This window comes from Podarcis filfolensis (genome assembly GCF_964270895.1).
Source record: "Podarcis filfolensis genome assembly, chromosome: 5".
NCBI lineage: Eukaryota > Metazoa > Chordata > Lepidosauria > Squamata > Lacertidae > Podarcis > Podarcis filfolensis.
In genome coordinates, this window is record NC_139608.1 from 35,981,247 (window position 1) to 36,053,335 (window position 72,089).

At 42.7% G+C, this 72,089-nt stretch overlaps 1 protein-coding gene across 2 annotated transcripts; it reads right to left on the minus strand.

Annotated features, from left to right (window-relative positions):
* Positions 1 to 9,262: 9,262 nt before the first annotated feature.
* RYK (receptor like tyrosine kinase) lies at positions 9,263 to 36,760 on the minus strand. Of its 2 annotated transcripts, none has more exons than XM_083616293.1 (15): positions 35,650 to 36,760; positions 27,610 to 27,731; positions 26,306 to 26,405; positions 24,233 to 24,367; positions 22,336 to 22,392; positions 21,303 to 21,447; positions 19,906 to 20,006; positions 17,910 to 18,035; positions 16,971 to 17,057; positions 15,738 to 15,807; positions 14,917 to 15,049; positions 13,770 to 13,879; positions 12,758 to 12,917; positions 11,866 to 12,002; positions 9,263 to 10,436 (listed from the first exon to the last, which is right to left on the minus strand). In XM_083616293.1, exons 1-15 carry the CDS (start codon positions 35,846 to 35,848, stop codon positions 10,325 to 10,327), a joined length of 1,794 nt encoding a protein of 597 aa, XP_083472419.1. In that variant the 5' UTR covers positions 35,849 to 36,760; the 3' UTR covers positions 9,263 to 10,324. The 2 variants fall into 2 exon arrangements, with proteins under 2 accessions (XP_083472419.1, XP_083472418.1); XM_083616292.1 differs by having other exon boundaries at positions 17,910 to 18,043; positions 19,905 to 20,006.
* Between the last annotated feature and the right edge of the window lie 35,329 nt (positions 36,761 to 72,089).

The window sequence follows — 72,089 nt, forward strand, 5'->3', positions numbered from 1 at the left end:
CATTCAATGTTGTTCAAATGAAATGGAATTGTGGGAAGCTCCAAAATGAGCTCTCCAAACTGGGTGAACGGCCAGAAAAATGGCAAACGCAACTGAATGTAAACAAGAATTAAGTGATGCATATTGGGATTAAAAAAACCCATCAGCTCCAGCTAGCTTGGCCACGGGTCAGTGATGATGGGCGTTGCAGTCCAACAACTTTCCCTAGTCCTGCTGTAGCTTCTCAGCTTTCAGCTAGAAAAGGAGCTTGATTGACACCTCATCTCTTAAACCTTTGTGCATGCTGTGTATTTTGCCTGTGACTGTACCAGACTTAGTTGCCCATTGGATGTGCACAAACAAGCCCAATGAGCACTAAGTTGAATGCTGGTTGCATATCCGATTGGCAGCCAACATACCCAGCCAATGCCAAAGACAAGTATGATCATAGTGTTAGAACCTATAATGTATCCAGACGTGATTGTGGTGCCAAGTTATCCCAGGTCACATCATTCCTCTTTAAGCAAGTATATTTTGTTGCAGAATGATTTATTCCATTGACGTGCCAGCACAAACCACAGGTGCTTACCACACCACACCACAATGCTATTAAAGCAAGAGCTTTGGGTCAGTTCTAGCTACCAAAGCAACTGTTCCTGCAGTGTTGAAAAGCAAATCTTTTTTTCCTTTTCTTTGCACCACTTGCAAAAATATTTACCTCTTAATATTATCTTTTCTTCCCCTGACTAACTTGGCCTCATGATGTCACAATGCAGCCAAAATCTGATTGGCTGAGGAGCATGAAAAGGTCACTTTGCTCAGTGTGTGATTCCAGGTTTTCTGGGTCATCTACATAAGCAGTTTGGAACTGTTTGGAAGCTACAGCTGCTGCAGCCCAGTCATATTGCATCTATCCCCCTGATCTGCAGTGTGTGCAGATACCTGTCCTAAGTATACTTCCCATCAATATCATGAGGCAACCTCATTCTAGTAGTGGTACCTTGGGTTATAGACGCTTCAGGTTACAGACTCCGCTAACCTAGAAATAGTACCTTGGGTTAAGAACTTTGCTTCAGGATGAGAACAGAAATCGTGCAGCCGTGGCGTGGCGGCAGTGGGAGGCCCCATTAACTAAAGTGGTACCTCAGGTTAAGAACAATTTCAGGTTAAGAACAGACCTCCAGAACGAATTATGTAAGTTCTTAACCTGAGGTACCACTGTATTCAGCTCACAAACCACCTCCTATACACCTTACATCTTCCATCATAGGGAAGGTATTAGAACACTGATAGTTTGAGACACCATTTTCTGCATCTCTACAGCAGAAAGCCACTGTAGTGTACATGATGTTCCAAATGTAGCAATGCCCTTAAGTATGTTCTACTGTGGAATTTGTCTTTTTGACTGGCAAAACACAGGCGAACTTTCCTCTGAGCTGTCCACAATCAAAAATTCTTTCCTTTCCCTTCTCTCTCTTTCTTTCTTCACTGCCAGTTCAGACGTCATCAGTGTATACATGGAATTTGTTTTTTGACTGCTATCTGAACAGCATTCCATTAATTTATACGGAACTTGAGTTGCTATTTTGTTGCTCATGCATTCAGCCTGGACAGATGTTTTTGGAGGCCTTGGGTTTTCACCATCCTGGATTTTTTTCCTTGCCAATTGTAAGCTTGATCACCACACAAAGTATCCTTCTCGTTCCTATAGGTGGATGCTCCTTGAGAGGGATCCAGTATTTTGTTCCTTTCATGGTAAGAAATGCTTGCTTTGACCCCCCCCTTTCCTATTGTTGAATCAGTTACAAATCCTAAACATGTCATATTTAATGTATTCTTCCTTAGTATAGCTAATAGTCACATAGTCCCTAAATGAGAACCAAAGACAGAGAGCAATGGCTTTTGAATATTCTGTAGACTAACTAAAGCAATCCATCAGCTGCTACAAATGCTTCCTCTCCTTGAATAGGCTAAAATAATAGCCCTTTCTTTCAGTCAGGCCCTCTCTATAACAATTTCCTGTGTTAATGCTGTCTAGGAGTAAATGGATTTATGGGGTAATTTATCATTGCAAGGAATGTTTCTTAATTTCAAAAAAGCCTACGTCTTAATTTCCACTTAAAAGAAGAGGACGGCGGGACCCTGATCCTCTTGATAAAAAGTGGCAGCATTAGTTGCCATTGGCATCCTATCCTAAAAAAAGAGAAGGGGCAGTTAACCTCTCCTGTCTCTGAAATAGCTTCCAAGACACAAAAAGGCAAGAGAGAGAGAGAGAGAGAGAGAGAGAGAGAGAGAGAGAGAGAGAGAGGGAGAAAGAAAGAAAGAGAAAAGAAAAGGCTCGTAAGACATCCTGTATGGGGCCAGGTAGAAGTCAACAAATGTTAGCCTAGCCTTCTGGACATGTCAGTTTTCTACATGGAGAGGCGCGTATTTATTGTACAACACAAGTGGGGCAGGGTGTGAAAGCCCATCTATGTTCCCATATCAGCTGCCCTACAGGGAAAGTTCTGCACCTTCATGTTGAATAAGGTTTACAGGGGTCTTCTACCCATGTTTGTTTGATTATAGGTAGAACCTTCTACATGGTCATGGACCCAGAGTCCTCAACTTTACAGAGGAGCCCATTCATGTTCAGACCTTCCCCATGCAACACTGAGGTCAGGGACTGAAGGGACGTGTGATGTCCCCAAGGAGGTTGGGGGCAGGGCTTGCATGCTTGCCCCTGCCACATGTTGAGCCTTTGCCTGTTGAGGCAAACACCTGAACACACCTAGTGATTGGGCTGTAGTCCCTGCTCACCTCAACCATGGTTTGCCCACTGGCAGCATGTGACCCTGCCAGTCTACAAAGTTTAAGTTGTGGTAAAAGTTTGGTCTGTTTTACTTCTAAGGGGGGAAAGGCAATGAATCTCGATGTATTTGGTAATGTTTTTTATTCCTGGGTCATGCACTCTTTGGGAAGTCAAACAGGCATTGCCAATGTGTCTCTTAGGAGCACAGACCTGTGTGAGGAGAAGGGTCACAGCTTAGTGGTACAGCATCTGCTTTGCGTGCAGATGATCCCAAACTCAATCCCTGGTATCTCCAGTTATGGCTTGGAAAGACTTTGCCTGAAACTCCAGAGTGTGTCTGCCAGCAAGTTTAGACAATAACTGAGCTACATAGACCACTGACTATGTACATAATGCAGTTTACCGTGTGTCTTATGCCACGTCACACCATTTATCCATCTGGTCCAGTCTTGTCCACTCTGTCTCACAATAGCTCTCTGGGGCTTCAGAACAAATGAACCTTTTTAAGGGAACTTCCAGGAAGTAATTTGTTGCTGTTCCAGCCTGCCCCCCACAAACTGCAAAGTGCAAAACCTTTACTGTTAAATCATGTCAACTTATTTGTAGAGCCTGATTATTCATAAGTGAGTTGGATTTTTCCAGCCCTTAGACTAGAGGCTGCATAGTAGAGAGGCCCTCCACAATACTAGGCTAATAATGTCCTCTGTTTTTATTTCAATGTGGGGAAAAGCAGAGATAAGAAAGGCTGCAGAAACGTTCAAGCAAGTCACCTTCGTTCATTAATGGCTACTAGTCATGATGGCTATATGGAATGCTATGGATACATTTGGATTTTTGAGAGCCATGGGCATCACTGCCTCTAGTAACTTCTTCCCACCTTCCCTGGATCAGCCACCACTGACAGATATGGGCAAAAAACTGGATCTAGAAGTATTAATCTGAGCCTTGAAAAGCACAGAGCTGAAAGGGGACATGGGAAAGTGTTGCTCTTTCAACTTCCTCCTTCAGCTCTATGGACTTCTCAAGGGAGAAGAGAGTAACCATCCCCACCACCTCAAAACCAAAGGGGAGGTGAGTGGTGGGCAGCTCAATGGTTTTGTAGGTGCCAGGGAAGACCTCAAAGGTGTTGTGATGCCCACAAGCACCATCTGGTAACCCATGCAATGTGCCAAGGAATACCAGTTGCTGGGGAGCAACTGCTAAAGGTTATGGTCTTCACATCCCGCTTTTTCTTTGTGGCATCTGGCTGACTAGCAGAAAGAACCTATTAGACTAGATGGGCTGTCAGGCAAACCCAGCATGTCCTTGCAAGAGCCAGGCTACCTGCCACTGGCCGATCAGCCTTGTGTTCATCTGGCTGCCTAGGTGGATCTGGGTTAACTACACACGCTTTAGTTAACTACTAAAACCCTTTCCCCATATTTGTCCGGATTCATGCTGGTTTTGCAAAACCCAGCGCTCTGGAGTTCTGAATCTGTTACTGCCAGTGCTGTGGCCTGTGAGTCATCTTTGGAGATAAGGACAACTTGTTTTTAACAGGCACTCCCTGATTTTTGCTTATTGGTAAGATTTGGAAGTAGCTGCTCATGAGAAATTGGCAGCAGGGAAAATTTAGCTAGGAAACGAGCAGAAAACTGTGTTTTGCTCAAATGACTAAGAAAACAAAAAAACACAAAGCCATTCCAAATTGTGCTACGTCATGAGATGCAGAAACAAATCTTCAATACAGAATCAGAACTACGGTGGCTATGAGACCTACTTTACAAGGCTGAGGCTGGCAATTTGTTCACCCGCTACAATGCAACCTACCTGCACAGTTCCACATCTGCACACGTTCTTACCATTTTGTGGGCATCTCAGTAGTACAATGACCACATATCTATCTACCTATCTATCTATCTATCTATCTATCTATCTATCTATCTGTCAGAGCTGCCCAAGGTCCCAGCTCACAAAGGACCAACGCTGCTTTGTTGTTAAATACAAAAGTCTTTATTGAAGTTCAGTTTCACTTCCAGAGCCACAGCGCGCAGCCCCACGTCTCAAGCTTTAGACCGCTGATGACCCTTCTGAATCTCCTCCCCCTGTACACCAATTTAAGACCCTCGCCTTGCTCCACCTTTTCCGCTGCTCCTTCCTCCTCTGGGTCCGCCTGCCCGCCGGGGTCTCGCCCTTCCTAGCCTCTTCTGACGCTGATTCCCCTGAGCCTTCTCCCTCCCTCCGGCGGGCTTTAGGAGCTGGTACCCCATCCGGGTCTCCTGCTGTCCCGCGCGCCTGTACATTTGAACTTGGCGCGCGCGCCCAGCCAGCAGTTTTCCTCCTAACCGTTTCACTGCTGCTGTCACTGCTTCCCCCTTCGGGTGGGCTAGCTGCAACTGACCTCCCCTCCATTCCCCCACTCTCCGATGGAGGCGTGGTCAGCCCTGACTCACTCTCCCTCCCCTCCGGAGGAGACGCTGGCCCTGACACATGTGACTCTTCCCCCCCACTACGCTCTGGTGGGGAAACTGGTCCCGATCCTCCACTGCTGCTTTGGGGTTCCCCTCTGGCTCCTTGTTTCTGGTGCGTCCCCCCTGGGACCCCCCTTGCCCTGACCATCGGCGCCCCCTTCTGGGAATCTTCTGATTCGCTGGAGAAGCTCATGGAATCTCTCGGGCCACTGTCATACTCCCCTACGCTGCCCTCGGATTCTTCCCCTTCGCTCTCCAATTCCTCTCTCCCCAGTGCTCCTGCTCCTGATTCCCTGACACTATCTATCTATCTATCTATCTGAAATACATCACTGCTCATTTATATGTATAATTTTCTATAATTTAAGTAGAAATGCGTCAAACTATAGTGGAGGAGACTACAAGTAGGTGACCTGTGAACCTACTAAAGGTACAATACAAACCCCTGGGAGCTGGAGGGGGTTCTGCCAACGTCTGCTGGTATGGAAATCTTTGTGGAAGTGCTACCAACAGAACAATTCTTAGGGAAGCAGGTTGCCTTTATACTGGGTAAAAAATAAGGTATATTATTGCATTTTCAACTCTGCAACAAATCATCCCCCTAAGGGTACCAGAATATTCCCAACTCACTAAGAATTGATTGCAATCTAAACAAAATTCAGGTTGTGGAGAATTTGGATGGCTACTTATCAGTGTAGTATAATTAACACATTCGGCATTGCAGCCTTACTGAGCTGTACATGAATCTGAACACAAAAAAGATAACTGTTAGGGGTTTTCTGAAAAGGTGTCAATAGGAGTTTTAAATGGCCTAAATGTGGGCATCTTAGATTAAGGGAGGAAGGGCTGGTGCCGTCTTTTACCCAAGGTCTGCCCCAGAGATAATGATGAGGCAGTAGCTGGAGTTAAGTGCCCATCCACATGGGACAAAAAAATAGTAGTTGGAATCAAAACCTTAGTTTAAGAGATACTTGGTTAACAGAAATCAGTATTTCCCATACATCATGGATCAACTGGCTCACATTTGGAGAGCCTATCTACTTGAGCAACAAACACACTCTCAAGCTACCTCTCATAAACTCTTAACCCACTTGGTAGCCTCTCCCAACAGCATTTGCCAGTTACGGTATATGCCCAATGTTCTGGCACAGTATGCAGTTAAATATTTTTGCTATTTGACAGCTTAATTCAAAGCTAGTCTCACTTGACTTCAGTTGTGATATTTCTTTTTTGCTCATCCTTCACATCAGACTTTTGGGATCTCATTTTTCTTTCAGCACCTTTCTGGATGTCTTATTAAAACTAGAATAAACTCTTCTATCATGTTCAGACTGTACCAGCCAATTTGCTTCAGGTATTAAAATCAAAGGCATAAATCAACAATGAGAGGAGTTTACCAATTACAGATTGGACTTCTCATTTAAGTTGACTGGATGCCATTGTGTGAACTGCCAGAAATGGATTGTGCAATTTTCACGTACATAATTCATTCTCAAGAAGCATTGCTGCCCTGGAGCTAGAACTAACCACGTAGGATGGAATTTTTCAGAAATGCTTAATGTTGGCCTAGGTCCATTTCTATTAAAGGCAATAGAAAAATATGTTGACTAGAGCTTTAGATGAGCATTCATTACTCTGGAAAACCACAAATTGCAAATGCTCTCAGATGTATTAGGTTTCTAAAGCACAAACTCACTTAATACAGCTTCTGATCTGGATCCTTGTTCATAGTACATGAAGTAAACCATTATAGATCTATGTGTTCCATCTCTCTCCTCCTGTTCACTGAATTTTGTTCTACAACCCTGCTATACCACAACAAATGTACAAAATCAGAATATATTCCCTATTGCAATTACAAAGTATAGGACTCCTCGTCTTTCTGATTCAAGGATTAAAAAAGAAAGAAAAAAAGACTGTTTCCTTCAAATGAAGGAAACTTTTGGACCTAGGGGGTGAATTTGCCCCCTCCTGAAGGGACAGTCCTAGGTGATGATGCTGGGGACTTCTGTTCTGTGGTTCTTTGGCACATGCTGCATATCAGGACAGAGGATTAAGAGATAAGATGTTGATCAGGCTCCTGTTCCAGTTGAAAGCCAATAAGAAGCTACAGCAGGACTTGGGAATCTGTGGACCCTCCAGTTTTTGTTGGACAACTTCCATCACTCCAAAGTGCTTTGTTGCTGTGTATAAGCGTAGTCCATATGTAGCCTAGGTTCTGTGCTATTGGCACTTGTCTGGTTGCAAGTTTGAGTTTCCAAAGCAAGTGGTCTTGTAGCTCTCAACTCTGCTGCAAATTCAGTTGCCAGAGCTTCTTTCAATTTTCTGATGAGGTTTGAAATGACTGCTGAATTATTTTGTTGCTGTTCTTTGTTGTGTTGTATCAGCGTAAGATACCTCAGTTTATTGTTGCTGCTGTATTGTAATATTAGAAAGTAAACCATCTTGTTGATGCAATATAGTTACGGGCTCATCCACAGGTCAAGGGACAGGTCCCTATGCACAAGTCCAGGAGGTTTTTCGTTTGCCTGTCCAGCTGCTTTGGCCAGGAAAACCATGTTTACTGCTGAATTGTAACAAATGTTACTCAGGTTGTCTGCAGATTGACACTTGTTTTGATTCAGCAGTTAACAGTGAGTTTTCCTGGCGAAAGCAATGGACCAGATGAAAACAAAAAAGAATCCCAGACCTCTGCCTAGAAATCATGAGTGAAACAAAATAACTGACCAAACCAAAGTGTGGCTGAGCCCTGTGTCTTGTTTGATGGTGCTGTATTTTGCTGGTGTAATACTGGTCTTCGGCCAGTGGTGGCAGCAGACATTACTGTAGCACACTGCTTGACCCATAGGTGGCAGTACAGTGTTGATAATGCAGTCCCTGTGGCAGCAGCAAGTTATTTAGCTGTAATGTGTCCCTTTGGCTGGTGGTTGGAGGATAGGGGTGTAAAACCCAAAGTGCCTGAATTGGTAGCAGCCGACCACCAGGAGGAGTAGTGAGCAGTGTAATAGAGTTTGTTTTCCCCAACGCCCGATATTGTGAGATGTCAGTTTGCGGTGCCCCCTCGCTTTTTCTGTTTGCTTTCTCTAGGTATGTGTGGAAACAGTGCTGTGTCACAATTATCACATTTGTTTTCCACTTAGTTTGAGGTTTCTCCAGCACCTATTTGCTGTATCTTCAACATGAATTGTTCATCCATCCCTTTGTGGCCATTCTAGCATGGGCACCACTAATACAGTCATACCTTGGAAGTAGAATGGAATCCATTCCGGAGGTCCGTTCAACTTCCAAAATGTTTGGAACGCAAAGCATGGCTTCTGATTGGCTGCAGGAGCTTCCTGCAGCCAATCGGAAGCCACGGAACCCCTGTCAGACGTTCGGCTTCCAAAAATAGTTCGCAAACTGGAACAGTCACTTCCGGGTTTGCAGTGCTCAGGGGAGCCAAAACGTTTGAGAACTAAGCTGTTCAAAAACCAAGGTATGACTGTATAGGAAATTTGAAAGAAAGGTTAACTGAAGATGATTCACCAAGTAAACACTCTGACGGTTAGACACTGGGGAAAAAGTAAACGTACATAAGATGAGGGCGGAACAGCAGGACAATACCAGATATATGCATGCCTCTGCTGGTCCTGCAAGCTTTTCTGTGCACAGTGGCACAGCCCAGACTGAACAGTTTGACCAGCCTCATTTGGGTAGCTGTTTCATGTTAGCGATGATTTAGCCATAACAGTCTACAGTTTCAAAGTTTGTTCATCTGTGCCATGTGACTGCAAGCCTTTCAAACAAAAGGCAGAGCAGCTATTTATATATGAAAAAAATGCTTCAGTCAGCAATCAGCATACGTTAACTCTGTAGGCATAATGAATCAGTACAGGATCAGAGAAATAACATTTCTCATTATCTGTGACGGCTTCTATGCTCAAGAGATGATCAAGTGGCTTTACAGCCATCCCCAGAATTTGCATCAAGTGCTGATTAATGCATAATCACATGGTAAGCTGGATACAACCCCACAGTATCAGGGATGAAGTTTCTCATTAACTCATAATATACAGATATTTTTACTCTTCAAATGCGGATTTACAAATATATTTATATATTTATATATTTAATTCCTTTTCAGGTCATAAAAAATCCTAAACACATAAACCAGTACCTTTTTAACAAGAAAATCTGCATTCTACAGTCCGAGGTGAAAGGCTCCTAATAGAGGGCTGCTTTGGCACTTCTCTGAAGGCCTCTAGCACTTTTCTTTTTTCCATAAAATTTATATACCGCTTGATTGCAGAAAAAAACCTCTAAGCGGTTTTAGCCTTGCAACATGAGGCTCCATTTTACTCTTGAGGTAAACTGGAAACAGCTTCGTAGAACTGTCTGTCACTTTTAAAAGGGGAATAATGCATCTTGGAGGTAAGCTTTTCCCCCCACAAAAAACATTGTTTAAGAATGGGATTAAAACATAATAAAAAGGCCACTTGTGGTTCCAACCATATTGTGCTGTCGTCTTTAAAAAAAAGCAATGGATACTTAAAAAAAAAGGGCTATTCCAACTACAAACCTGAACACCAAAACCAGTCAAGTCATTTTAAATAGTTTAAGCTGCAGCACACGTAAGTCTTTTTTGGGGTGTGGGGGAAGGAGGAATTCTTTTTGCCACTTTAGATTTTTACACAAATGCCCCCATACATCAGTTCAAGCACCTATGAAATTAAGTTTGCATCTTCTTTAACCGTGCCAAAAATTCATCCAATTCACATTCCGGTTTCTTATACTTACGTTTCAGGTTGGGAAATTAAAATGTCTGATTTCCACTAAGTGACACGTAGAATAAAACCTAACCTTACAAAAAACGCCAGACTGCTTTATTAAGGCACAGTGATTTTGGAAGAAGGCAATCTTCTAGTTAGTGTCTCTGCTTCACACATGGGCTCCCTGATCCTACTCGCATTATGTGAAAAATCCACTGAAATCAGTGAAGCCTACTTCCAAATAATGTGTTTTAGATCGACGTTATAGTGTATATAAATAGATGCAAACGCCACGTTTCACTGTTACATGGACACAGTGTCCCTTTCCAAGTAGAGCAGAGTGTGTATGCCTGGCATCAGACATAGGCTCCCAATGCTGCATGGAATTCGGTGAGGCACTGCACCAGCTGCTGGAATTTAGGTCTCTCCTCGGGGTCCAGTGCCCAGCAGCAAGCCATCACAGCAAATCTGGACGATAAAAAAAAGCAAACAAAGGTAAGTAAGCTTGACACAAGTGGTAAGCCCTTCGGCCACAGGTTTAATAATAGATTAATAGTACCTTATTTATATGCCACCCATCTGACTGGGTTACCCGCAGCTACTCTGGGCAGCTTCCAACAAATTAACACACACAGTAAGTAAAGGTATTAAAAGTGTGATATTTTCATCCCCTGCCATACACTTTAACGTGTGGTAAGTATTGGAGACCTTAGCAACATGGAAAGTATTTCACATTTTCACCTGTGTGAAAATTAGAAATCTACAGCAAGTGACATCTAGTGAAGATACTCCCCAAGTTAATGTCTCATAGCTGGTTACCCTTTTAAAAGAACACAGCGTTATCTTCTCTGTTCTTTTCAGATTTCTTTTCTTTTAAGTATTTGCAGTTTTTGTGAGATATTTAACATCCACTTTAAATTTATGTGTATTGTTAGAAACATCTTTATCAGCAGCTTATAGCAAACTAACTTTAGCACAGCCTTAAAAATGACTCCTTACCTCTGGAATACAGTGGGCAGAAACTGAACCAGGATAGGAATCTAATGACTAAATTTTGCTTCAGTGTATAACAGGCTCAAAATTTAAGCCTCAAGTGGTCAGATTAGTATAGTTTTTGAGGGTTACTAAGTAAGAAACTATAATGATTTCTCAGAAGATATAGTGCTGCGTATGTGCATGTATGCATGAATGATTTTAGGAAATGTAAAATTACATGCAGCTTCACAATCTTCCTTTTAAAAGCAGCCCCATCTCCTAACAGAGTAGTTCCAAGGAGTACGATAAAAAAGAACCTGAAACACCACTATCATCAGTATGAGTCAATTTAAGACTGAGATTAACTGCTTATGTCCCCAAAAGAAGGAACCATAAAGTAGTGACAATGCACTTCAGCAATGAATTGAGGGATAGAACTTTATTCCATAGCAACGGAACAAGTGGAACAGGGACCACGGACTACTACAGTGTCAACCACAAAAATCTGTATCACACATATAAGAAACAGGAAATATTCTCCACCTATTCAATTGTTCCCCACATGGTCCTCACTGAGTCAAGAGTATGAGTTGCACTTTACTGCATGTATCTAATGTCATTCTTTTGATTGCTTTTGAGGACTTCACTAATCACACCATATTTCCCAGTCTTCAAGACACAGAGGGATAAAAACACCAACATACAGGCAGCTTCCCATTTATGAGCATCCAACTGACGTGTTACCACACACACATGCGCATCGTGCCGAACCCTACTATACCCAAATGAAGTCCAGTTAATGTAGAATGTATAATGCTTTCAAACACAGTTCTTATTCGTTCACACCAACTAATCATAGACATTATTTTCCACCTACATACACAATCTTAAGAATTATTATGCAACTCTAACAGTCACTTACAATTCATCAGGACAGTTGATTGGCTGAGCTATCCTGTATCCATCTTTTAGATAGGCTGCCATCTCAAAGGGGTCAATATCTACATATGGGGTTTGTCCCAAAGTCATCAGTTCCCACAAGGTTACTCCAAAAGACCACTGGAAAGAGTATCATATATAATAACTGGTTAGATTTTAGGAATGTTTCATATTTCTTTCAAACAAGTATCAGTGTCTTGCAAATAAGGTGCTCGTCCATCTTTTATTTCAAATAAAGCTTGAAAACAAACTGTAAATTGCTGTGGCGTAAAATGGCCTATCAGACCTACTAACAGTTACCAGAGATATTTGTGTTACTGCTTTTACTCAGGTATGACTCCAAAATACAAAACATGTGTGCTGGATGTCTCAATATGAATTGCACATATTTTTAAAGGATTCAACACTTGTGGTGTGTGTATTGTTTCCTATTATCATGCCACTAAACTCCAGAGGTCATACCAAGAGTAGGCCTACTGATTTCAATGGGTCTACCCTGGGTATGATCAACACTGGACATCACTCCCAGTTCTATTAGCCTCAAATTTCTTTTTCTATAATCTCCTCAACTTACCTTATTAAAACGAATACTAGGATATTCAGTGTGGGTTTGCTGTTTATCCAAGGGCTGCTTACCTAACAAGTAAGTTGTTCTGTATGAAGATTTTTACAACTTGCATTGTTGTTTTAATTTAAAAATATACGGGAGGAATTCTACATTGTGCAATTGTTCAATCAAGGCAAGCATTTTGACTTGCAGGACAGAACAATTCCCACATCTCCTCTCCTCACTTGCTGTTCTGGGGTTCTCCTGATGGCACTCAATAGTTGATTCCTGCAATATGTTTTTGTTCTCCTACTGTATCTTAACTTACCACATCACTAGCGCCGGAAAACTCATTGTTAACCAAACTTTCAAGAGCCATCCACCGCACTGGCCTGTTTTCATTGTCTCCGAGGCAATGATAATCCATGGGAAATAGATCTCTGGACAGGGCATTGTCTGTAATCTTCACCTGAAGTGCATCATCAATGCTGTATATTAAAATACACACAGACAACCACTTAGATGGGTAAGTTAAGCTCTTTACAGTCATATGTTTGCAGCACTATCTAGGTGACACTCAGGAAATGACAAGGCATTTTTAGACATACTCTACCTACTATGCAAAAACAATTTGGAGTAAGACATGTATCAAGAACCTTGATGTCATTTTAAAGTATTTTTTAATTTTTAAATAAAAACCTAATAAACTGTATATTGGTAGCGTGATACCTTCCTATTTCATTGCTCCATTTGTCGGTCAAAATATAGAATGACAGCATGTGCAGGAATGTAGCCTATTGCCAACCATAAACTACTACAAATTCTTAACAAATGATGGACGGATGCCCAAAAGTGGTACTGCATAAAGGCAACTGTGAACCTTAGCTTTCCCTATTAAGACAACCAAATGCTAAGAATCAAAGCACCCCCTATCTACAATATCTCAAGCATAGTTTCTGTTTCTTGTCACATTATATTGAGAGAAAACATTTGGAGCTGGCTTTTTATGGAATAATGGCAAGCAAAGACAACAATTCATTTGCATAAGCAACCTAAAACAACATGGTCATATTTTCCACAAATATGGTAGATGCTGGCCAATACCTACTAAGTTCTTCTAGTGCTGTGGTACCTCATATTTTGATTTCTGCTGCTCTCTGCAGGCATCTCTTTATTATGCTGCACCTTAAACATAAAACTAGCTGTGCCAGACAGGTGCAGCTATCAGCTTGCAATGGGAAAGAGTGACTTGTACAGTGAATGGACAGAAGACCTGTTAGAGGAGTATTTTACATTGCCCCCAACTGAGTGTCTTTAGCCCTTTACACTTCGGTACTTACACACAATTTCTAGCAGCCAGGTCTTTGTGAATGACCTCTCTTCGGGACAAGTAGCTCATTCCACAGGCAATCTGAATAGCCATATGTACAAGATCTTGTTGTGAAATTGCCTATAGAAATAGAGATTATAATTATAAACCTCCTTGAAATGTAAAGGTGGAGCTAATTTTTTAAAAAATAAATATGCTTGAATAAAAATTCCTAGCTTAGTCATTATTTGCTACCTGTCCAAAGTACAAGCTTTTCTAATTTTCACTGAAAAACTGAGATCCAAAGAGGTTGTCCTTCCGATAAAATGAAAACTGCTGGTGCTTGTCCCAAAACTCAGGGACACCATATCTAATTTGCTTTCATAGTGGCAAAAACCAGAGTTAACAAACTTTCTGTTGCATTTCCTGCTACCGCTTCTGTGAGAAGGGAGAACAGAATCCTTTGTGTGCTAGGTGCAAGTCACTGTGATCTGCTCAGTTCTAGCTTTCACAAGGCACAGGAGTCTGATTATATGCACTGGGCACATAATTCAGCATCCTGAGATGCAGGAATATGTTAACAAGCACATACTGTGAAGCTCTTCCTGCTAGATGACATCTACTGTGTCACAAGCCTCTTGTGATGGAATTAGTTTGCACAACAACATATGCTGGTGGCCCTCTGTAGAACAATGTGGCCCCTGAAAACACAAATGTTGGCTTTCCTAATCTGGGAAGCAGAAGAGATTAAGGTAATTTTGAGAAGCTGCCCTAGCAGGACTGGGAATATTAGGATTACACCTGCTGTTTCAGCCTTCCCCTTGTTATTACACTACTTTCCTATGTTTGTATTTAAGAAGCAACATGTATTTAAGCAGAGAATGAAACATTAAAGCAAATTGTTTTTAAAATATTGTTACCATGTTTGTTTCCTATGGCTCTACTGATGCTTTCACTGACCTGGTGTCCTCTGGGTGTTCTGGACTGCAACTCCCATGAGCCTTGCGCTGGGGTCCAACACTTCTGGAGGGCACCAGGTTGGCAAAGGCCGTTCTACTGAATGAGTTTTTCATACCTATGAATCCCTTGGAAATTCACCATGATCTCGACAGTTTGAATTTTAATTAAATCTAAATTGGTGACCAACTATTTTATATTCTAGATTAGCCACTTCTTACCTGAGGATTGTTAGCTTCTACCAGTTTGCACTGTCGCAAAAACAGCTTGAGATTCCCCCAGTTCATATAAGGCAACAGTACCATTGGTTTTTCTCCTTCCTCTATACAAACGTGAGTAATGGGGAGAAGATTTCTGAAAGAAATATAGTTCTGGTTGGTTCTGGTGGTGGTGGGGATTCCATTAGCTGTTCAACCAACAGTCCCACAATTGTACAGTGGACCCTCGGGTTATGTTACCTTCGGGTAACGTAACTTTCGGGTTGTGAACGCGGCAAACCCGGAAGTGTATACTTCCGGGTTTTGCCGTGCGCACATGCGCAGAAGTGCTCTATCACGCTGTGCGCATGCACAGAATCGGCGCTTCTAGATGCGGACTTTTGGGGGTAAATACAGACCCCTGGAACAAATTAAGTTTGTGTCTGGAGGATCCACTGTACTGCACAATTACCGCCATGTATCCCATTTCCTTGATTTATAATTTAGGAAAATGTATACCCCTTTTTTTAAGTACAAACACTGCTCGCAATCATAACCAAATAGCTTTTGGCAATTGCATTATAGGCCAAATTCGTTATTTGAGAATTCTTGAATGAAGCATATGTAAAGTACACTTCAATTCCAGTCACCTTCAAGTTTGCACTCTGCCCGACTGAAGATGGCTCGAATGAAGACTAAAACTGAAGTCTAGTGTTTTTGCAGAATAATTAATAATTAATAACTGTTTTCAATAGACTGTTGTGAAACTAAACTTTAGATGATAAGCCATCAAATTCCCAAACACAAATGAAAACAACTTTGCTTTCATTTTGAAGAGCACTAACCTGTGATGGAGACCTCTGAGTTTACAGCTTTCTGTTAACATCATTGTCACTTGAACTTCTGAGGCCTGATCTAAAAAGCCAAAAGCTTGTTAGAACAAATTTGCGTAGGCAAAAAAACCAAAAACCCAAAACAAAACAAAACCAACAGCTAACAGACAGACACACATAAAATTCAAAATCCTCAAATAGCAAAATCACATACTAAGATATTAAACATTATTGATGAACAAGATCCAGACCAAGTTAATTGCATTAAAAATCCTATCGAAATCAATGGGATTTAAGTTAGACTTTGTGAACTATTTTCAATAGGACTTAAGCATGAGTCACATAGCTTAAGATGAAATTGACAAAATGTTGCTGTCAGTCCCTTTTAAGAGATTGTGGGGAGAGATCACAGAGAGGAACATATGAAGCTGCCTTAGAACAACAATCCACCTAGCTCACAAACTTCGTTATGGCCAGTAGTAGCTCTCCAAGGCCTTTCCCTCAGCCTTGATACCCCAAATCTTTTAAAGAGATGCCAGAATCTGGACTTGGGAACTTGTGTTCTGCCACTGTCTGTGGTCACTAAATCTTTATAATAAACTTATTAAGGCAGTGGCTTGCCTTCCTTGTCCTTCCACAAAACTTCTGAGGGGACTGAGATGAGGGGCCATGAGATGAAAGCTTCATGTGAAAAAGGACCAGTGAATTCTGGCAATCAGCTGAACATTGAAAATAGTTCACTCATTTTTAGATGCTGGGACCTGTAACGTCCTCTCTCCTCGGGGCTATGAGCTTCACATTCCACACTAGACAAAAATTAGCTAGTGGTATGGTCCCTCTTTACTTACCATTCAGGCCTTTTTTCTTTCCTGTGTCCCCTTTTATCTCCCAAGCTGCAGAGCTAACCTACTAGACTATGGAGTAGTCTTCCCTCAACCATATATTTCCCCAAGGCTCAATGGAAGCCAGCCGTCTCCCAAGTATGTACTAGCTCACCAAACCACCCCCTCTCTACTTCTTAGGGGGTCTCCATGTTTGGTTCAAAAAACATACCTGAAGTATACACACCCAATTCAATAAACTGAAGCCAGAGGCAAAAAAATTACTGTTGGAATTCTGCAATTGTGGAAGAGGTTTTGCCCCAGCATTCATTTTTCAATACATCTAAGAAAGAACTATTTTGCAGAAGCAATGACTATCCTGTAACCTGCCTAATGCTGAACAAACGTCATCCTGAAAGCCTACCTTTTACTGTTTTTACAAACATCTGCTTTTCTTTAGTAGGGTCTTTTTCTTCTATTAGCATTCCATGGAAAATTCGACCAAATGTGCCTGAGGATGAGAGCAATGAACGAAGAAAATTAGGTCAACAGAAATTTGTATACACATTCAATAAATCAACAGTCAAGGGAAATCAAGGTTAGCAGTGGACTCTCCTCTTGTGAAACTTCACATCCATCCATGGCCTCTTTGTTCAGCATTTCATCAACCTTTTCGTAGCTGGCACTTGAACCATTATTTGCCGATCTAATTTAGAGTTCAAAGGGAGATTGCCAACATAAGCAATAGAAGTTTTAACATTTTCGTGAAACCCTCTTTTGCTAACATTGTGGATTAGTAAGATTACCTGCAAAAATTTAGCTCATATATTAGTAGAGAAACTGATCAAACCTTAAAAAATATGCTAGTTTACAAGACTGACCAGAAGATTAGGAAAAAATAAAATGAGGCCCTGTTTTCCCCAGTTTAGTTTCATTAAACACCTTACCAAGATTTCAGAGCAATAAGATGTATCATCAGAAATGTTTTGAGATATATTTGCCCAATTCAATTTCCCCATAATATTCCCTATACCCAGGATAAGCAGCAATGAATATGGTATGCTTTTCAAAAACAGTATGGATAAAATCATTATGTACAAAACATAATCCTACACATCTAACCTCTTAAAAATGGAATTGCATACTTATCAGACACATTAGCCTAGATTAGAAATAATGGCTGAACCATTGTTAGACATCATTGTTAGAAACATGCCCATTTTTTTGCTGGCTACCCACCCTACTTATAACTACCACCCGTCATTTGAGGTATCAACAATCCACAGAAAAGGCAAAGAAAAATGAAAACCATATCATCTGATTGATTGCAGACTGACACATATGAGGAACTGTTTACTCGTACCTTCTTGAAGAACGTCTTTTAATGTTATCCTCTCTCTGGAGATTGCTATGTCCTTTACCTTAGCCTTTGCCTCCATCAACGTTACACTTTTAAGGTCATTCTTCTCTATTCGTAAAGTAGGATAACCTGAGGAGCCAGCAGATCCAAACAATACCAATATAAATACCAAATGTAAATAGGAGTATTCATCATTATCTAGAGATGAAAGTATGCTGCAAAAAAAACATGCAGGAAAAGAAACCTATTGCCCTGGATAGTACCTTTAAAGTATTTAATGTTTTGCCACAGGATGCAATAAGAATAATGATCTTCTGGTTAATTACTGAGTACCATACACATTACAAGATTGAAACAAACAAGAAAGCAAACACATTGCCCTCTTCTGGGCTTTAGAAGACATTGCTATATGCAAAGTGAATCCTGTGTTTATAATTTTTTAAAAATTGGTAAAGCGTCTCAAAATTATTTTGGTTTCTAGTAAGAAATGTTCCAACGCCTTTCACAAGGACTTTTGTTTATGTAGACTGGGCAAAGCTTTATGCAGCTGGTCAATCTGGAACATTCATAGCAGCAAACTGAGAGGTCTCTTCAGCAGGAGGAAAGGTTACATAAACGAAATAAACTCTCCTGCCCCAATTCTTCCCAATGTCTCAAAGAGCTGCAGTTGCAGAGACTGATCCTTTACTTCCAAGAACTGTTTCTTGCTGGTATTCTATTCTAATGGGCTCAGACGATCTAGACACTCATAGATATTACTGTTTTTTGAAACCTCCTTGAGGTTTTTTAGAATCAAACATTATCCTAATTGTATGAAATTGCTAGGGCATTGTCCTTTCAAACAGTTTCTGATCTAGCACATCTTAATGGTTACCTTGCTGCCGCATAATAGGGAAGTGTCAAAGAGAAAATACTAACAGCAGTGCAGTCTAACGAACTGTTGCCCCAAGAACAGAGGCACAGAATATTTGGCCCCACTGTCTGGGGATGATGGAGGCTATAGCCCAACACCATCTGGAGACCCAGAAACAGAACACAAGTGAAACAGTAATCTTCCCATCTGTGATTCCCTGCAATTGCCATTGCATACTGCCTCTAACAATGAAGTTAGAACACAGCCAAATCCACTGATAAGAAAATTACTTACACAAGCAGTGATGATGGATGCTATCATTCAACCCACTTTGGGAACATTTGTAGTATTGTGCTACATTCTGGGAACCTCTTGAAATTGTGGGGTGGGCACCCAGAGTGTAATGGGACAAGAAACATTTCTTTTCCCCCTACGCCTGAACCCACATCATTCAGGGGGATCCCCCAGTCTTTTTGAAGGAATACGGGTGGGGGCAGCAAATTGTCCTTCATGAGCTTACTGAAGTTAACTTATTTTAGGATCCAAGTCAATTGATTCAACCAATTTAAAAGTATGGTGAAAATTAACAATTATGCATTCTAGTCCTTAGATATACAGAGAAAAGTTTGAACACATAGCAACAGTGTCTGCTGCAGTCTCACAAAGGAAAAGGGCATGGGCATGTCAATAATCTGAGGCAGCACAGAAGAACACACAGAAAAAATGATTTGACGGTCATCATCCTACCCGTACACATTAACTGCTTTGCCAGCAGTCTGAAAATAAGTGCAGGCTGAGATCTAGCAAAGAAACAGACACTCCAGGCAGAGCTACATGCACTTGGCAAAAGCATGTCATCCCTGTGTTAGCTCCTTCAGGGGGATTGAACATTTATATAGGAGAATCAGGGAGGAACCTTTGAAGAAAGTCAGGGTTCTCTGTGGGTTGAGAATCCCGTTTCTCATACAATGTACAGTATTGTGATCTTATAGCCCAGAGAAACAAAGGTCACTAGGATGCCAACTCTAGACTTTTCACACATTTTTCTGCTAGTCAACATCAGTATGGTCTCTTAGATCACTAAGACTAACACTCATACATAGAAAGTTGAGGTGTGTGGGTATCTGTAATTAGATTAACACTTACTAGTAATTGGTGTTGCATTGTTTGGAGTGTCAGCTCTCAGGTACTGTGTTGTTTGCGTTGAGGGCTGAGATAAGCCTTGAGAACTACTGCTGTCACTAATGCTGTTTTGGAAAAGAAAACACAATCATTTTCTAATTTTCAACCACTTAACTTTTGCTGAGGCTAAGATACCACTTCAGTTGTGCAGTTAAAAAAGATTAACAAAACCAGACTTCTCCAAAACTCAACTTGAATATAGCAAAAATGACAAAAGCTTGTAATACTTTAAATGAATATCAGAACATGAAAAGGCATTCAAATAGCATTTTGATTAATAACGTTTTCAATCAAATCAACCGTAATTTAAGCAATTACACCTTTAACTATTGCAAATCTTGCCGAAAAGGAAGACAAAATCTGTAGCGTAATTGGGAAAGTCCAAACATTTAAGTTTGTAGATTGAGTTCTGATGTGTTATAGGTTTCAAATAGATTAGAACAGATGTAAGGGAAACTATACTGGGCCAAGCATTTTTCCAGAGTTTAGCTAGTGATATGTACAACAGAAGTCAGAATGTTCTTGTTTATATCCCCAACAGAGAAAAGGAGTTGGACTGTGCATATATAGCACTTGGGGGGGGGGACCCCTCTATTGAGTATTTAAACCTGTCTTTGTAAATTAACCATGACCACAATAAAGAAATGCATCCGTTTTTTAAAAAGAGTAACAGCCACACATTTTAAAACATATTTTCAAGTATTTTTCAGTGTTGTTAAAGGGTTCCCCACCACCACCAATAAATCACCCCTTGCTCCAAGAATCTTCACTTTCAGTCCAACTGTTAGGGATGTGCAGATTGTAAGTAAGGAAATGAAGCTTAAGAATATTATTTAAATGGAGAGAATCTAGGGGTGGTAGAATCCCAAGAACTATCAGCATTCCTTAACCAGTGCCATTTGGAACCTATTATGATTAATCTTAACTCTATTTCACAGAATATGCCAGTCCCTTAGAGCAGCCCACTAGCATAGGCTCAACACCCATGTAGCTAGCAGCCTGTTTTCACAGAGGCCAGCCAGATGGCTATGTGAAGTCCACAAAGTCCAGATGGCTATGTGAAGTCCACAAACATGAATGCAATAGTACTCTCCCACTTGTGTTCCCCTGCAACTGGTATTCAGAGACTTTGAAACTTGAGGTAGTATTAAGCCAACATGGCTAGCAGCCTGATAACTTAGTAAGTCTTGTATTGCATTATCTAGGAACATTGAAAAATAAGTTATATACTGCACTGACATTAAGTTCTCAATGTCAACTCTGCCAAAGCCTAGGAGCTACCTTTAGTGCATCAAGAAGTCCATATAACGTCTCAAACATGAAAACTGGAAAGAAAATTGAAGTCCACGTTTTTTCTTTACCTGTCTTCCAATTCTATTCTCTTCATACTGTGAAGATGCAAAACAGCTAGTATTATTGCTACCAGGAATATGACTGCACAGCAAACTCCTACACTGATATAAAACACACGCGTAGAAGTGGTGGGAGCTGCATTTACAGGATCAACTGAAATGGAAGAGCAAAGCATTAGTGCAACAAAATGGATATAACATTTGCCAGCTTCAGCTAAGTTCACATACAAATAAATAAGTAACATGTTTATTTTTATTTTCCTATTATACTGTAGTATTTAATTTAAGCTTATGGTGAAGGAAAAAAGTGACTTCCAAGATTAGTTTTAGAAGTCTAAATATAAAATATTGAAAACAGTCACTAAGAGATGCCTAGAAAAACTAAACATCATAGCCTTTAGATACAAAACCTCTACATTAAAGTCTTCTCTAAGCCTTGTTTTCCTTGAGTACAAAAAGAGAAGACTGATGAGTACCAAGGACAGAGAGATGCCCTCCACTACAAAGAACTCAGCTAATTATGCTAATAACTCAACATGAAAAAATTATGAAATTGCTTCCACCAAAAGGCCAATGGAGTTTTTTTGTAATAAAACTTCACTAGCAAGTTGCCTTCTCTCTATTTACTGTTCACAGGAATTCAATTCATATACCAAAATATGCAGCCATGTAACATGCAAATTCAAAAATACATTCCATAAAAAGGCTGGTAGCAAAACTAATCTCTTACAGATCTGCTTGGTGGAGTACCTGGTTCACAACATGATAATCAATAAAAGAAGCACGAAATACAAAAATGCGAAAGTACAAGCTGCTCAGGATTTATACTTTTTAATTTCCATTAATGAACAAAAAGTCTGTCTCTTTAAAAATCTGACCAATTTTCCTTATCTAACAGCAAAAGGGGAAGAAATGTGTTTGAATTATGTAGACTGATGATTTTAAAAGAAAATGACAAAGATCCTCAACTTCTCCTGCATGCTGCATACGAATAATGCTTTCAGGTATATTTCATTTAAAAATATGAAACACATTTACTTACAAATAGCTTTGCTGCTATTTTTGTCCAATACTGGTGGTTTTACTTCTAGCTCAGGTTCTAAAGGCAAAAGGGGTAAAAAGGGACATTTGATATCACTTTTCCTCTGAATTTTACTTTTCATACCAAGACAATGAACAGAAGAACACTTTATTCCATCTCCTATCAATACTAAGTCAAAAAAATATCTATCAAGCTCTGGCAAACCTGAGAATTCAATGTAGTTCAGCTACTATAAGGAGGAAGTAACATACCACATAGTAGCACCAACCACAAGATTTCAGTAGCATGCAGACTGGTCCTTTTACTTGCCTTAAAATAAAAAATAAATACAATGCTAACTTCCGATAGTTGACCCTTGTTTAAACACGTGCCCATGAAAGAACATAAGCTGAACTTTCAGATGTAAAACCCAAGAACAGAACAGGGATAGATTTAGCACATGGATACATTTGTATTTCATCCTTTGTGTTTCATGGGAACACAATATTTAACTTTCAAGCTTTCCTGTAATCATTGCAACTATTCATTCCCATGAGTAGATGCTATTGAGAAGAAATTTATTTACTGTATTTCAAATCCACCCTGCAACCCAAACTTTCTCAGGACACGTAAATGTAGCCAATGATGTTAACCCTTCCCTAGGTCTCCACCTTTCTAGAGGTCTGAAGCATATTGGTTATGGGTAGCTTCTGTTTCCAGTCATGCATCTTGGTTTAAATATTGATTTCCTCCATTCCCAATGTTAGTAATGATCCTTTCTGGTTAACAATACCCCTTTTACTGAGATACTGCTGCAAAGTTTTAGTACTGGTAAGCAAAGCCCTTAAATCACCTGCTCCCCTTAAAGGCCAGACCCTGTACCAAGATTGCCTGGGCTTGGTAAATTTACTGAGGTTTGGCTGGAAGTGCAGCAGGGAGAGCCTTCTTGGTGGTGGCACCTCAGCTTTGGAATTGCCTTCCCTCTGAAATACAACTGGCACACACATTGTTGGAAGCTCGACACCATGTAGAGCCTTGATTATTTGCCCAGACCTCTGCAGAAATATATTGTCAGATTGCATTGGTTTGGAATTGCCCTGCTTTATGCCATTTCATGTTGGTTTTTACGCTGTTTTATGAATATGGAATTGCTTTTTGCAATGAAGAACAGGATAAATAGAGTTTAAATAAATAATGTTGCCGACATCTTTACAAACATACAATAAACGAACAAGTTTAAACCTCGTATCACAATATACAAAAAAATTCCTTTAAAATTCAACAAAAATAGTATACAAGTTGCAGTTGAAGAAGAAAATATTGGAACTTCATAAAATATTAAATCAATTATGTCAGTATTGAGCATTTATCAATGTTTTCAAAAATCAATAAACAGTAGCCAAGCCTTTTCAAAAGTTTGTGCTTTTCTTTCAACCCCTTAATAGGCCAGTATTACTAAGTTTGCAGCAAAACCCCCATGTTTTATAGAGTATGGCATTTAGAGACAATTACAGTCTTCACTGCATGTATTGGGTATTATATTTTCTTTCATCTGCACTTTCCTTCAGCTTTGTAGAAATTCTTTTGTCCACATTTATTGGAAGCTCTTTTTGACACATTCTCAGCTCCAGTACACCCCTGACCCCAACACCCCTCACCTCACACTGCTCAAACAGGTCTGTCTAGTATTATCAAAGCCAATCTAAACAGATCTGAAATGTCTGCTTCCAACTAGGCAAATTACAGCTCCCAACACTGGTGGCAGCTACTACACACTTGCTTTCTCTGGTGTTAGGTGAAAGGGAAAGAATAGGAAAAGGGTGGTGGTGGAGGGACTCTAGCTGTGTGCAATGCAAGTGAAAAAAATTACAAAGCTGTATTGCCCCTTTAATATGAACAGTGAATAAAAACATCTTACTTTTGTAGCACATTTTCCTTCGTTTGAAATTTAAGACTGTGATATTTTTGGAAGCATTAATGGTCATGTTGAGCTGCATTAGTACCGTAACATCAGAGTCTAATCTGCCTGTGCAAGAGAGTTCGACCCGAAACACTGTAAATAGAAAAGCCACATACATACATGTTTTTAAAAGATAAAATGAAAAACCACACACTTTAAATCAGCAGTGCAAAACTGCCTTAATTCCTGAGTATTTTTAATTCCTTTGTTACAGCTTTTTTAAAAATTTAAGTCATTTATACCTTTAGCCAAAAATGTTCTCAGGGTAACTTTTAAAACTAATTTTAAAAACTGACACGATTTCTTGATTCCTCCTTTCATGTTCTTTAAGAAAGTTAAGAATAACCGTGCTAGATGAGACCAAAGTCCTTTCTAGTCTGGTATCCTAGTTCCCACAGTGGCTAACCAGATGCCTGTGAGAGGCCACAAGCAGGACATGAGTGCAACAGCCTTCACTCACTCTTGCTTTCCAGTGGTTGCTATTCAGTCGCTGCCACTAACATTAACACTGATATTGGAGACAGTATATAACCAGCAGAATTAGGAGCTATTGACAGTTGTATTTTCCATGAATTTGGCTTGAATTTTTTTTAATAAATAATTTTTATTAATTTTCCAACACAAATATACAATTTTATCGAAATTTCCACAAATTTAGTTCTTTTTGGACTTCCTTCAGCTTCTCTGGCAATCATCCATATTTACCTCTCAGTTACGCATTTCTCTGTTTATATTGCCATTAAACTTCCCTCCCACTCCTGTTGAATTTGGCTTGAATTTAGACAAACCGCACTTCGGCTAAACAAACTATGGTTTATATTCAAATCATCCTTTTCTCTAATGCCTTCTTTTAAAATTAATTTTATTGTACAAACTAGTGATATACAGACCACCTTCAATATATGAATATGTAAATGCCCCCCAACACACAGGTATAACACATCGACTTTATAAACATTGTATTCATAAAACTAGGAATTTCAAAATTGGCACATGGACAATAACTTACATACCCACATAAAACACTGAATTCTTTTCAAAGATTAAGAAACCAAGATTTGAAACTTGGCAATGGCTTATATAGGGTTTCAACTAAGATACTCAAAGCAGACCCACTAAAATCAATGAAGTTACTTGAGTCTACTCATTTCAATAGGTCAACTCCAAGTATAATTAGCTTATTTTTATTATATTTTTCCCCCAAACAGCTTAATACTTAAAATCTCTAAGCAAATCTCAAAAATACAGACTTGAAAACAGGTAAGAGAAATCTTGGAAAAACAGGGTCCAGTTTTACAAGTCAGGGAAAGCCTGATGTATGTTTTTGCAACACATCTGAAAAAACTGATGGGATGGTGCTTCACATACAGTGGACCCTCGGGTTATGTTACCTTTGGGTAATGTAACTTTCAGGTTGCGAACGCAGCAAACCCGCCTCTAGATGTGGACTTTTTGGGGTACGCACGGACCCCTGGAACGAATTAAGTTCGTATCCGGAGGGTCCACTGTATTTCAGAAAGAAGGGCATTCCACGGTGCATGTGCAATAGGTGGAGGAAATGTCCATTTTGGGATCAGCGCCTTGTGATATTCTGTAGGGTTTGGTGCCACAAGTAAAATTTTCCCACACAATCAAAGTGATCTTACAGTTCTATACATGGGCAGGCAGTCCTTCAAGTAAACCTGGACCTGAGTTGTCCAGGGATTTATATTAATTTTATTACAGACTTTACATTCCTTCTTCCAAGGTTCATATGCTAATAGCAGAAACTGAGCACACCCTAGTAGCTAACTGGCAGCCAGGGCAATTCCCTCAGCATGTGAGTAATATCTGCACAATCAGGTACTTCACTCCACAACTGAGTCACAGTGCTCTGAACCAGCTGCAGTGTGCAGATCAATCCCAAAGGAAAAACCACATGAAGCACATTACAGCAGTTCAACCGTGAGGTTACCAACACATGAATCACGGCAGTGAAGGTATCCCCATCAGCACATAGCATTACAGTTTGTGTAATGAAAGACTACTTACCTGATAAAGTACGAGGGACTTCTCCTTGTTCAGAAATATTTGCTTGTGGCATATCCATAGCCAATAGATTATCAACCTGAAATCCCAGTTTATATTCAATCTGTAATGATATGCAGAACAAGCCAAAAAGAAAATATGCTCAATAAAACGGTATGTATTTGCAATGATTTCTACTTGAGATAAATTAAGAACCAAATTATCAGAAGCATGTTGCTAAGTGTCCAACAAAAATGAACAAGTTAAATTCAGAGGATGAAATCAGACATTGCCTTAATCTACATGCATCTCAACCAAGCAATTATTAGGGGGAAGGGTAGAATCTGGATCAAAACCAGAAAAAGGGATCTGTAAGCAGAACAGATACTAAACCATACCAAGATGTGGAGATGACCAATACAAAGTGACAGGCGGGAATCACTTTCTGCCAGAAAAACACATTTCCATTCACCCCCAGAGATCTACCCAAAGACCTAGTTTTCGATACTGCTAGAACAGTTAATATTTCAGCTTTAAGCTGGATGCCAAAATATCACTGTTTGAATTATATTTAAATATTCAAACCACAAGCCAGCTATCCTTTTAAATGTCAAACAACTTTTCTGAGTCATGTGTGCATTGATACAATTTAATACATGTTGTATGGTTTCCAATCCTGAACTCGAGGCAAAATTATGGTTTACAGATATCTGAATTGGGCAAATTATAGCTACTGAGAAACAGGGAAGGAGGGACTCTTATGTATTTAAAGATGAAGCAGCACACAAGCCTAAAGCTCATTCATGAAAACCAAACTGTGTTTAGGACAAGTCATTTGAATCAAGCCTATGAAATGAAGAGGAAAGCCTTCTCACACACTATACTTCTTAAGTGCAATCCTAGTGTATGTCTAATAAGAAATAAATCCCACTGTGTTCAATGATACTTTCTCCTTGGTAAGTGTACACTGGGGTTTTATGGGTGCAATGGAGTTTACTTTCAAATGGACAATATTTAAGAATGGGATGTTGATCATGGACACACGCTGCACATTCTGCACAAGTTCATGGACTTCTGCTTCCTTCCCCCAGCTCCATGCTTGAAGCTGAAGAGGGGGCGGACAGAATCCATGAAATTGCTCCAGGCAGCAAAGGGTCTCAAAACCCCACCACAACTGCTACAGACAAAGCTGCAGTGTTATACCAGCTGTAGCACACCTTACACATGCAGCTTCAGTCTTAGGTTACCCACCCTGGTTAAGCCCTCCAGTGCCACACAATGAATGCTGTTGCTTAATTCATCCACATAAAATAATAGTTGGTGCTTACCTTGGCCTTGGAATGCCAACTGAAATGGAGGCTGTTTGTCTCACTTGGTACCAGCAGATTAAAGGACAAAGCGTAGTGATTGATAAGGTCATTTCTCACATAATAAAGTTCTGCATCAATACCTAAAACATGTTTAAAACAAAGAGGGGGATGAAAATGAAGTTAAAAGCTAAGCTACAGCCACAGGCAATTTAGTAAACAAGAAATAAAGATTACTTGTTTAAGAGGAAGAAAACTAACATTTAGTTCCAGTTAAGCCATTTTGACTCAATTTACCTTCAACATTTAAAGAAATGTTTAAAATCAACTACAGTTTTTCTCTCTCATCCCCCCCCACCTCCTTCTCTACTCGTTAATGGGGGAGGAAACAATCCAGAGCCTGGCTTGTTGTGGCATGGGAGCACTCTGAGCAATAAGCCTAGAATAAACCTTTATTATAAAATATGAATTAATACAGCATGCAAACCAGGCTTTGGAACTGATAAAATCTCAGGTAGAATAGATTCATGAGTCCTTAGCATCAATGGAAACTTTCCTCCTATTGTGTATAGCTGGTGTAGTCTCCTCCAATCCCACATCAGTTCCAATCAGGACCACAGCAGGAGCAAAGGACTAAAGCATTCCTCTTCCCCACAGTTCTGATGAGGCTAAGGGGTGTGTGTCAATGTTTGGTTGCAGTTGTTGTTTTAAAAAGCTGCTATGAAATACATAACTATGGGCCAAGTCATGTCTAGTATGGAAAAAGTATGGAAGGAGATAAGGAAAACACTACAAAAAGTTATGAATGTCCAAGGAAACGTGTACATAGACTCTCTGATCAACTGCAGACAAAACAACAGAATAATAATTGAATAACTTATTTAACTGGCATAAAGAAAAACTTTTCTGGAATCAACTAAACAAATCTACTTTAAAACTCTTCTGACTTGCAGACTCCATTAAGCAAGTTCATATATAGAAAGCTTAAGGCTCAAGGATCTAGTTTCTTGTTACTGGATCTTACCTAACTTAAAGCAAACCACATGACAAGGCCTGCTTTTTTTTTTTTTTTTTTTTTTTGCTTTAGATTTTAAGAGGAAACACTATTTTGCACAGGCAAACCCTAAATCACATTAACATATATCTTTGTGCTCCACACTTGGACATAAACCAGAGAGAATAAATTAAATCAAGCATAGAACAAGAAGGTAGGCTTATGCCATACCACAGAAATACAAGGTCATTCTTTAAAGATTTTAACATAACACATTATGAAGCAGACAAGGAGAGGCAGGGATTTCATTCTTAGAATGAAGGATGCTGAGGAACCCTTGTATTCATTACAAAACTGGATCATGTCACTCTAGAAGCCTTAACAAAACCGTGGCTTTTTCAAGGGGCTCTTGCATAAAAGAGCTTTAAATCTTTGCAGTTTTAGAAAATACAAAAAGCTCTCCTCAATTAGCATGGGAAAGTGATTTTTGTTTATTTAAGAGGGGCTCTTGTGAGAACTCCCCCCCTTGAGGAGCAAGACAGACAAACAATAGGTGGGTTTCATTTTCTAAAGTTCAACAGAGTTTGAATTACTAGAAGCAATTCAAGTATTATCTTCATCTTTATAGCTTATGTTCCTTGTGTCTCCTGTAAATTAAAACAATTTCTATGTGTCAGTTTGCCTTTCTTTTTAACAAGTGGGTAGCTTTTTAAAAGTTAGGAATGCTTTATCAGAAATTTAAGCTATCATCCATAATCATTCAGATGGGACTTTTGTAAGAAAGCCTTTGTATGTGGGCTTGGAAACATGCAATACAAGTTTTCCTCTTAACCAAGTGTGCACAAAATCACATTTATTATATTAATCACCTTCCTTTGACTTACATATTCTGCTACAATTCACATCTTACCAACAACCATGCATAGCAAGAGCTAATATCCACTGAATGACCTACAGGAACTGGCATGATCCTAACAGTTCACAATTCTATTTAGTCTCATGGAGCAGAAGATATTTCCAACTTCTATTTTGCAATCCAGTTCACGTGTGCATCTTATGGTATGAGAAGGTGGAAACTGCACAAATATGTCCCTTTCCTCTCTCACTTGATGCTGTGTAAGGCCAGCAGCCAACTGATTTCTCAGTTTTGTTTCCTTGGCGCTTACATCATCATGAAAATTTATGCTGCTCCCAACCAATTGATTTTGTTTGAGCTTCACCAAGTTTCGTAGTTGAGACATAAATGTAACAAGAGATTTGAGAACTTCTGGCACAAACTAAGAAGAAACACAACAAATATAAATTCTCATGGATACTACTGAATACACAAAACATAGGAACAAAAATCCTAATGTAGCTAAAATTCATGCCTTCAGTTGCCACAGTAGTGCCAAAGGGACCCTTGAGAACGTCTTTGTTTCTCTTCCCATCCACTACAATGCAATTCATGACTGAATAAATTTGTTTACTATGAGGTATTAGGGCAGGGTTGTTAATTGTGCCCGCTGCAACAAATCACGCTAAATAGAAGACATTCTACATCATTTAGGCTGTGCACCATACATTTAAAGCAGATTTTTCATCTCCAAAGAATCTTGGGAGCTGTAGTTTCCCTTGAAGACAGTTGCAATTCTCAGCCCCCTTCACTACAGTTCCCAGGATTCTTTTTTGGGGGGAGGGAGATTAAAGTTTGAATGTATGGTGTGTACACAGCCTTTCATAGCTAATTAAAGGAAGCTAAGGAAGAGATCCTGGATCTAAGAACTAGATAACTCTAATTTCATATTGCTTTTTGCATCTTTTAAAAACAGGCAAGAAGATATGACTGTTTTATATTATGCTGCCCCTATCTTTGCTCTTCTTTTGCACATCTAAGTTACATTGCCTATGGGCACGTTTGACCAAAATGTTTACTGCATGTCAGATACATAATGTCAATGAATCCAACATGGGGAATTGACTTCCATAAATCACTCCCCGCCCCCTGCAATCAAGAGACAGAGCACACACATGTACTTCACTTTTCCAAGCAATCCGAATAAAAGTCAAGGAGAATTAATTGGAACCATTAAAAACACAGAGCGAAGTGAGAAAGTGCACCTCTTACAACTTCCTTCTTCAGCTCTATGTACTTTTTCAAGAGAGAAAAAGGGGGCAGTGAGGGGGTAGGCTTAGAGGCTTCATGAGAATCAAGTGAACCTCAAGGACACCACTGTGCACACAAGCATCATGCTAGTTTTTGCTGGGCTATATAGCTAGAATTGTACAGACACCATCTATCTGAAGGCAAAGCATAACAAATTAGTTTCAAATTTTAAAATCCATTATCAATTACAAAGACAACCACTGGACATCTCATATCAATCAGTCATTCTTCAAATTTTGGTAATTACTAATCAGACTCAAGACAAGGCTTCTCCAACCTAGTGCCCACCAGCTGTACTAGCTTCCAACTCCCATCAGCCCCATAAAGCACGGTCAGGGATGATGAGAACTGTAGTCCAAAAGATTAGAGGGCACCAGGTTGGGGAATGCTACTCTAGGCACTTTAGTGGGTTGAACAAGGTCACCAAGAATGCAAAGGGACCTAGAGACCTCTGCATCTACTACAGTCATTCAGGAGTAGATTCCCACCTCCATAGCGTCATTCACAGGTCCAGAAGATTATGAACCACTTACTGAAAATACACACTAGACACTGCATCCTGTAGGCACCATCACATAGGTAACAGAGCACACAAAAGGTTTTAGAGCCTTGGGGAAGGCCTTAATCACTTAAGAGTCCCTTCTGGAGTCCTGACTTTAAAATCCAATGACTGTGTCTGAGAATTCTGAAGTTTGGCACCGACTCTAAAAGCAATTGTCCACATTATATAAAACATACCCCAAAACAGCACACTGCACTAAAATTTATGAACCATGAAGGGGGAGAGAAATCACGACAGTGTAATAAACCATCAGCACTGAATTAGTAAAATGATATATTTTATTAGACTACTGAGTGTTTAGAAATATAGTAAACATTCATCCTTTGAAAATTCTTTAGGCATGAATATTCAGAGCAAAAGTGCAATAAACATCTAAAGTTCTTTCAGGTCCTGGTGTGTCATTGCTCATCCCATGACAACAAATACTGCCAAAGATTCATTCTGCTGCATCAACATACTTTTACATCTAGAGTTGGTAAGCATACTGTATTTCAAATTTGTGGGCATCAGAATGAAGTTCTGGCCAGCATTAATTTTCTTCATGCCCTAACAATTTGGCCTCTGGAATTTATCCAGGCACTCTAATCTGCACAAAATGATCTTTATCTAAGCTTGAGTTCCACTCTGCCTCGTGATCCCAGATGGATATAGGCTGCCTCATCAAGAGCAAAGGGAACCGTGAAACACATCTGTATCAGCTGTACATGCACAGCTCCTTTGTACAACTGGAAAACATATTCAGCCATTTTAGCATCTGTCTCTACCATCTCAGACTTAGATATTTAATAAGCTGGAGCATCCTCAAAGAAGATACAGTCAACTTAACAAAGTAAGCTCCTTCCTCAAGGTTGTTTTGCCTTCAGTAATTGTTACTGTGTAGTCATCTTTTCTCCCTGAGCACTATGTTAAAGGACAGTTTTCAGCTAAGAAATAATTGTTCTGCAATATATCACACAACTCCAGGCAGATATATTCAAGTAGGACCATACAACTGATGAGATGGCGACATACAAAAAATCTAAAAAGGTTGTGTTCAAAAGATTTTAAAAACAGCTCAGCCTTATACACTAAAAGATGCAAGTCTTTCAATGTGCAGTATTTTCATATTTTGTTAAGAGAAGCACTTAATTCAAATTAACATCCATATCTAAATATCAGATCAAAATAGAAGAGTAAATATAGATAGTATGTAAGTACTTTATTTAGCAGCTCAAACTTAATGGAAAATAAGACACCTAACAAGCACTGGCTCTCTTCACACATTAGAATGCTAAACCATTGTTTGGTGCTACACCAACAAATATTCTGTTCCCTCACACACCAATTCAATCAATTAGTCTCTCAACAACTGCAGCACCTTGAAATGCCTTTCCACAGGAGAGGCAGGAATGTGGCGCGCAGGTGACTGCCATGGGTTAAGAGAATAGCTGAAAATCAGGTTAAAACAGCTCAGTTGAGTGGGCATTTGGATACAATTTATCAGGCAGTGATAAGAGATGTGAACATATGCTAGAGCTTTTCTGAGTTTCCCTCCCAGCTTTTGCCCCCCCCCCATGCTTTTGAAAAGAGCATTTTCTAAGCTGTTTGGGTATTCAGTAATGAAAGCTGCTGAAAGGGAAGCTTCAAGTACTCCAGAAACAACTTTCAGTACCTGTGCATAAATCATTAGATACTGTACCTATTTTTAATTAAAAGTTTGCAGTACATTATTACCAGAAGACTCCCCAATACCATCTGAGCAGTAAGTTGCAATGTATCAACTAAGAGATAGGATGGCTTTGAAAATGTTTGGTGAAGAGAGGCTACGACAAGTATAGCAAGAATTATAAAGAAAACAGGCCTTTTCACTTTTTGTTTTATAATTTCTCTGTGATACAATATTCTCTGCAGAAGTCCCCAGGAAAGCAGAGTTACAGCTGAAGTAAATATCATAGATATGCAACAGGAACAGGCAACTGGCGATGTACAGGCAGAAGTACTACTGACATGCCTGGACCCCCCAAGCTATTTTTAGAATCTTAAAGGTTCTGGTTTTGTAGTGATTTCCGTCATCCTTGTTCCATAGATAAGTTTGAAAAAGTGGAGACAATTATGTTACTACGATTACGAAGGTGTGAGTAAAGGAGGTCTTGTAATAATCTTAGGGACCTACCAGAGAAAATAATGTCCTGCAACCATTGTTTGATAGCTTTAAAAGAGAGAAGTTATGAACATTTGAAGTTGCCACATCAGTCTAACTGGGTAGACCTAAAGTGCCTTGTGTACACCTACACAAGACTGGAGTGGATTTACACCACTGGATAGCTCAGTTGGTCAGAGCATGGTGCTGATAATGCCACAGTCACAGGTTCAATTCGCACATGGGACAGCTGCAGATTCCTGCATTGCAAGAGGTTGGACTAGATCATTCTTTCAGTCATTTCTAATTCTATGGTTCTATGAAGAATATTTTATCCATTCACAACTGTGAAAACTTTCCCGCAAGACATTGTGTGTACCTAGTCCCAACCCAATGAGTCTGAGATATACACAACCCTATCAAGTAGAACTGCTAGGCAAACATACAGGAACACATTGTAACACCCCTCTTTCTGCAGTTATACCCATCCTACAAAATTTAACATGAATCCGTCTTCTGTCAGTTTCTTATTTAATCACGCTTAGCACCTTCCTCCACATAAGTGATTCTTTACTTCCATGATATCCTGGTCAAACCTATTCTCAGGCCCCCTTGAAACTATAGAAAGCCTCTGTGACCTTAGACAAATTACCTAGTTTAAGGCAGCATCAGGAGAGCAAGCCAGCACATCTAAAGACAAGCATCTGGCTAATAACTAAATGTTGTTAATAATATAAATTTCCAAGCTATGAAAATAGACTTGTACAGAGAACACTGTTATACTGTAGCAAATTTATAAACAAATTGTGAAAAACTGTTTCTTTCTTTGACAGAAGTAAAATCACCCACATCAAACTACCTTTACGTATTGGCAAATTTCAGTTTTGAAGATTGCTTACTTTAATTATAATTTCTCCCCATCCCAACATCTAGTTAACCACAGACTTATAAACACGCACTTGTCTAGTCACCTGTGGCAAGTAAGCATTTCAATGAGAAAACCAGACAGTTATATTTTAATTTTTGTAATGTAGAAGAGACAGGGGGAGGAACATCAATGTATACATGAAAAAATGAGTTAATAATTATTATTTTGAGCTAGTAACTTCTGCAGACATATTTGCAGGACTGCTTACTCCTGAGTAAAATATGTCTCTGTAAGAGTGTGAATATTCATTACTGCATGTACAAATCAACAGCTTCAATAATAGGTATCTGGATATACAATGTGCCATTCAAATGCTATCAAATTCATTTTTTGAAAATACATACTGGAATAAATTGATGTGCTATGACACATAAAATTTTATTTCTGTGAACTTGTGTTTTAGACTGAGATTTCACAAATTTATTGTATTCCATTAACAAGGCTTAAGCAGGACTAGGGTGACAAAATGAAGGCCATCACTGATCCTTCCATCCAAAAACACATTTACTTAAGAATCTCAGTGTTGTTCACTTTGGAGTGTAGGCAAAATTTGCCATATTTTGGTACATTCCATAAAGCAGTCAATATGCTAGAAACAAGATAAACAAATTAACATAAGGTATAAAGTGTTTACCCAGTCAAGTCTTAAGGATTTAGCATCTCACAGCATGAACTTCTAGGGCACATCTGCATGAAATAATTTATTGTGTATGCACTGTACAAGCAGTACCACAAACCAACCCTTGTAGCACGTAAAAGGGCTTGAGTCTGAACTGAGTGCGACCGTCCCTATTTGCAAAAACACACCCACCCGCCAAGGAAAGTCTGCTGCTGCTGCTGGCCTTGGTTCTAGGCTTCTCCCGCTCCCTCCTCCTTCATCATGAAGTGGTTTGGGTGGCTTTTGGGTGGAGAATGTCAGCGCCTCACCCGGGCAGTTGCAAAGCGCGGATTTGGGAATTTGCACCGTGAAGCACATTTGAAGCCATTAGATCCCCCCTCCCTCCCCCAGCCACGTATTTTGTTTCCACCCCGAAACCCAAATCCAGCCCCCTCTCATAAAGCCCTGGCAAGCAGGCGAGTCGCTGAGCGGCATTAGCAGAGCAAGGCCGTACAAGGAACGAAGGCAGGACCAGCCGGGGAGAGGCGGGGAAGGGGGTGCCTGGCCAGACGCCCCCCACCCGCCGCCTCACGGCCCTCTCGGGATCCCCCTCCCCTCCCGGAGGAAGACGAGCCTGGACCGAGACACCGCGGGGCCCCTCCCCCCTCGCAGGCGGGCGCGCACGCGGAGAGGCAGCCACCGCCCCTCACTCACCGATGAGGCGCCGCACCTCCTCCTGGCTCATGTAGACGCTCAGGCCGGGCCCGGGAAGGGGCGCCTCGACGGACCCCCCCGGAGCCTCGGAGGCCGCCGCCGCCGACAGCAGCAGGAGGAGGAGGAAGGGGCGGAGGCGGCAGGGCAGCCTCGCCTCAGCCGCGCCGCAGCTTCCATCCCCCCGGCCACCCCGCACCATCGCTCGCTTCCCGGCTCCCTCGGCGGGGCGGGGAGGGAACCCGGGGCCCCTCCCCACCCGCGAGCCCCTCACACTCGGCGGCGGCCCCTCATGCTCCGGCCGCGGCGCGCGCCCGCGCTCTCAGGGCCGGGAGTCATGGAGCAGCCTCTTTTCTTTTCCCTTCTCTCTCTCTCTCTCTCTCTTTTTCCCTCCGTGCGCGCCCGTGCGCGCGCACCCCCCTTTTTCCGCCCGCCCCTCCGGCGGAGCCGAGTCAGGCGAGCGAGAGAGAGAGAGCGAGCGAGGCCTATCCCCCCGGTCCAGTGCGCGTGCGCGCAGCGCCGGCGGACGCGGCAGCCCGCCTCTCCTTCCTCCCGCGCTTGCGCAAAAGGGTCCACAAGGGGCAGGCGGGCTCCTGCGAGTAGAGGTGCGGTTTGGTTTTTCTTGCCCACCGCGCCCCCTCCTTTCTGTATACCGTGACGTCCCATTTCACTGAACGCTGAGATTCACCTCCCCGAGATGGATCGTGCTGTTTACCTCTCTGGTAAGAGTGAGAGCAACTCAGCTGCAAAGCTGATTTTAAGAATTCCTGCGAAGGAACCTGCTCTATGTAGGTGCCGCCTGCACAGTGTCATTACCGATTTCTGACGTTGCGAAGGGTCGTTTTGCATATATATTAAGTGCTTATTGAATTGCCACTGGCTGCACTTCGGCATTTCATTGCTGTTAACTGGAGACACCGTGCCCCTGATGAAGTGAGTTCTGGTCCACCGAAAAATGTTATACCATGATAAAATTCGTTAGTCTTTAAGGTGCCGCGGCAAGACTCTTGTTTTTGTTCGACACCTTTATGTATGACAGAACCAATGTTTGTATAAAACCATAACAAAAAGAAACAAATATGAAAAGAACAACATGTCTGCTGAATAAAATAAATTGTCAATAAACATAAAGTGAGTTCACTGTCATGATTCTCATTATTGGACGTAGCCCCACTATATTGCTTTTGGGGGTGCTGGTGGCCTAGGGAGACTGGGATTTATTAATATAATGAATGGAAACCATGTAACATCGAAATCATCCCATTTCGCTTTGCCCTCAATGACTCGCCTTTGTTGGATCCAATGTCCAGATAATGCTATGTCCCGAATTGGGTCATATCATCCCTCCTTTGTGGGCACAGAGCCTGCCCCCTCCAATGACTAGCTAGTTCCAGCCGCACTGCAGCCAGTAGCATTAATACTAGCACTTCCAGTCAGGAAGAGTGCTAGAATCAGATCTAAGTACAGGCTCAATCAACTCTCACATGACCGCATATATATGCGGCACCAGGAAATAAATGAATACGTTCAACTCCTGCAGAGAGCTGGGGAGTCTTAGTGGCTTGCAAGGAGACTGTCCCTGGAGCCCAAAGAGGGCATCAGTGAGGGCAAAGGAAGCCCTGAAGAGACTGGAGGCACAGTGCAGCTTTCTTTAGGCTGCTCAGCCTCCTTGCCTAACAGCTGACGTGTGGGGTAGCACAGCAGCCGCCGCTTTTCCCCGTGCCTTCCAGCCGGCCTCAGAGCTACAATTCTAGTTGTGGATGTTTTTGGATACAGATTGTAGACAGGGCATTTAAAGGGTGGTTGAAGGGTGCTCCCCCATGTACATGGGAGGCCGCCTGCAGAGGGTTTGGCTGGTCATGTTGCCTAGTTCAGAAAACGCCTCCCAAAAATTTTGTTGTTTCATTGCTAATTTTAAAAGGACTAAACTGCTGTTTAAAATTGTTTTTATTTTTGCCATTTTTGCCTGCTGCCTCGTCAGAGCATTTATTCCGCAATATAAACGTTTTAGCGATAATAAAGTAAAATAAAGGATTGTGTTTTCAGCCACTGCCACACAGCACTGGTTGCATTTTCCTGAATCAGGCCCACTTTATGGTTGCAACAGCGACTTAGCAGTGTATTTAAAAGCTCATATTTGGTCAGGTTTCTACCAATCTAATTTATACAATCTACTTTCTCTTAGCAAATTGTCTTTAATGAGCTAGGCAGGCAAGGCAGCTTTCATCAGAGGACAGTTATGCTCTGAACACCTCGGGGCAGAGGGTTATTTATTTATTTATTTATTTAGTCAGCCTGTTTGTTCCCAGAATTTTTTCCAGGATGGATGTGGGTTAGAAAAACTCAAGCATTCAGGCAGTTAGTATTTCACACAGAGCAGATTCTGGAGAAAGCATTCTAGGAACATTAAGAACATTAATTGAGGGCTATAACTGTTACTGCAACTGAATTAAATAAGCAGATGCATGTGGTCTGAAGCTGGAAAAGAGCAGAGCATCTGCACATTATTACAGCCTGTGGTCGGGAGCCTACATACCATTCTTTTGTTTGCCTTATAAGGGGAGCGGTGTGTGGTGTAATGGTGCTAAGCATGAAAGGGCTTTTCCTCTGGGATTTTACATGTGGCCATTGCCTATGCGCCTATTTCTGTATGCATCTGGAATGTTGGCCAGGCTGCAAGGTAGTCTGAATATTAATTCATCTTACATTTCTGAAGCATTTTCATGGTAAATAGATGACAAAGCCATTGATTGTCCCGACTGCTAGCTGAGCATTACGTTTCCAATTACACACATGATTCTGTTTTATGTTTAGCAGACTAGAGCATAATTCGGTGGAAAAGATAAAATGTCTCTTTCTCCCCTGCTCCTTGTCCTCTTCCCTCAAAGGAAAAACGACAACATTGCAGACCAGCAGTGCCCTCCGGCATGCTTAGTTCTGCAGCTCAAAATTTGACATGCTCAAAGGCAGGCATAGATTTACACGTCTCCTTTCCTCATATGATTGCTAAAAGGGTATTGCTATATCCAGGAGACAGTGAATGTGCTATACTTGTATCTTGTCCATCCTTTAAGGAGTTCTGAGTGGCATTTTAGTTTCACAACAACCCTGTGAGGTAGATAGGGTTGCCATATGTTCTCTTTTTCCAGAACACAGTCTTTTTCTCATGGGTATGTAAAATGAGAGTCGTCATAGTGATCCATAGTTAAAGGTAGAAGTTGGCAAATGTGTCCTCTTTTTTGCTCTTCAAAATATGGCAGCCCCAGAACTTCAGTGAACATCAGTGTCATGTCTTGGGCTATCTGTCTATCTATCTATCTATCTATCTATCTATCTATCTATCTAAGCCAATGCACAAGTCACTGTACCTCAAGTCACTGGCTGTCAGTTGTCACTGCTCATCTGTTTCATAATGCAGAAGAGTTGTTAAGCAGGTGCGCTAACAGTGGTGCATGCAGCACATCTGGAATTTGTGTGGAACTCCAGTGCCTGTAAGCAGAGTGACAAGTGTTTTGGCTGCCATGTAATATGGGAAGCAGTCCTCTTAAAAAAGGAGGTGGGGGGGGGGGGAGAAACCAGTATGTATGAGCAGTAGTCAACAAAATAGTTTCACTAGTGCAAACATTAGCACTAGCACTGTGGGATTCCTCACCCCTGCACACACACTATACCTGTGGTTCCCATCCAGTGGTCCACAAACCCCAGGGGGTCTGTGTAACCCACCCAGGGGGTCCGTGGCACATATTCAACAACTGTCCAGTATATCCCATTGGGAGGGGGGGCTGTGTTCTTGCATGGGTCATGTGGCTCACATGGGAGCATGGCCCGGAAAACACACGTCCCAGTTTTGCATTGTGACATGTTGAAGGGTATGGTGGCATCATTCACATAACAAAAACTACCACAGAGATATCAGTGTTTTCAAAAGAAGGGGTTCTATGGCCTGGGTTTTCAAAAAAACGGGTTTGCAGTACTTAGCCCACTGGGAACCACTGCTCTGTTCCATTCCTACATCTGCTCCGGAGGGTTATGGGGAAACCCAGAAGAGATTTAGGGGCCACACAGGGAAAGCAGAGGGGGATATCATTCGATTGCACGGGGAGAATTCCTTGGGCTGACAGAACAATCTGCTTAACACTGCATTGAATACAAGCCTGTATGTCACAAGGCCTTTAAAAGGTAAAGGTAAAGGGACCACTGACCATTAGGTCCAGTTGTGGCCGACTCCGGCGTTGCAGCGCTCATCTCGCTTTATTGGCCGAGGGAGCCGGCGTACAGCTTCCAGGTCATGTGGCCAGCATGACTAAGCTGCTTCTGGCGAACCAGAGCAGCACATGGAAACACCGTTTACCTTCCCGCCGGAGCGGTACCTATTTATCTACTTGCACTTTGCCCAGGGACCGAGCTACAGGAGCTCACCCCGTCGCGGGGATTCGAACCACCGACCTTCTGATTGGCAAGTCCTGGGCTCTGTGGTTTAACCCACAGCACCACCCGCGTCAAGGCCTTACCTTGGCCAGAATATTAATCCTGCTGACCATACATGGATGGTGGAGAGGAGACCAGCACACTCTATTATGTTACAAAGACATGGGCTTTGTTTTTCTGTTCCTTATTTGTTTATTTAAGATGGGAACAAGAAAGTTGTGGAAAGCAGCTCCTGGGCTGTAACCCACATTACAGCTCTAATATGCTTAAAACAGAAATTGGCAAACACATGCTCTTGCATTACATTCAAAACAGTGAAAACATAAGGCTAACATGTTCTGTCTCATCAGCAAACAGGCTCTCTCCTTAACAGTCATGTGTCCTGCTGCCACATCAAACATGATGGTGCGCAGTGAGGTAAGTTAGGGAAATGACTGGGTTTCGCTCCCATTCCCCATACACTCTTTTTGGAGTTAAAAAATTAGCTGCCTCATCCCCACTTTATAGCTGAACTAGCAAGCGTATGTTTTAATAATAAACTCAACACATGACTGGTTTGGTCCTGGAGGTCCCCCAGCTGTGATCTCCACCCATATGGCAATTTGTAGGTTTAAATACACTTTCTCATCCAGCCCATAATCTACATGTGGATGCACATCTTCAGCTGCTGTCTCAGGCCACTAGCCCTGCTCATCTTGGTGTATCGTGGGTGACTACCTGCAGCCAAGGATCAGAGTGTTTCAGTATGTGTGTATATAATTAAAAGTATATCTAACAAAGGTGTGAATCAGTTAAATAATTTATTAATCAATTTTAAATGATATATTGAGTTGTTCCTGTCTTTAAAATAGGAAACAAACTTCCAGGGCTACTCATTTCATGCCTGGCATTTTGCAGTGTGTGGCAATGTGTGTCCAACTGAAAATCATAACTGCACTGCCACCTGCTGTTTTAACAGGGGGTTAAAAATTTAAAGCACTACTATCACATACTTAGCAATTTTAAAATCATCATCATCATCTTTATTTATACCCCACCCATCTGGCTGGGTTTCCCCAGCCATTCTGGGCGGCTCCCAACAGAATAATAATAATAATAATGAAGCGATAAAATATCAAACATTAAAAACTTCCCTAAACAGGGCTGCCTTCAGATGTCCGAAGGTACATATGATCTGCACCAAAAAGTTGTGGTGCAGAATTCTGCTCAGGATTCCAGCCATCTACGGTACATCTGCTTCCACAATACTCCCTTCCATTTCCTACCCCACAACAGACAACTAGCATTTATTTGACAGCCAACTTCATTGGATTGTTTTCTTCCCTGTTACTTATTTGGAGACGTATTAATACTATTTTTTGTAGTTTTCATTTACATTTCATATATATATTGTACACACACACCAGCAACAATACCACCACTGGGACACATTATTATTCTTTGGTTTAGACTTCGTCTGACCCTTATGTTTCCCTCCCCTTATGGTCTTGATTTATCGGCTATTTTAAAATGAGGCTGCATTTTAAATTGCATTTTAACCTGTATTTTAAATTGGTCCCCCCCCATTATGTTTTTACTGTGATTTTATTGGTGTGTGGCCGACACTGGGGTTGTGGAGCTCATCTCGTTTTACTGGCTGAGGGAGCCGGTGTACAGCTTCCGGGTCATGTGGCCAGCATGACGAAGCCTATTCTGGCGAACCAGAGCAGCGCACGGAAACGCTGTTTACCTTCCCACTGGAGCGGTACCTATTTATCTACTTGCACTTTGAGGTGCTTTCGAACTGCTAGGTTGGCAGGAGCGGGGACCAAGCAACGGGAGCTCACCCCGTTGCTAATCCCCTGGTCTTGCGCTGAACTTGATCCAACGAAGTCCAACAATCTTGATCTGATGAAGAAGAGCTGGGCATTTGGGGGCTGGCGTGGCTGGTTTTAAATCCCCCTGGGAGCAGTCCTGAGGGAAGCCTGATTGTTCCCTCAAGCCCGTCCCTGGACAGCCCAGCCCTCTGCGCCAGCCTGCCATTGGCCAATTTGGCAGGCTGATGCAGAGCAGGATTTCAAGGCGGGAGCATGAGCCGAAGCTCATGCTCCAGCAGGTATCAGATCCCGACCCTAAGCCCTGCATTGTTGGCAGGAGGGGAGGCCTTGTGGGTAAGCGGACTTATCTTACAATGTAGCACATTAGTCTTCAGCTGGTAGGTGTGGATCCACTACCAGGTCGCAGTGTAATCTAAGGTAGGTCACAACAGCAGCACTGCCACTATATAAATATATTGAGAAAGAAAGAAAGAAAGAAAGAAAGAAAGAAAGAAAGAGAGAAAGAAAAGGTAAAGGGACCCCTGACCATTAGGTCCAGTCATGGACGACTCTGGGGTTGTGGCGCTCATCTCGCTTTATTGGCCGAGGGACCCATCGTACAGCTTCCGGGTCATGTGGCCAGCATGACTAAGCTGCTTCTGATGATCCAGAGCAGTGCACGGAAACACCGTTTACCTTCCAGGAGCAAGGCCCGAGCAACGGGAGCTCACCCCGTTGTGGGGATTCGAACCACCAACCTACTGATCAGCAAGCCCTAGGCTCTGTGGTTTAACCCACAGTGCTACCCCAAACTGGGTCCCCAAATGCATGTTTGAGATCAAGTTACTCTGTGATATCATAATCTAAATCAAAGCAAGCTGTGGGACCACTAGGTTCAGTTACAGATAGGTAGCCGTGTTGGTCTGCCATAGTCAAAACAAAAAATTTTTTTTCTTTCTAGTAGCACCTTAAAGACCAACTAAGTTAGTTCTTGGTATGAGCTTTCGTGTGCATGCACACTTCGTCAGATACACAGTGTATCTGACGAAGTGTGCATGCACACAAAAGCTCATACCAAGAACTAACTTAGTTGGTCTTTAAGGGACCACTAGGTGTCAGTGTTCTCTAAGGCCCCAATACAACAAGGAAAAAAAACACCCTTGTTAGACTAAGAATCCTATATATAAGAAAGCTTGAGTTTTCAGGCAAATTCTCCAGCTCCCCATGCGCTAATGTTATACATTTATAACATGGGTGTACAGAAAAACATGACCCCCATTTTAAGAAGTGAGACCTTCATTTCCTTATTTCTTTGGAAACACCAGAAGAAGCTTCATTACTTTCATTCATGATCACATGGCTGAGAGAATTCATTGCTTTAAGAAGCTGCTGTAAATGACCTCTAGAAAAGCACCACCGCTTTCCATTAGTAAGAAAACATTATGGTTTTGTATACATCAATGGTGTGCCTGCTGATTCACTAAGATAAGCAGTCCTGGTCACTTCATCATTTTCTAAAGGATATGGGAAAACTAGGAAGAGCACCCAAAATTAATTCCTTCCATATGAGTGAAAAGCCAGCATGATCCAGTCTTTCTGTGCTATCAGTTTTTTTATTCAGTCAGTGTGCATACTTTCCCTTTAGTTGCACATATTTTGAACAATTCCTTCAGAGTACAGTATGTTGTATCTTGGTACAGTAATTCATTTATTGCCATTGTAATTGTTGTGCCGAATATGGTCACAGGCACGTAGTGTGTTGTGAGTAATCCTGAGCCACACAATTTCTCTCTCCATACTTAAATAATTTTGTAAACCACTGTCTACTTTTATTTTCTATTTTCTATACTCTTTCTAGTGTCCAATCACCGGTTTTTAAGCTTCTCAGAATTTTGCAATGCAGTTCTCAGCTCAGAAAATGTATCAAAATGCAAATAAAAATGCATATCTTTAGTTAAAATGCATACAACAGTGCACATTTTAGGGTGTGTGCAAAGCTGTATATGACAGAATAAAATGCATACAAAACTTAGAATAGTTTGTGAAAATTCGTTAAGAATAATATTTTTGTGCATGCGTTTTAGATTGATGTGGAGACAGGATGGTACAGATTTATGCCTGAACACATGAGAAAAGGTCACATGCTGGAAACAAGCTGGTCTGTCCATCTCTTACTCCTGCATAGCAAGAATAACATGCCCCCCCCCAATCTATTAGACACAGGTTACATTATGCCAGCAGCATTTGGGCAAGTTGCTTCAGATACTCTGTAACATTTGAAAGTGCAAGATTGCTCCTAAAGAAGGAACCCCTCTTGCAAAATGTGTTCTGCTGCAGTAAATTTAATGGGCCACAATTTTGAGGACTAGTTTCTCCTCCTTGCATTCTTTTCAGTTTCTTGTGTTCCTCCTGTTTGTTATGTGAAAACAGCTGCCAGCTTTAGGGGGAAGCAGATGGGCAATGAATGGCGTGATTCAAACAAATTGGTCACATTTATGCACAGTTCTGTACAGCATCCGAGTTTAAAACAAGAATCAAAAAAGTATCTTTCAGGAGTTGATTTTGCCTGGTTTTAGCCAGGTTCATTCCTGCTATTGTCAGAGATATTTTTTTTAGGTTGATATTTAATTAATGTATTATCTGCAGTGGAGGCTGGTCCATTAGGGTGAACGAGGGCACTGCCTCGCCAACCTTGGTTTGCCCTCAATCAGTCCTCATCTGGTTCCTGCTAAGTGGGTGAACCCTGACAGTCATCCACCTTCTGCTCCCTGGTGTCAATTTTGCCCTTATAGACCTCAGCAGGGAGGAAGATGGGGACAGAGATAGAATCAGTTGGCTCTGACTGTCTTTTGCTTTGGCTCCACCTATGATTGGCCTCCCTGCCTCCTACCCTAACAGTTCCAAGGGCACTGCCACCCAAAAGCTTTGGATGCCGTGTCCAGAAGGCAAGGTAAACATGAATCAATCAAAAGAAAAGGGAAGTGACTGTTTCTTCATATGGCTCATAAGTGACCTTTGAAACTCAGCTACAGGCCAAGGCACATTCCAATAGTATAATTAGGCTTCAGGAAGCATAAAGCCAGCTGCAAGGAATATCAGTGGTTAGGGGATCCATCCAATTACTGATGAAGCCATGATCTTAGACCGGGGTGGACAGCCTGGGGTGCAGCCTGCGTGCTAATTTCATGTAGCCCACACCCTAATTTCATCTGGGTGGTATGGAGGGGGGAGGGGGTGGCAAGGAGAGAAAGGGGTGCCTGCCCATATTTGGCTTCAGCCCTGCCCATCATGTTCCCCATCCTTCTCTTAGGCCATGGGAAGCTGGGTGTGATTCAAAAGGCAGGCATCCCAAAACAAACAGAACAATTGACCATTGTGGGAGAAAGGAGAACTTGGCTAGAAGGATTAGGAAGAAGTTTCTGATGGTAAGAGTAGAACAGACTTCTTTGGAAGGTGCTGGACTCTCCTTCATTGCAGGTTGTTACGCAGAGGTTGGGTGGCCATTTGTCAGGGATTTTTGGCTGTAGTTCCTGCATTGCAGAGGATTGGACTAGATGACCCTTGGGATCCCTTCCAACTCTGCAGTTCTATGTTTTTTAAATCTGGTGTGGCTGAGCTACTTTGTCCAGCAACACATCCCTCGCTTCTACCTGCCTGTGATTTTCTTCCCTTCCTTTGCTTTCTTGCTGTTTGGCACCATGATTTGCATGACCAATGTTTGATACACATTCTGAAAAAAATATGTGGCCGACAGACTGAGGATTTCAATATTTGGGTGAAACTTCCTTATGGCCTAAAACTGAGATGGGGGGAGGGGGAGAGGTTTGTGGAGGCGAGCATTCCAGCAATTCCCTCTTGATAGTGTGTGTTGTAAACACAAACTGCTCTCTCACAGTTTTCAGCACAAAAACAACAATGACAATTTAATATATGTTTTGAAAACACCCTCCTGTGTTTTTAACTGGGAATCCTCTGTCCTGGGCAGAAGCAATGCTCCTGCATTCTCTCTGGAGAGGATCTTGGCATTTTTGAGAGCAACATCTTGAAGGAATGTGGCCTCTGGCATCAGAACAGGACCTGACATTCCAGCCTTGCATCCAAGAATGTGGACAGAGTGTTCGCTCCTAGATCCTGGCACACGAGTTCATTCACCTTCTCTGCACTGTGCTAGGAGATGGGAGGGATATTGCTGGATAGGGTGATGGGCTTGAATTGGAGAGACTGGAGGGGTGCTGTAGATTTTTAGGTGGAGATGCCTGTCTTTGTCCAGCTATGAGCGAGCACTGGTGATCTGCCAGATATTCAAATCCTTCCTCCACGTCTGGAACTCTTGAACATTTTTCCTAGTGTGGGTTACACACTGGTTGGGAAATTGCTTCCCAACCATCTAACTTGCTCCTATTTACAATTGCATAAAATCTCCCTTGTGTGGCAACGGCAATTGCTACGTGGAATGTAATGTTGGGAGGGAAAACTAAGGGCATTTTCAGTTCTTAAGTGATGGAAACTCAGAGTCTAGTTTATTTATCCATGTCTCTACGTACTTCCATTAAGCTCTCTAGGGAACAACTGGCAGGGTGCAGACCTTAGCGTGACTTCAGATGTATCCTGTTTTAGGATTTCATTCAAAAATGTAACCAGGCCATTTGGGGTAGCTGTATTGCGAAAGTGTTGTGAGAGGATTCTTCAGAGATAGGCAAAGCCAACTTTTGGCTTAAATCCTTTCTTTCCTCCAGTGATCTTCTCATCTAGCTGCCACAGCATGCCTCTCATAAGCAGTCGTTTCTCATCGTTACAGAGCCAACTACAAGTGCGAGATAATTACTCTACCCTTCACAACACACCCCTTGGAAATCAGCATATTATCTATTTATTTTTAAAACACTTTTCCCATAACTTGAGTTGTGTCGGCATTACAGGATATTCTTGTTGAATTTGGTGCGATTTTGTTTTTACATTCCTTTCTGAACATTTGCATTCTTGTTGCCTGTTCCTTCCTGTGTTCTTTGTACATGCTGCACATTTTCAGATGGTGAAATCAGCACATAAGAATGACTTTTTGCTGGTTCAAATCAATGGTCTGTCCATCTATCTGGTTCAGCATGACATTTCCAGCAACAATTAGTTATCTGCACCTGGAAAATTCAACAACCAGGTCATGCTGGTGGTAGGCAGCTCCTGTTGTTTCTTTCTGGAGCTGGTATGGAGAAGTCCTTGGAACATAAAGATTCCAATTAGTTAACATGGCAAAGAGCTCTTGAAAGACTTAGCACTCAGAATTTCTTTTAGGATATATATCAGGGGTGTGAAATATTTTTCAGCCTTCCCAGTGGGCAGTCATGGATGTGGCTTCTACCTTTGTACACATTTTCTCCAGGAAAAAGCACTTGAAGATGGTACACAACAGGTGAGGAATGTGGCCTGGGGAGAAAAGTGTGGCCTAAGGACAACCCAAAGGCCTGGCTAGAGAGGCCTACATCTGGCCCACAGGCCTGAGTTTCCCCACCCCTGATATACCCCATGGGTGGCCGGCATGCGACACGAGTGCCAGAAGTATTAATGTCAGCAGTATTTATGGCATTTCCAGACAGGACCGGGAGAAACCTGGCTTTGGACCCTGCCAAGACATAAATGTGCAGCCTGCGCTCAGTGGCGTAGCGTGGGTTGTCAGCACCCGGGGCAAGGCAAGTAATTTGCGCCCCCTAACCCGTGGATTTGCGCCCCCTAACCCGTGGATTTGCCCTAACCCCAGATGTTGCGCCCGGTGCGTCCGGCCCCCCCTGCACCCCCCACGCTACGCCACTGCCTGCGCTAGTCAGTGCCTTGCCAACTGTGCTGTGGCCTGCTCTGCAGCTCAGTAAACTAGAAGCAAAAATGGGTCCACACTCCAAAATGAGGCAGGGGTTGAATATGTACGGTCATGCACACTAGAACAGCATTATCCACTCACGTTTTTCCATTTGACTTGTGGTATGCACTCTGAGGCCAGCATATAACTGAGAGCATGGTCAGCCTTCAGGTAAAAGTCAGGGGCTCTTGAAATGTTGTTGGCTTTCAACCGCCCATCATCCCTGACCATTGACCATGCTGGCTGGGGCTGATGGGAACGGGAATCTAGCAACATCTGGAGGGGGCACAGGTTCCCCATTTTTGGGGTACAGAGTTGGCAAGAGGCCTTTGATCCTTTCTGGCACTTTGAATAATCGACCCAGCCCAAATGACGGCCACCAATTTATTTATTTATTTAAACGATTGCACCCACAGGTGATGAAACGCACCAGCACTGGACCTTAATGTCTGGAGGAGATTGACCATTTCCTTAGCATAAATCATACCCCCCCCACCGATTTAGAATTCCTAGGCTTCTGCTATGATTCACTAATTCGGCTGAAAACAATGTGAAGCTGGATGGATGGGAAGGTCAAATAAATATGAATTAGAAATGATTTCAATTCCAAAGAAAGAAAGAAGGAAACCTCACATTTATTGCAGCCAGGCTGTGCTTGGAGAACAAATTGCTTGGCTGCTTTCTGCATTTCTCAGGCTCAGCCCCAGCTGCAGATGACACACCCCATACTTCCCACAGGTTCCTCATTCCTCTCACCTGATCTGCTTTGTGAGGCAAAGGTTGACACTTGATTGAGTTTCACAGCTTTTTTTTTTAATGTCATCTGAGTTGCCAACTTTTATTACTGGCTTCAGTCCTGTGCCTTTTAAGAAGAACTGTCTGTGCAGCCATTAGCAGATTATCATGCTTATCTCCACGCTTCCATCTCCCGATTCCTCCATGGTCAAACCGCTGTCGGAAGGTGTAAAGGCAGGGAGGAGAAACCTGTGGCCTTTCAGGTGTCACTGAGCTGCCACTCCCATCAGCCCTAGCCAGCAGGGCCAGTGGCCAGGGATGATGGGAGTTGTAGTTCAACAGCTTCAGGAAGTCCACAGGTTCCCCACTGCTGGTGCAGGGAAAACCTAGGCCATTTTTCTTGTAGCCAGTTGGAAATTCTACACAGTGTCACTGGTATATGGAACACAATGGTGCCCATTTTCAAAGCGCAAAGAGGAACTTGAAGTATGGTGCATTTGGGCACATTTACCATGCGGACATAAATTGGTTTAGGATTATAGAAGATATGTATAAACTTGCAACACATGAACAAGTTGAATATAAACATAGATTTGCCATGGACAAATTCAACGATATTTGGAAATTCTTTGCATATTACACTGTACATTATTCGATAAAGTTCAGGATAAGTATAATAACAATAACAATCTTGTAAGTGTGTGTGTGTGTGTGTGTGTGTGTGTCTGTCTGTGTGTGTGTGTGTGTGTGTGTGTGTGAGAGAGAGAGAGAGAGAGAGAGATTCATTCTCTCGTCCCCCACCCCCTCTGTGGAATGGTCTTGCTGCATGCAGATCTCTAACAGAGAATTGTCAGCATCCTCACCAAAGTACAATTCTCAGGATCTTTTTGCAGACTCCACGGCAGTTAAACTGGTATAAAACGGATACAGGTTTATAGGTGTTTAGATAAGCCCTTAGGTTTCTCCCTGCAAGAGATTAGGGAAGGCTGCAGAGGACTGGAGGTGCAATATTCTGCAAATTGATAAGCACCCTTGGCTGCTTTGTTTAATATCAGAGGTCAGCAAACTTTTTCAGCAGGGGGCCGGTCCACTGTTCCTCAGACTTTATGGGGGGCCGGACTGTATTTTTTTTTGGGGGGGGAATGAACGAATTCCTATGCCCCACAAAGAACTCAGAGATACATTTTTAAAAAGTACACATTCTACTCATGTAAAAACACCAGGCAGGCCCCACAAATAACCCAGAGATGCATTTTAAATAAAAGGACACATTCTCATGTAAAAACATGCTGATTCCCGGACTGTCCGTGGGCTGGATTTAGAAGGCGATTGGGCCAGATCCGGCCCCCGGGCCTTAGGTTGCCTACCCATGGTTTAGCTAGTATTGCCTGCTGGACTGGAGAAGACTAATACTCCAAATGCATGCAAAACAAGTGAAAATGTGATCAAAGCCAGTTTCAAATTTCCAAAGTGCAAGGGGTTCTCGCCCTCTCCTAAAGAGGTCAGCTACCTGAAATCTGGTGAGATGGCAGGCTCTATTAAGTCAGTGTTTATATAAACAGCATCTGAAGCAGGCCTTCGTCACTATCAACATGCACAGCACTTTCTAGTGTGGAAGAGGACAGGCTCTTGCTCCAAGGAGCTTACAATCTTTTTTAAAAAGGGGGAGCCACTACCGAAAAGGCTCTCCTTTTATTTGTCACCTTTAAACAAATCTCTGCAGGCTGCAGGGTAACCAGAAGGCAAACATTTGTGTTTTCACAAGACAGTGTACATTTATTCATTTACTGTAATGGATTTATGTCCAGCCTTCCTTCTCCAAGGAACCCAGGGCGGCAAACAACAGATACACAGTATAAAAGCAACAATGAAGCAAAAACATTGCAAAACAAATCCTCACTTGGCCATGAAGCTCACTGGACCTCAGCCAGTCACTGCCTCTTGGCCTAACCTACCTCACAGGGTTGTTGAGCAACTTGGAGAAAAAGGTGGAATATAAGTGCAATAAATAAATTAAATAAATAGAGCCTTCTGGTGTAGCGAAAGAGCATTAACGGGCCTCTTTTATGGGATTCCTGTTTCCATTGGCTTAGAGGTTTGATTTTCAAATGTTTTATTTTTATTTTGGAAGCGTTTCTTCAAGAATGGGAGCAGGGAGCTGAAAGAAAAAGCTCGCCTGCTATTTTTCCAGTTTATTTCATTTTCTCAGAATTTCCTCTCTTGCTTTCTATTCCAACCTCCCCCCCCTTTCAGATTCAACATTTTTTGACAGCTGGAAAAAATAACATGTTTCCATTGCCATGGCAATGCACTTCTAAACCTTGGATGGGCTCTGAGGAATGCCAAGAGCTCCAGGCCATTCGGCAGCCTTTTGGGGAGAAGTTATTACAGTTTCCATAAAAGAACATACAGCTTTGTAAGCGGTTTTGGTGTCCACACTTCATCCATGCAGGTGGGCGGTTGTGCGCAGGGCCCTGACGGCAGCTTCAAAACCACATTATGGGATCATAAGACCGAGCGCCAAAAAGCATGGCATGACTTCAGGCTGGTTTTTATGCTAAAAGCAAAGACCTCATGTTAAGGCAATTAAAATGTGGGTGGGTATATTCTCCAGTGAGTGTCACTTTCCACACTTGGCATATTACGTTTATTTTTATGTCCCCAACACCTAACAACCCTCCAGGGTTTTATTGTACTTTTCCACCACCCATGGTTTTGAGCACGCCCAAGAGGATTGTAATTGAAGCCATATTGATACAATGGGGGAGCTATTGGAACAAGTGGCATGTCATTTCTATAGCTAGTACATCTCAGCACAGGTGCCGGTTTTAACTCGTGAATTCCTAAATGGCCCAGGGCCCAGGATTCCGGACTTAGGGAGTGAGAGCTCCAAGGTGAACCGACCTACGTGAAGATCTGGGTCTTCAACCAAAGCCCTGCTTTACAACTCTCTGCCATCTGATGTAAGGGATGTCATGTGGGACAGAGCCTTCTTGGTGCTTGCACCCAGCGTCTGGAATTCCCTTTCACAGAAAGTCCACTTGGCCTCTTCACTTCTCGATTTTCACTGTACTGTCATTGTTATTTCCAGAGGGTGTTTAAGAGAATGGTCACTTGAGTATGATCTGATGGTGCTAACTCTCCATATGAAGATAGGAATTTCCCTTATATTGGAGCCAGGTCATTGCTTTATCTAGTTTAGTACTGCCCACACTAACTGGTAGCAACCCTGCAGTGTTTCCTCAGTTCTACCTGGAGATGATAACAACAACAACAACAGCAGCAGTAAAGGTACCCCTGACTGTTAGGTCTAGTCATGGACGACTATGGGGTTGCGAGCTCATCTCGCTCTATAGGCTGAGAGAGCCGGCGTTTGTCCGCAGACAGCTTCCGGGTCATGTGGCCAGCATGACTAAGCCGCTTCTGGCGAACCAGAGCAGCGCACAGAAACGCCATTTATCTTCCCGTCGGAGCAGTACCTATTTATCTACTTGCATTTGACGTGCTTTCAAACTGCTAGGTGGGCAGGAACTGGGACCGAATAATGGGAGCTCACTCCGTCGTGGGGATTTGAACTGCTGACCTTCTGATCGGCAAGCCCTAGGCTTTGTGGTTTAGACCACAGTGCTACCCGCGTCCCTAATAATAATAATAATAATGTTTATACCCCGCCCATCTAGGTGGCTCCCAATAGAATATTAAAAATACGATAAATACATCAAACATTAAAAACTTTCCTAAACAGGGCTGCCTTCAGATGTTTTCTAAAAGTCAGGTAGTTGTTTATTTCCTTGACATCTGATGGGAGGGTGTTCCACAGGGCAGGTGTCATTACTGAGAAGGCCCTCTGCCTGGTTGCTTGTAACCTCGGCCCTCAGCACTGGACCTCAGTGTCCAGGCTGAATGATGAGGGTGGAGATGCTCCTTCAGGTATTTGAACCTGCAACCTTCTGATCACTCTCTCTTGCTGCTGTGTTTTCCTTTTTGAGGATTGTGCTACTGTTTCATGTTATCGTTTAAATAATGTGATAGTCTAGTGTCTTGTTTTGCGTTTACATTGGGATGTGTTAGCTACCTTGGGTGACAGAAAGGAAGGATCTAAAATATTTCCACACATAAAACTGCCTCAGCTTCAGGAAATGAGATCCACACGTAAGGTCCAACTTTGGCTGCCAACACCATCTAAAACAAGATGGCCAGAAAGAGCACTAACTCCCTCTTTATTTTGGCAGTTCCCTTCATGGCTTTTCCTCCCCAGCTGCAGCAGAGCATTTAGAAAACCAGTCAAGACTGTTTTCATCTTTGAAAGCTGGGAACCAGTAATCCCATTCACTCCAGTTATTGTTGGTTTAATTCCCCTGCTGTTGTTAACTCTTTATACAATGAACACTTCAATTTCATTTTGTGTAAGTTTTACTACTACGGTGGTGTCTTCTTCATCATTTATATTCACGCCACCTTGACATCCCCAGAAGAGATCAAAGATGAGACGCAAGTGTAAAAATGAATAAATAGTGATGTGTGTTTGGAAGAAAGTCCCATTGCCTCCTGTGAAACTTACTTTTTTAGAATAAAAAATGCTAATGGGCAGAGGAGTCCTATACAGTGGTACCTCAGAAGTCGAACGGAAACTCCTGCAGCCAATCGGACGTTCGGGTTCCAAAGAACGTTCGCAAACCAGAATGCTCACTTCCAGGTTTGCGGAGTTCGGGAGCCAAAATGTTCGACTTGCAAGGTGTTTGGGATCCAAGGTACGACAGTACTCACACTGCAGTGTTCCTGGAGATATGCCACTGCCACACTGGTGAAACGACCACAAAAATCTGGTGCATGCTCAACCCAAGAAGGGAGGAGACAACACAGAGCTGCCTGGCCCTAACGTTAGGCAGAGTGAGGCAACTGCCTCAGGTGGCAAAAGTTGGGGGAGTGGGAGTGGTAGCAGCAGTGCCCCAGCTGCTTCTCCGGAGGCCTCCCCCCCCCACTTAGAAGTCATTGCATAGAAGACATGGCCTGTGCTGCATCATCTAAGTTCATTTGCTGCCCTCCAAAAGGGCAATGGAAGAGACTGTTCTGTCACCAGTGCTGGAGGAAGGTTCATCTGCGAACCCATTCAGCTCCTATGCATCAAATGCTGGGAATGTATGAGTGTTTGCCATTTTTTCCTTTGCCTTAGGTGGCAAAATATTTTGGGCTAGCCCTGGGAAAACACCCCCCCCCCAGATGTAAAATGATAGGAATGTCCACAGCATCCTTGGAAATGCCATCACTGCATGCCAGCCAGTCTGTTCCACACACTTAGGCAGACAACAAGCTCGTGACAACTGAGACACACACCACTGCATCACAATAAACAAGATGACACCACAGTATCCCCACCCTGTCGGCCTTAGAGGCACAGTCCCCTACTGCATGTCCCCAGGCGTCCCATTCCCCACTCAGCAGTGCTACAAATCCTCCTCATGCTTCTCTCAGCCACTGTTTTGTGACCATGGAGCATAAAGGGGAGGAAGGAGAGGTCAGAGAACACAGTCCTCTCCCAGCTCCCTGGGCAGGACATCTGCAAACATAGCATACCGCCAACAGAGCTTAGTGTCTTTCTACAAAAGAACACTACAGGAAAGATCACTGACCTGGCCACAGACAAAATGTCAATACCATACTTCAACTGTCCTGTTTTTGGGAATCTGGTGCCATCTCTAGACTTATGAGCATTATGTCTTGAACTAGATGAGCAGAAATCAGTGCAGGATAGGAAAAAATGATGTTGCATTTAAATTATATAACCACCTTTCTATTATAAATCAAATTTTAAATGCATTTCAGAAGGTTGGCTGTGGCTGTTTTTTTTATATATATATAAAAAAATAGAAATGTATTGGCCAGAACACAAAATACTCAAGATTGCTTGAAGGTTAGGAAATCTGGCTGCCTGCATGGGCTATTTTGCTTATTGTAAAATCTTTCATTAATTTGAAAATACCTTTAAAAAACAGTTTGGGCTTTTAGCTGCAGATTTGTCCTGAATCTGAACTTGCCATATTTTAGAGCAGGTTGGGCATCTAATCTGGTCTACTTAGTGTGCTGAAGTCTTAAAACTGGGTCACCCTGCCCTTGTGGATGGCAAGTTATTAACCCTTTAAAAGGAGTATTCCTGATTCCATGCACAAGGAAGTGCATTCTCATCTTTTTCTAGGAATGAAACACGTGGGAATACTATTAACTTTAAAATACAAGTCATGTTAGCTATGCAATGTTTCCATCTTTGTCAGACATTGAGGCTCCTAAATCTGCCCACAAAGAGTCATCTGTGTTCCCATTTGATTCCCCACCCATCCTTCTACCTTCTCTGCAACCAATATTTGATTTCTAAAACCGGAAGGGGTGAGGTTTGTAGGCCTGGAAATCACAGGTCCTGTTATGTGTGTACAGTATCTGATGTGAGGTGCGTGGTGAGTGGGATTGCTTTTGTGGTCATCATTCAGTGATAAGAGAAATGGTATGTTCCCAGGATTGAAAAGAGATTTAGTCAGATGAAGCTCTGCATGGAAACTTGTGAGGGGCAAAACTTCCAGAATCTTATTCAGTAGCACAGCAGCTTCTAGAGATACATGCTCCCTATGTGGATATCTTATACCCAGTGGTGTAGCATGGAGGGGGCCACAGGGGCAGTTGACCCAGGCACAAAATTGTTTGGGGTGCAAAAATTTAACACCCAGTGCTGTCTCAATACAACTGCGCTCTTCTGTTGCTGGGCTCCGTTGAATACAGCTTCTCCATGTGAACCAGGAAGTGACCTCTCCAGACAGCGGAACGACTCTTGTGATCTCTGTGGCTGTGATCTCTTGGGTGACACAGACACCGTTAAGCAGTTGAATGCGCATGTATACTCTGTCCATTTCCCTGCCACCCACTCCTCCATGTGGCCCCGAGCACTGACAACCCATGCTACACCACTGCCCATACTGTTTTGGTGGTGGAGTGGAAAAATTTATTAACACCTTACAGACACCATTCAGCAGACATCAGCATGAGCTCTGATCACCAACACACGATGGTGTAAAAGATCATGTACACACTATACCTTTAAAACACAGTTGAAGCATATTCTTTCCCTCCAAGAATTCTGGGCACTGTAGGTTACTCCTCACAGAGTTACAATTCCCAGCAAGCCTTAACAAACTACAGCATCCAGAATTCTTTGAGGGGGGGAAATGTGCTTTAAAGTTATGGTGCATACAAAGCCCAAGGTAGAAGTAAAAAGGAAAGAACTATAGACTGGGAAAAGAGCAAACCTAGCAATCTCACTCTAAGTTTACTAAATTCATAGGTCAGGAAATGATTCCAGCATCTTTTGCACCTGGCTGATTCAGGAACTTCGTAACATGTATTTTAACTTTTTAGGAGGTGTTTATTCTAATGATGTTGCCTACAGGAACATCAACCAGTTGTATCTGAAAATACATTTTTGAGGCTTGTTGTTTTTGGGAAGAGCCTGGCTTCTTTGTGGGTGGGTGATTCTCTGAACCACCCCCTCAGAACGAGTCTCAGCATCTGTGGAAATACCCAAGAGCAGGTTCCTTTTCCTCCCAGACAAGGTGGGGCCACAAAAGCAGTCACTGCATATTGCTCAATGGACACCGAGCATTCAAAATATTCCAACCATTTTCCAGAGGTTAAGCAAACAAGGATTAAACCTGGGCCCAGCCTATGCCAGCACCAGCCTTTATTTAATAGAGGCAAAATAGCAGAGTATCCAGAGAATGTTCTCTTAACTGTGAGCAGAGCACAGAGCAGGCAAAAGATGGAGAGGAGATGATGAGGGACAGCAAAAATATTGGTGAAGGACAGCTTCCCAGACCTGAGGGTGGTTGACAAATATATAGGAAAAACAACCAGCCTCATCCTGTGCATTCCCATGAACATCTGGAAACATAAATTGTTGTTAACAAAAGGTACAGTTAGTCACCTGTCTGCTAGTGGATGGGAACTGGAGTCCAACACCTTCTGGAATAGTTGTATTATCAGCAGTCTCACAGCTGATTTAAACTAGTTGAGTCAAAGGTAACTGAGATGATTCAGAGACACTACTGAGGTGTCTCTCTCGCTGCTTGTTTAGCATATGTGCCACACCATATATTCACTAGATTAGCATAGCAAGCTAATAATAACCTTCCATTAAGAAAAACCCATTGGCATCTTTGCCTTTTCGTGGAATAGATGTTGCCACATACATTATAAAGATAAGCTCTGTTTCATTAATGAAATATGTGCAGAAGGCGAGAGGCTTTTAATTATGGATGTCTTCCCCCCACCCCACCCCACCAAGTCTCCTACATGTGGGCGGCAAAGGAAAAGAGGGTTGTTTCCAGCACATCTCTTGCAATGACTCTACCAAACTTTTCCATCCAGATGGAGACTTATGCACCAACATAGGCTTTTTAGACAAGCGCAAATAATTCAAAATTTCTAACCTGACCACAATGAGGTCCCAAAAGCATATACCTTCAACTCAAACATCTGAAAATCCAGTTTACAAAAACCACAGGATGCTGATAGCTGATCTCCCAGAACTGATATCAAGTGTCTTTTCTTGGCAATTTGCTACAAAGCCATAGTCAAGACCAGGATATTCCTTGCAGACACAGCAACCCCAGACTCTTGTAAGCTACGTATATAAGGGAGGGGCCTTTCTCATAGCCCTAAAAATAGGGTAAGAGACTCTCCACCTCAGCAAAGACCGACTAACAGCTTCCATCTGTGGGAAAGGCATGGTTAGGCCTGGAATGACTTCCAGGCATGGTTAGGCCTGGAATGACTTGTATAGCAACTTGGCTCTGGGCAAAGAGGGGCTGACTAATTTTCTTTGTGTAACAAGTAGAGTTGGCACCTTCCCCCCATCCCGACGGAGATTTAACAGTTGCATCACAGGCAGAAATCTAAAAAGTATTACTTTCCCATCATTGCAGCTCCAAGCCTGGAAAGGTTGTGCAAGTTGTATTTCTGACTTCTATACAGAAAATAAAGGCACACTTTCTGTGGTGGAAAACAAAGGTGCAAAACCAACTACACCCATACTGTTCTATATTGTTGCATGCCACCCCAATCTCCGAGCGGTGAGGGACTCCAAGGGCTCCTCCAGGGTTTGTGTTTCCTTCAGAATGGTATGTAGCTGAGCCTGTGGTGTCTTTATATCAAATACATTTTATTTATACATACATACAACCTGAGCCTAAATAAATCTGCCTGACATATATACACCAGCTTTAACCAGTCCCTCTGTGGAAGTGGACTTTTAAAGAAAGATAGATGAGCACAAACTGGGAGGAATCTAGTATTCCCTGCTGCCCTGCATAGATCTTTCCTGGCAAATCTTTCCTGGAATTTCAGTTCTGACATAACTTTTCCACACGTACTTCTCTACTTGAGTATTTCCAAAACTGCTGGCTGTAGGGTGGTCATAGATGCAGCAGAAGCCCAAGGCGCTCTCTGTATCTTAGTACATAGTAGCAATTGTTTAAAAGAGGGCATTTTGGGGCGCAAGCTGTTGACCCTGTTACTCTTTTGTGTCTGGTTGCTCCCCAAAAGCCAGTACCTATCTTCAGGATATGCATACTTGACCTGGGTAAAATTACCCAGAGGAGCCGCCTGTATCTTTGAGAGATGCATAGGAGAGAAGATTCCTTTCCTCCAGATATGCGTCTCTTGTCACTCAGGCACTTTGCTTAGAAAAGCGGCACTACGTGAAATTCTCCCTGGCGCACAGCTCACACAGGCGCTCTGAGAGCTTGCCCCTGGCAATGAACCACCAGTGTGCGCAAGCAGCAGGGTGGATCATGGGAGCACAAGCTCTGGGAAGAGTATTCGCCAGTTCTGACTCATCACAGCTTGCATGCCGCATCTTGAATATACCTGCCCTTCATGCAGTGCTGGGAAGCAGTGTAAGCCTACACACAAAATGGACCAGGCTACATCACTGAAGTCTACACATATCTCTGCTTGGGCGGGAAGCGGGTGCGTTCTAAATTCCATTCATACTAGGGTTGCCGGTTTTCCCACCAGCCAGCATAGCTGCGCCTTGAACACCAGCTTAATCCACAGACATTAGCAGGTGCTGTTGTTTTTCTTTAGAGAATCATAGAATTGTACAGTTGGAAGGGATCCCAAGGATCATCTACTCCAACCCTCTGCAATGCGTGGATCTCAGCTAAAGCACCTATGACAGATGGCCATACAACCTCTGCTTAAAAAACTCCAAGTAGCCTTTGAGTAAACTCTGTAAATAATATATATTAAGGAAAATACATAGAAATAGTAAATATTGTGTTATTAAATAACTAGACAAATTTATGCAATATGTTTATCAAAATGAAAGTAATATGGAGGGGACGGGAAGTCAGGTGTTTGTGAAGAAAATTTATTGTTGGAAAATGTAGGTATTTTTGTGACTTTTGATGTTTTTGATAAATAACAGTGATTATGTTTACGTTGTATAAATGCTATTACGAACAATAAATCATTTTAAAAAGCCTCCAAGGAAGGAGAGTCCACAATCTCCCAAGAAAATCCCACTCTCTGGGTTGGACACATAAAGCTGTTGTTAAAGGCACATTAGCCATAGCTCATTTTCTTGCTCACTTGACAACTTTTACTTTTTTTTTTTAAATAACACCTAGCCTGGCTTATATGCCAGTCATACTATTGGGAGTTAGCATAGTTTTGCGGCTAAGAGACTGAACCTCTTTTCCAGTTTTGCCTCTGCTACAAAAGCACTGGGAGGTTTTAACCAAACGTTCTGCATTCTCTGCTCTCCCATCTGTGGTGTGCCACTTCTGCAGGTTGGGGTGCTGGGAGCAGGGTCGGAAGAAAAGGTAGCAACTCAGCTTCCAATGTGCCACAGCACAGGCTAATCCATTTCTGTATGCACGAACAGTCAGATAGCAGTTTGCGATGCTCAGTACATCTTGCCATGCTAAAATGATGATATGAATTGACCCCTGGTCGCTTGCAGAAGGAGCCTACAGCTGAACAACTCACAATAAATCATGAGTAGAGTCTGGGGGTCTCCCTCCAGCCCACTCCCCTGCTCAGGAATGCCTGCAAATAGCTTTCAAAAGTAGCCCACCATTATTTTTATTACATGTTAAGCTTATCTCATCAGCGGCTAGCATCTGCAAATATTTGCTGCACCAGCTAGTTCTAACTAGCTGCTGGATTAAACGGCATGGAATTGTTTCTTTTTTGTGTGTATTTATTTAGCACAAGCACTTTTTGGCGTGAATACTTGCATACACATATCACTAGAGGTGGAATTTGAATTCTAGAGACAATTGAATTCAAGGAGATACGGGAAACTGCTGCTCATTGTATTTCAGTACTATTTGCCCTGCCCTGTTAAGAAGGCATGTCTGCCTGGAGCCTGCAAACATGGCTTGGAGGTGGTTCATATACTCACTCGCTTTGCACATTGTCCAACCAGTTAGACCAGACGTGGCATCTCAGAAATGCTCGTCAGTGTCTGCTGCTGGCATACCAAGGTTAAACTGGGTGGACCGAGTCTCCCAAAAAAAGAGCAGGTTCCCTAGCAAAATTTAATCCAGCCACACTGACTCCAACACACATCGTCAAAAGCTTTTCTCATCTGGGGAATAGGATGACACCACAGCAAGCATTTGAGAACTCTGGTTTTAATAGCGTATGGATAAGAACCGTTTCACGTAGGCCGATTCCATGCACACTCACTTAAGAGCAAGTCCCATTGAACCTAATGGGGCTTACATTTGAAAAAACACACACATGTGTATGATTTCACTGCAATGTGTCATTATGGGCATCCGGTGCACATAAATATGGGTGTTTGTTTAAGGGGTTGGAGAATGTTGTTTAAGTTATTAAGGTTCACTGTACTGATCTCATCAGAAACTAGAGCTGGTACTGGGGAAACTGGCAAGGTCCCTCCCCCTCCCCCAATATTGGGTGCCTCCAAATTGTCCCTATTATTTTGTGAGAAGGATTCGAGCTCATACTCAAACTTTAGGCTTTTTGAGCACTCCGTGGCCCTAGCACAATAATATTACACTTTTTAAAAAGATAGTTTTTTGTGTGGTTAGGAAAGAGACTGGGAAATGCACTGGGAAGTGTGAGATGAAGGAACGATCGACTGAAAGATGTGTAAACACCCAGCCAGCCAGCAAAACAGGATGAATCCTCATTGCAGCCCTTAGCAGGTCCTCTCAAGGTGTTTGGTGGAACTTATTTCCAAGTAGGTATGATTGTAGGAGGGCGGCCAACATTGCAGCCTCTACCAGAGCTGCTTCATATTACAGCTCTTCTGTACTAGACTCACCTGCTACCTGCATGCAGACTGTTGTATGATTATCCTTAATGTATATACATTTCTGCATGCGCACATGCATAAGATGGTCTACACATCTTTGCAGGGAGACATTCATTTCCACACAAAAAGAGCTCTGGAATGTATAGCAAGCCCTTTAAGCAGTGGGATACAGGGGTACCTCAGGTTACATACGCTTCAGGTTACAGACTCCGCTAACCCAGAAATATTACCTTGGGTTAAGAACTTTGCTTCAGGATAAGAACAGAAATCATGCAGCCGCGGCGCAGCGGCAGCAGGAGTCCCCATTAGCTAAAGTGGTGCTTCAGGTTAAGAACAGTTTCAGGTTAAGAACAGTTTCAGCTTAAGAACAGACCTCCAGAATGAATTAAGTTCTTAACCCGAGGTACCACTGTATCTTAAAGCAGCAGCAATGCTACAAATCTAACAGGGGAAATGGAGGAAGAAGGTTTCTCCCTTGCCTTGCCCCAAGGTTGCGGAGGTGGTGGGAAAGAAAGATTGAAGGAGCCGGCTCAAAAACAGCTCGCTCCTATTCTCTCTGATTTCTTTTTTCTTTTTTCTTTTGGCCTTTTTAGAATTCTGGGAAGAGAGAAAATAGCCACAGTTATTCCAAGCATGTCAGGATAATAACAGGCTGTTTACTGTTTATACGCGAGGAATGTCAGGCAGGCAGTACAGTGCAGGCAAGGAGGAGGGGAGTTTTGGCAGGCTTGTTCAGACATACAAGATCTTCTGCTTATTCAAGCAAATGGAGAGAGATGCGTAGATCCTGGCTTTGTTCTATCTGGGACGCACAGAGCACCAAACGCTCTTGATATTTAGGTCATATACATTCCTATATGCTGTGATTCAGCCCCATCGGATTTGGAAGCGACGTGATGACACGTCAGGCAAAGCGTTGCCAAACCCTCAGAGAAAAGGGGCCCGTTCATAAGTCTTTGTGAGGTGACGAATCTGTGGCTTGCAGCTGATCCTCTGTGCTTTTGTCCTCATGGCCCACCCTGACCTGGTGGCAGCTTACACACCTCTGCCATCTTGCTCCTTTCCCCGAGGTCAGATGCCGTTTCTTCTTCACCATTTCCTGGTGAGCCATCACATCATGACGGGTTCAAGGAATTTGTTTCCTTGCACGTCCTCATATTTCAAATGCTAGCCTAAAGAAGCCTGCTATCACTATTGTGTCAACATTTAACCTCAACAGCAAGTCCGCCTGGTGGTTGTGAAGACGGATGGATATATATCTAGATACTACTGTGTCTATATCTAGACACAACACTTTGTGTCTACGCACATGCCCTGATATTTATTCTATCGTGTTCTTACTATGGCTGCCTTTTTTATAAAATAATAAAATAAAATAAAATAAAATAAAATAATCTGGCACTCTGGTCTGAATACTTTTGAATATGCGCAGGAATCCCCTTACCTTTGTAAAATAATCTAGCTTCTAATTTTTTAAAAATGGGTCTAAGCAGTGGGCAAAAGGCCTCTGAATGGTTTGGATTCATACTTGGACATGTTTAGAGTAGACCCGCTGAAATGAATGGGATTTAAGTTAGTCATAACTGAGTTAACTTGCACTTGTTGTAATAGATCTACTCTAAGCGTGGCTAAGTCTGGCTCCAATCCTATATGTGCAAAATGCCTCTTTCCTCTGATAGGAAGCCTTCCCCCTTTATATCAAACTAAGGACATAATACATCTAACTCTATGCAATGGCAGAGTCTCTTCTGTAGCTTGCAAAAAAAAGTCCCCTTGCTTGCCAACATGTCCAGTGGTGGAGCTTCATGCTCCAGCACCGGTGTGTGTGTGTGTGGTGAAGAGCAGGTGGGGGCGGTGCTGGCGTGCGTCCTGGGGGTGGGTCACCCAGCACAGGCGGGGGCAGCCATGATGGCACTCTGCTGGGATCATGCTGCCGGGGGCGGTGCACTTCCCCCGCGCTCTTCTTCCTCCGCCAGTTCACATGTCCAAGGACAAGAGTGAGGAACCTGTGGTCCTCCAGGTGTGGTTTGACTCCCATCAGCCCCTGTCAGCATGGCCATTGGTTGAGGTCATGGGAATTGTAGTCCAACAGTCCAAGAGCTATATAGTCCCCAGCCCTGTCTAAATAAGAAGAATTTCCATATTTCTACGTAGAATAAAACAGGTAACGAAGTGATATTAAAGTACAATAACATAGGTCATAAATATAGAATTAAAAAGGTAATGTTAAAAAAAAGCTTCGGTACTTCTAATAAATATGTAAAAGAGGGAATTTTGGCAGGTGCAGCTTGTGGTGCATGAATGGGAAAAGTTGCAACTGCAAAGATTCCCTCTTCTGTATTTCTACTAAAGACACAATTCACTTGCCCTGCCCTTCTTTGCATCTGGGTTCCCAGATGTTGTTGGACTACAGTTCCCATCATCCCTGACCACTGGCCATGCTGACCAGGAATGATGGGAATTGTAGTCCAACAGCATCTGGGAACCCCAGGTTGAGAAAGGCTGAGTGGGCATTTAGTGGTACAACTGCAATTGTGGGAGCTACCATCCATAAAGAGCCTTCAAAGACATTCAGGGGTGGATTCTGAGATAGAACTCCCTTGCTGCTGGACTATCTTGGAGTCACATTCAGATGGTAGCTTCCTATGTTCCCAGGTGGGAATTCAGTCAGAAAGTGTCCCCCCAAAAGGCAGGCACCTTTTCCTTTAAGATAATGAGAAAATGTGGAAAATACTTTATTTGTTTTTCTAACGTTATCTTCTGAGGTCAGGAGAGTACATGATGAACCTACGTGCTGCTCAAACAGTTTAGCCTTGACCTGTAGTTGCATGTGGTCTACCCACTAAAATGCAAACTATGAAGCAGCACAATGGAGTGAAGACACTCAGTGTTTTCGCCCTGGTAAAACTAAGCAAGACTCACCCTAAGGCAAAGTGAGGTATCTGTTGTTAAAGGCAGCAGAGGGGGAGACAGGTTTGACCCAAGTGGATCTATCAGAAGTCCCATTGAAAGTACTGTCCTTTTGGACAGTTTCCATTTCTTTCTATTATGCTTGTGTGGAAAGTGCACATCCTCTGGTGTAATGTGGCCATGGAGGGTAACGATTTGGGTACCAAAATATATTTGGTTGGATCTGCAGACAAACAACAAAATGTAGGTGTGATTGATGACCTTTCCAACTGTTCTCCAAGAAGCTCAAGGTGGAATACATGGTTCTTCTCCCATTTCATCCTCATAACAATCCTGTGAGGTAGGTTGAGGTGAGAGATATTGACTAGCCCCAAGTCACCCTATTAACATCGTGGCTGAGTAAAGACTTGAACCTGGGACTCTCCAGTCCTAGTCAAACACTCTAAACCTTAAAGCTCACCGTGTCTGTAGCATAAGCATACCTATTTTAAAGCATAAAGCAATATGATTTTGATTTCATTTCATTTATTATATCAGTATCCTGCCTTTCCTCCTTCTGTCAAGGAACACAAGGCAGCATCCCAGGTCTTCTCAACCCAGCACTGACCTTTGACCTTCATTTCTCAAGAGTGGGATGAGTTCCTTGACTTAGGATAAGGTAATAGAAAGGATGGATGTACAAATGTCCCATCTCAGTATACATTTGTCATAACCTACCAATCATTCCATTCTCTTGCAATTCTGCTTCTGCCCTATTGTGTGCTATCCATTTCATCACCACTGATGCGGAATTGCACTTTGAAACAACAACAACAACACCGTGAAGAATGCTGATTGCATTCGCTTCGAAGAATTATGTTTCTGGTCACAGAGTGAACAGGCAGACCAGTGGCGTAGCGTGGGGGGTGCAGGGGGGGCGGGCCGCACAGGGCGCAACATCTGGGGTTAGGGCAAATCCATGGGTTAGGGGGCGCAAATCCACGGGTTAGGGGGCGCAAATCCACGGGTTAGGGGGCGCAAATTACTTGCCTTGCCCCGGGTGCTGACAACCCACGCTACGCCACTGAGGCAGACAGAGGGGATTTCTGCATCTGCAGCCACTTACAGCAGAATCCTCCGCCATCACTAAAAGAGAATAAGATTCTGATTTTGGTCACCCTTTCTCCAGCTTGTAGCAAGTGATATGTGGAGGATTACATACGTCAGTCAAATTCGCCATGTAGTCTTTTAATCTTGAAAGGTGCGATCTTTTTTTTTAAGTGGGACTTAGAGGTCACTCAGAACTGGCAAATTACAAAGGAATTAATAAAAACTAAGCAACACTGGGACGCGGATGGCGCTGTGGGTTAAACCACAGAGCCTAGGGCTTGCCAATCAGAAGGTCAACGGTTCGAATCCCCGCAACAGGGTGAGCCCCCATTGTTTGGTCCCTGCTCCTGCCAACCTAGCAGTTCGAAAGCATGTCAAAGTGCAAGTAGATAAATAGGTACTGCTCCGACGGGAAGGTAAACGGCGTTCCGTGTGCTGTTCTGGTTCACCAGTCATGCTGGCCACATGACCCAGAAACTGTACGCCGGCTCCCTCGGCCAATAAAGCAAGATGAGCGCCGCAACCCCAGAGTCGGTCACGACTGGACCTAATGGTCAGGGGTCCCTTTACCTTTACCTTTAAGCAACACTGTCATGATAGAAAATTACATCCAAAAAGTGGGCAATCATGGTTTGGGAGAGCTGCGGGGGACCATGAAGGAAGACCTCATGGCTAGAATAAAATGCCCCCTCTCCACCCTTCACTATACATACAGAAAGCAGCTGGACAGGTAGTTGAATCTCATGTCATCATTTCTGATAGGGCATCGTATCCCACCACATCTGAGAGCAACAGACTTACGTAAGGGACACAGAGCAGCTCATTTGACATTCGCAGTTCTGTTGTCCAACATCTCACCATCGGGAACAACAGAAGGTAGGCAGAGGGACTGAGGGGGAAAGAGATACGTCTCCCCCTCCCCCTGGTTTCTACTGACAGAGCTGTAAAATAATTGAATTATTTTTAATTTTATTTTGTATATACCACACTGTTGTGTCACGACTAACGATGGCAGCCAGTTTTCGACAGCATATCGAGAGAAAAACGTGCCTCAGAAGCTTGGTGGAATTGTTTTTGCATTTCAGAAATAACTAAACAGTGACTACCGAGGCCACAGATTTCATTGTCCCCGTGGGGATCCTGGCTCAGATAAGGGGGGGGGGGGAGAGGACAAGATTAAAAGAGTGATTCCAGTCTACCCGCCCCCGCTCCCTGCCTCAACTTTGTCTCCATACACACACCCTAAACGTATGGAGAAATTTAATGGGTCGCTGTGTAAATCTTTTCTGCATTCTCTTCATACCGCTCTGTCTCCCAGTTCTTTGGGAGTTGAAACAATCAATCTGTGTAGCAGGCTGAACATTCCAAACCTTATATAACAGAGATAATGAACACTCATCTGTAGCACAGCAAGACTCTCATTCCAACAGGGATTTTGGAGTCATTGTATTACTGCTTCTTCCCTGGTCCTGCATGTCCTCTGATATACATCAATGGATGGTAGAATCAGAGGGCTGAAAGAAACAGAGATCTTCAAAGCCGTTTCTCCCTGCCCTAAGCATAGATTCTCCACCCAGGGAAAATGCCGTAGACTAAGATGACTACTGGTGGGTCTTCACTGAAGCCTGAAACAGCTACAAATGTGTTTATAGGACAATAAGGAGTCACACTCTCACATGCCGCAAAAATGCATTATTGGGGCTGCATTCCCGATTAAAGAGCAATTCCTGTTCTAGAACTGTGCAATAAAATATGTTTTTCCCCACCAATCATTGGGTGGGTGGGAGAAAAACGAAACTTTCCTGGAAACTGTGGGGTGGGAAAGATAAATTTACCTAGAATTGTCAGGAGAGGGTTGCTACTTGTGTTACTTAACCTTAGGAAGTGGCCAATGAGTTTCTTTTTATTATTATTTCTTCCTTGACTTTGAAGAAAAGCCCCATGCCACTCACAGTGGTACAAGGTGAACCTCAAGTTTCCCAGCAGTCAATCTTTCTTAAGAGTGTAATGCCACATTATATTGCATCACTTTCAAGGCATTCTGGGAAGTGTGGCTGGTGGAAAGGGGCACAAAGCTCTCTCTCCACAGCTTTCCACAGGCCACACTTCCTGGTGAGACCCACGAAGGGCTCATCCATCCTGTACCTACATTAATTATCTTCTGTCCATATGATATTCCCCTCTAAATCACCGCTTTCCCACACTTTCCCCTCCCTCAGTCTGGATTTTCTTACGCCCTCTCCCTTTCAGAGTATCCCCTTTATGAGAAAGTATATGAAGGTAATAATTTGGAGACCATCATATGGGCAACCAAGAAGTAATAGAGGTACAGGACGTTTACTATCCATGTTAAATGACAGTGTGGGTGAGCTCAATGGTAAGTTAGCAACAACCTCCCCCCTCCCACAATATTCCCTCATTCAAGAAAGCAGCAGAAAATTGTGTCCCCCCAAAAAAAACAACAACAGGGGGAGAATACATGGGCAGGGCTTTTTAAAGCCGGAACTCGGTGGAACTCAGTTCTGGCACCTATCAGGTAGGTTCTGGCCCCTCTCAAGTGGGCGCCATTGCCATGCTAAGAGAACAAAGTGAGTTCCATCACCTCTTTTTATAGACAAATAACACTGCTTATGGGAAACGGGGGTGGAGAATTTTGTCTACGCCTGGCATTTGAACTCCAAAAGACTTCCTTCCAAGCCTTTCCTGGGCAGCAACAGCAGAGGGATGATGCCCCTAAGCTTCCTTTGCAGTTGGAATATCTTACACGTATATAATGGTTTGAGTCCCTCTTTACGCTCTAAGATCAATGGCTTCTTCCTTGCATGTCTACTTAGAAATGGAGCTTCAACACTCCACCCTTTGATACTCTGCTGGCCTTGGAAAGCCATAATCTGAGGCCTTGAAATTATGCTTGGAATTCAGTCAGTCAATGAAGCAATTGGGATGAGTGCGTTTACAAGAATTTCAAAACCATCTGATAGGGCGAAATAAATAGAGATACTAGGGCAGGATCTCAACAAAGGCCAAGATCTCAGGGTGTTAACTAATGGGAGAAAAATGCTTCTGTATGTATCAAAGGGATCTTTCTTGTGGAAAGAGAGCCACTGCCTCTTGCTCAAGAAAGCAGATTTCCAAATAACTTGGCACAACTGCCTGTGTGTCTGTCTCTCTGTGTATGTGTTTGCATGTGGGTGCAGGGATTTGTGGGTGTGTCATTTGTCTGCGAGACGGTAGGAAAGTTTCTGAATCACTTTTATTTTCATCGTAGACCAGTTTGACAAAATCCCCACTGAACTCCCTGCCCTGGGCCAGAAAGGAAGCTCTCCAGACCCTCTTCTGTTTTCATGCACAAGGGGAAATGGGTGAGCTGAATAAGCATATGAGTCCAGTCTGTGAAATAAACAGCTCATAGCTATGTGCATGGGGCATGGCAAGAAAGACTCATTCCTGCCAGCCTCGGCAATGTGTTGGTACATGTGGTATTGCACTCCAGTTGGAAAAGCCGATGGAGCACAGGGCAAAGTCAACTATTCCCCCCCCCCCGCATGTGTGGGAATAACAAGCACACTCTCCTTAAGATAGCACGGCACACATGACTTGATTAATATGCCACCAGTGTGGCAAGGCTGAGGCTGTGGGCAGTTGATCTAGAATACAATATTGGGATTGGTATGTGGGAGGAGTGAAAGTAACAGGCAAGATCTACTGGGAAATAAGGACAGGAAATTTAAATGTGGTGAGGCTAAGGCTACATACATACCATACATTCATTTAAAGCACATGATGTCCACCAAGGTATCTTGGGAGTTGCAGTCTACACACAGAGCTACAATTCCCAGCCTTAACCTTAACATACTCCAGTTCCCAGGATTCTGTGGGGAGAAGTAATACACTTCAAATGTGCTTTAAATGCCTGCTGTGTACGCAGCCTGAGGCTATGGATCTACAATATATCACAGATCTCCAGTCCATGATTGCCTCATTCAACCTTATGCTTTCACACCAGGGCCCAGGCTGATAGCGGCACTCCTACAATGCATCTTAGGGTTATCTGGGGCAGCCCTACCATTAGGCAAAGTGAGGTGACTGCCTCAGGTGGCAGATTCTAGGAAGTAGCAGAAGTCTCTCCCAGCTGGTCCTCCGAAACTACTGTGCCCACATGGCCTATCCCAGGCCCTCTAATATGGCCTGCCACCTCAGATATGGTGCAGGACATTATCCCATCACCAGTGCTGAAGTTAGATTCAACTAGCTGGCTTCTGAAAGTGGAACAAGGAACAGGCAAGATATTGTCTGTCACCTCTGACAGTAAAATATCTTGGGCCGACATTTTGTGGTGATTTAATATGGATTTGCTGGGATAGACAGTATGGTTGAAGACAGCATGGTAGAATGGTGGTAGAAAACCAGTGGAGCTCCAAGATTTTTGGACTGCAACTCCCATCGTCCCTGACTAATGGCTATGCTGGAAGGGGCTGATGCGAGTTGAAGTTCAACAACAACTGGAGGGCACCAGCTTCCTCACTTCAGCTGTAGCGCTTATAGTCCTTGCTCACCTCCTCTCCCGCAGGAATACTATCCATGCCTCCATAGTTCTCACCAACTGGATTCATCTGACTATTCCAACATAGTTTCCTTGCATTTTTTAAGCCTTCCCCTACAAATTCTGCTCTTCCTGTTCTGGATGAGGTCGCCCTCCTCACAAAAAAGCAGGTACACAGTCTGTAGGGTACTTGATCTTGTTCTGTTGCTGGAAGCTCAGTTGGCCTTGGTGGTCAACTGACCACCTGACATAACCTGATTCACCAGCTTTAGCCATTCCTGCATTGTGATAGCTTAGCTAAGGTGATCATTGCTCTGGTAACTTTGCAGCTGGAGTACCGTAATGTGTTATAAGTGCGTCTGCCTTGATGATGTGTTAAATGTAAGTGTACTCAGAAGTGTCAATTAGTTCTGAGTTCAGCTACATGAATTCTGTCTGATGTGGGTAGGTTACGCCATATTACACCAAATCTTCAAGAATTACAGTTCTTCAAGAAATACAGGGAGGAGTGCTCTTTCAGGAAGGCCTATGCAATAACGTCAATGGAGGCAGTTCTTTGAGTGCCATCAATGCTGAAGTGCATTGTGCTTGCATGAAGGAGGGGGCCCCTTCTCTGATGTCCCATTGGCTTTGGAATAGGTCCCTTGAGAGACTAGATTAGTATTGGCCTCCTAATCTTCTCAGCAACAGTTTAAAACTTCCTTATTTACCCAAACATTTTAAGTGGGTTACATTTGTCTCTGGTTTACATTTGGGCTAGTCGCCACTCTCTTTTAGTTTTTTTAAAATAAATATTGTTTTGTTTTTACTGTGCTTTGTGACTGTTGCGGTTGTATCCCACCCTGCAACCTACTGGGATGAAGAGTGGTGTGAAAAACTCCATTTCTGATAAGATCACTCATAGCCTATTTACCATCTCCCAGAGAGAGTTAAATGCTGTATATTCCAGCTTAGAGTTTGCCTTTGGGAAGGCTAACTCATCCCAGAAGTCCAAGCTTTCACTACGCCTGTGCCCCCACTTAATAAAGCTGCCCCTTAGCTTCATAACCTCCCCTGCCATCCTCAGAAAGCAAAGCTTTGCCTTGGTCTTCATTATACACAAGCATCCAGCTCTTCCTCTTTGTGGCCTCTTTCTCCCCTTCCTACCTCCTCCGTATTGTTTTTATAGCAGCCACCAGGGCTTGGGTACACAACTCATGCCTGGCATCTTGCCCACAGCCGTTTCTGGAACAGCAATAGCATAGTCTTGTGGAACAACACGGGGGCCAAGCCTCCAGCCCTGCCCAATCCCTCACAGGCACTTCAGGGGTGGGAGAATTAAAACATATAAATGAAATGCAACCATTTGTCTTAATCTCAGTGTTTGGACCACTCTTTTCTGCAGTTCGAAAGCAAAAAATCAATATTTTCATTTTCATTTAACCTACCTGAGTTGTAGACATTGACTTTCCAGTAGGAGGTGGACTGGTGGTGCAAAGCATAACAGATCCTGTTTTGGGTGGGGGCTACAACAAGAGAGGAGCTGGTGGGACGAAAGTAAATAAGCTGCCACTCCACGAGATGCAAGCTATGTCTGGAATGCAATAAAGCACTTTGCTGGCGACTGCCTTGAAATTTACAGCAAGGAGTGTACAATTTTTCCAGGAAGGCGCATGTCTTTGAGCGCACAACAGGGCTGCTCATGGGACACTGCTGCTGTGTCCTCACAACATTTGGTGTGGTCTTCATCATTGTCATGGGCTGAGTCTCCTGGTGCAACATTCTCCTCTTTGCCTTGGCTGTGTACACACTCCTGTTTCCTTTGCATTCAGTGCACTCCCACTGCTAGCTTGGGAAGTGGTGCATGCACATTGTTAGCCACAATCCGTATCTATCCTATCTCTATCCTGATGTTTCTTGTGGAATATTGCAAGTGTTTCCCTGCAAACTGGCTTCAATCCAAAATGAGGAAAGGAACAACCTAGCTGCGTTTTAAGATGATGGTGTGTACAGCCTCTCTAGACTCCAGTGGGAGTAAGGAAAGTGCCTCAATATCCTGGGGTATCGAGTAGTATGGACTGGTGGCATTGTCCGTTTCAGGGTCAGGGCTAGTATCTCCCTGGAATATGTAAATAACAATGGAATTTCCCCAGTGACAAAGAGGAGGTTGTGGGTGACAGGAAAAGGCTCTGCCTGGGACCTTGGAGAGCCATTGACCATCAGTCAATAATGGATGAGATGGGCAAAGTGTTTGACCTGGAAGAAGGCAGCTCTTTCTGTTCTTTAGAAATTATCTATTGTCTGGACTCAAAATACATCACCATCTTTTTATCTGCCTCCCATAAAAAGATTAATCCCAAACAGACTTTTTGTTAGGAATGGGAAAGAAATTTGGTTTGGTGCACGTTCCCAATCTGTACTCCCTGAAGTAATATGCCAAGCAAAACACAGCTATCCTTCAAAATTCACACTTCTCTGAATTTTGTGGTGCAGTTCTCCAACAAAAGGTTGTGTGTGCCAAAACGCGCCTATCGGGATGAAAATATGCACAATCGCATATAGAAATGTGGGTTGTTATGAGAAATGAACAATAAAATACAGATGAATTTTCATGAGGAAACGCATCACAGACCGATTCAGAAATGTGGCAAACTGACTTAAAGCTAGAAGAATGAGAAACTGATATTGTAATGGCTTGGTCCCAATGCCCCAGTGAAACTAAGCTGAAGAAAAGAAATGATGACTCTTTCATTCCCTGCTTATTCCTCTGTCTCTTTCCTC

Excerpts from the sequence above, each read along its gene's own strand:
- RYK (XM_083616292.1), bottom strand. The coding sequence starts at position 35,848 with ATGGTGCGGGGTGGCCGGGGGGATGGAAGCTGCGGCGCGGCTGAGGCG. Across the intron at positions 15,050-15,737 it reads CTCAGAGGTCTCCATCACAG|AAATCTTCTCCCCATTACTC; the intron begins GTTAGTGCTCTT and ends TATTTCTTTCAG. Across the intron at positions 12,918-13,769 it reads CTGGCTGCTAGAAATTGTGT|CATTGATGATGCACTTCAGG; the intron begins GTAAGTACCGAA and ends TTTAATATACAG.